The 62,769-nt window shown below is 39.4% G+C and overlaps 3 protein-coding genes across 34 annotated transcripts; 1 reads left to right on the forward strand and 2 right to left on the reverse strand.

Moving 5' to 3' along the window:
- Positions 1-3,923: 3,923 nt before the first annotated feature.
- Positions 3,924-43,103, reverse strand: IFTAP (intraflagellar transport associated protein). Of its 31 annotated transcripts, none has more exons than XM_064424984.1 (12): positions 42,952-43,098; positions 41,830-42,115; positions 38,845-38,919; positions 34,301-34,396; positions 33,245-33,358; positions 31,857-32,013; positions 20,018-20,175; positions 18,425-18,496; positions 17,441-17,495; positions 11,061-11,191; positions 5,153-5,239; positions 3,924-4,563 (listed from the first exon to the last, which is right to left on the reverse strand). In XM_064424984.1, exons 6-12 carry the CDS (start codon positions 31,963-31,965, stop codon positions 4,402-4,404), a joined length of 774 nt encoding a protein of 257 aa, XP_064281054.1. In that variant the 5' UTR covers positions 31,966-32,013; positions 33,245-33,358; positions 34,301-34,396; positions 38,845-38,919; positions 41,830-42,115; positions 42,952-43,098; the 3' UTR covers positions 3,924-4,401. The 31 variants fall into 31 exon arrangements, with proteins under 31 accessions (XP_064281054.1, XP_064281056.1, XP_064281052.1 ...); XM_064424986.1 differs by having other exon boundaries at positions 38,831-38,919; XM_064424982.1 differs by having other exon boundaries at positions 38,845-38,995.
- RAG2 (recombination activating 2) lies at positions 5,509-45,774 on the forward strand. 2 transcript variants are annotated; one of them, XM_064424975.1, is made up of 2 exons: positions 5,509-5,700; positions 43,381-45,774. In XM_064424975.1, the coding sequence occupies exon 2, from the start codon at positions 43,388-43,390 to the stop codon at positions 44,993-44,995; it is 1,608 nt and encodes a 535-aa protein (XP_064281045.1). In that variant the 5' UTR covers positions 5,509-5,700; positions 43,381-43,387; the 3' UTR covers positions 44,996-45,774. The 2 variants fall into 2 exon arrangements, with proteins under 2 accessions (XP_064281045.1, XP_064281044.1); XM_064424974.1 differs by lacking the exon at positions 5,509-5,700 and adding an exon at positions 43,150-43,285.
- Positions 45,775-49,850: 4,076 nt separating this feature from the next.
- Positions 49,851-56,215, reverse strand: RAG1 (recombination activating 1). Its single transcript, XM_064425007.1, has one exon. It carries the CDS (start codon positions 56,201-56,203, stop codon positions 53,081-53,083), a length of 3,123 nt encoding a protein of 1,040 aa, XP_064281077.1. The 5' UTR covers positions 56,204-56,215; the 3' UTR covers positions 49,851-53,080.
- Positions 56,216-62,769: the final 6,554 nt, after the last annotated feature.

Here is a 62,769-nt window from a genome sequence, read left to right on the forward strand (position 1 = left end):
GCGGGCAAGGAGCCGCTTCCTGAGGCCAGCAGAACCCTGAGCAGGGCTTCAGCCCCACTCGGGCGTCTGGAAACGCAGGGGATGAGCTGCAGCCTGGGAAAGGGAGCAGCGAGCTGCCTGCTCAGCACGGCCCAGAAAGGCAACGGAGCCCAGGGAATCTCTGCACCAAGCCTTGTCCCCAGGAGCAGCACACTCACTGCTGCAGTAACACAGTGAAGAGAGGAGAATAGCCACGCTTGGCTATAGGGTTCTGGAGCGTGCCCAGCACAGGACTGCTGCTCCAGCTGCTTCGGGCAGTGTCACAGAATTGTCTCGCAGTCTCCTTGCAGGGCTGTGACCACTCAGACCCTGGTGGGACCGAGCTGCTCCTGAGACTCCCAAGGAAAATTCAAGGTAGAGGACAACAGGATATAAATCAGCATGCTATCAAAGCAGACACTTTTACACCAAATGTGTGTTTACCCACACCATGATGTAAATGAAGTTGCTGAGCAACCAGGAATTTGGTCCTATTTTTACTTCTGCATTTAGAGTAGCATCACTAAGAGTCTACCTTTATAAGTGTATGTTTGTACAATGGACATCAGATATTTCATAAACAATTCCAAGATAAAGCAAAGTCCACTTCCAATCTTTGTCAATATGCAGGGAAAACCACGTTAACAGAGATCAGAAGCTTTAGTAGTTAGGTATGTAAACAAGTTTCATGATTTGCACAAGACTTGAAAATATATGTGATATTTTTGTTAAAGCAAAAAGCAATGTTCTAAGCACACACAACTACAGAAACTAGTATTTGAACTGTTACAAGATATGTTTTCTACATTTCATTTGCATTGGCTCTTCATTTAAATCTTTTCCCATAATGATAATGGGTCATATACATAACTATATATTCAGTGAAGTTAAATCAGGAATTGATTTGGCTCCATATTCTTTCAGCTAAGACTGTAAATACCAGACTCCTGTCTGCTCTGTATGAATACAAATGACCTCAGTGGAGTTCTGCCAGTTTATAGCAGCAGAAAATGAAGGATCAGTCTTTTCCATAAGAGCAGGGATTTGTTTCCATGCCATCTTCTTTATAAGGTTCTGAATTATCTGGTTGGTGCTCTCCATACTAAAATTATTTTCCTTCAGTGGCATTGTGCATATGCAAGTATATAGCAGGATACCTCTGTGTATTAACAGAAATATACCCATAACTGTCTGAGTCAGATTTGCCTGCATATCTTTTCATTTCTTCAGTGTTTATCTCATTCTTCTACAACCATTATCTCAAGAAATAATTACTGTTCTCTTTAGAGTCATGAGAAGTGAACATTAACCCTGAACATCAGCAATATCCAAGTTTTCACCTCAGCCAGCCAAGGAAACAACCCTCCAGTTTCCATCCCCAGTGGAATAACTATTTTACTCCTCATAAAACTCAAAGAGTTCCTAAAACAAATAGTCTCTCCCCATAACTGGGGATCCATCAAGACTGTGGAGAGAAACACTCAGTATCCTTCTGGCAACACCAAAGGCAGTCAAAAGTTCAACACAGATAAGCTGACTGACTGATAAGGATGCACATCTCTGCTGCACTTTAGACATCAATGAAATCATTAATACCAAGGGATTGGGGAGATGCATCACACAGCCTTCACTTCCCATGGGTTCACTCAATGTCAGATTGTGCAGTTCAAAATCCTTGTCAGTGTGGTAGGGAGAAAGCTGCTCCCTACTGCAGCAGCCCCCAAGTCAATCCCAAGTAGCACTCCAAATTTCCTGCTCCACGTGAGAGTTTTGCCTTTAATTCTTTCGGAAAACAGGAAAAATGTTTAGAAAAGGCCATAAATAGAAAAGATTAATGTCCCTTGCCAACCCCTGCTGAAAATATTAAATATTAAACAGAATACAAGCTACAAGAGGAAAATATATATATTATTCAGACTTCAAACCACCTCACAAACACTAAAACAATTCCAGGTAACTAACTCCATGAGCAAGTATAAAATTTAACATGCACATAAAGTATGTTCTTAAAAATGACAACCTGGTAATGGCTAAGAGGAAAATATGCCTCCTCTGTGAAAGGTAATCAAATGAAAGGTACAAGCCAAAAACAACCACAGGGGCAGGCCAATAAAATGTCATGTACAGAAAATGTAGCCTATATTGCCTAATCTTCACTGTGATATTCATGCCTGTTAACAAAGAGCAAAAAATCTAACTCATGAGTGGTGTAAATGTAAGTGAATTATTCCCATTTCTCTGTGTAAGATGAATGTCACTAAAGAGTTCCAATTTTGTTGGGTATTCTGCAGCAAAGTGTTTCTTTATATCAAAGGAAACCATATAATGACTATACTGAATGACACTTATGGAGCATAGTAGGCACCCTGAACATTTGGAAAGAATCATCTGCTTATGAGAGAAGGAACTGAATGGCTGGATGTATCCCTAATGTACAGTGAAAAATTGATAATGAAATGAATAGAAAAGGCACTTAAGAGATTCCAGAGCTGATGTGGCCTGAAGAATATTATAAACCCCTCAACAAGTTTTCTCATCGAGTCTACAAGCAATAGGATTCCCACAGGACTGATCTCTAGTTTCTAACTCATGCCTTTCTAAAGAACCACCAACAAGAAGCACCTAATTCACCATTCCACAAAGCCACAAATGTTCACCTTTATGGCTGATTCTTTGCAGGATAGCAAACCCTGTACAGAGAGGTCTCTCAGACAGAAGGTTCCTTACTTTATCTTTGCTATACATATGTATGTTAATGAGGTTGTCTCCCTTATTTTTCTGTTGAGGCTTTCAAAGGCTGACCTTGCTATCATTATACAGCACTTCTCCGTTTCTTTCTCCCAGATTTTCTATGGAGCTCTTCCAGAACTTACTTGTTATCCTTCTGATTTATACACATTATCTGTATCCTTCAGAAGAAGATGAATTAATAATCAGATCTGTTCAGAAATGTTTAACTTTAAGGTTGCAGTGGAAAACTCCAGCTGCATCTAAACCATTTAATTTAAAATACCTTGGGTACAACAAAACACTGTATTGAATTAAAATAAATTCACATTAAAAAAAAAGTTTCAGAAAACCTAGCAGAATCTGCTACACAGCCAATTACATTTTAAAAAACATTTTAACTACAGCACAGGCATTTTTTTGAGTGTAGGTGTAAAAAAAAATTCTCATTACCTTCTACCAGTAAGGTCCTGTACCAACCAGTTTTTCTATACAACATACTTGCAATTTTGTATCAGTCTCATTAAATATCATCTGTGAGAGCTCTTTCTTTTCTGGTGGGTTTTTTTTTGGGTTTTTGGTTTTTTGGGGGTTTTTTTTGTTTGTTTTTTGGGAGGGTTTTTTGTTTGTTTGTTTGTTTTGGAATCTCACTCTTAAATTATATCCCCTAATCAAGGTAAATACCATTCCTCAAAACCAACCACCCACTTGAGAAATAATAGAGAGGTGTCAAGGACAAAATATTGGTCAGCAAACTTTAGTGAATGCAGTTATACCAGAAAATGACCAAAAAATACAATGCAGCCTTGTGATATTAAACCAAGCCTCAAGGGCAAAGCTTCTACAGCTACTGAAAACAAAGGATTCTGATCTCTTCAGAGAAGGAGTGCATACTACCTTGTGTCAGAGGTGCACACTCTTCTCTCCCACCCATACAGCTGACCTTCACTCAACTCCAGCTTGCCGTATTTCAGTGATGCAGAGTGTAAGCTATAAGATGTTATTTGGAATCATCTCCTGTGACAAAATCTAAAATCCAACAGCCTTTCAATGCCAATTCCTTTAATGGATGAGATTGCTATTTTCTCCTCTGTGTGGAAGGTGGGGGGGGGTGGTTTGAGCAGTTACTGTTTTAATTTTAGGAGTTGTACCACGTCAATTTTGATCAACACAAAAAGTTTGTTGGAAACAGGAATATTTATTTTTTGCAGAACTCAAGTAACTCAAAACACAGAGAAAAAAAACATATTCCCAGATTTACTCACTCATATATCTCTATACATTTAAAGAGTTCATAGACTGATTTGTCAGCTGTTAAAAAGCTCTTAATTACATTACTGAAAGAACGAGGTAAAAGGCAGCTTTAGGACCAGCTTTGTACTACTCAGGAACCAAGTCAGTACCAGATGTAAGCAAGAGTAGCCACAATGCTATTCTGAAATCCAGCAGCTTGTTTTGCTCCTATGGAGAAGTCACTCCAGCACACCTACCCTGAGCCAGTACAGGATCCAAGGCACCTTGACAGAATAAATGACCAATCTCAGGGATGCCATTTACTGGCCACGCAGAAAAGAACACTAAATAAGGGTACAACGAGGAGCTACATTCACCCCATAAAAAGGTCATTCCAACAGCCCTGCACAGAACACCTTTGACTCAGTCTTCAGCTCGTGCTGATTTGACATTTGTACCCATTTTCTCTTCAGACAACTCTATAATGGCCTTCAGCTCAGCTTCAGAGAACTTGGGGGTCAGTGCCACATTGTCATAATCAAATTCTTCATCAAGTGAGAAAGGTTGAACATCATCGCCCAGTAGCTGTAATGAGGAAAAACAGATACATAAATAATATCACTGCAAGTGATAATAAGGAAGCTCAAAATATAAACTTCTAATTAATATTTAATTAAACTATTTTTCTGACTCTAACACTCTCAGCTGATTAAGCTCTTTTTAAGTAAAAGAATAAATTCAATTATTCAATTTGACCTAATTTAAGCCATTTAATGTGCCCCATTTGTACTGTACTGTATCTGAATGAATATCATTAACTAATTTTGCTCAAGGCAAGGAATCTAAAAACCTCCCTTGCACACATCTATTATATTCCTGCCACTTGTAGCAGCAAGGCTGTGGGGATATGGACATGTTATATGCAGCTATGTTAAACTTCAAAGACAAATTCCATGTTGTCAAAATTTGGGTTAGTATTACATAAAGCTGCAGCATACATGCATCTGACACTAATGCAACATGCTTCCCAGAACACATTTTCAGGGAAGGAAAGGCCTGCAATGAGCAAAATTAAACATAATCAATTTTCAGACTCCAATAATTTTTTTCACCATCCCAGAGACATGGAATTAGCTAGTTTGCATTTCTTGCATGATGAACATAAGAATCTTACTGCATTTGCCAGTATGTGCTTTGTTGACATACTGTATTGCATTTCTGCATTGCTTCTGGTTGAAATATCTTCGAATAAACACTCTGCCTGTAAAATAAAACAATGAAAACAAATAACTATGGCAGGCTCCATGCTGATAAGAAACTGCAGGGGGCCATGACAAGAAAGGTTTATGGTAAGCAGTTACATAAAATGAATTCCAGAGTAACACAGGAGACACATCTTCAATATTAAAACTGTGTAGGAATGCTCCCTATCCCTTGAAAAGTTAATATAAATTGTCTATAAGTGTGTTTCAAAGATTTAAGTACTTCAGCACCAAATCAGCAAAATGTTTAAACACATGCTTATTTTTTCAAGCTTTTGACAAGTCCTCAATGAATCCCATGACTACTGATGTATATGAAATTAAGAATACATGTACTTGCTGAAAAGCAGGAAGAACACTCAGCATCCTATGATCACTGCTCAGTTTAGAAGGCACAATCCTGCACAATTTGATGAGACATTTTGGTAAGAAGAAGCATTGACACAGTTAATGCCAACTGGTAAGTCAGAGAATTGGTAACCTCTCTCCTCTCTTGTGGCCTTGATAGACATTGCAGAGAGCATCTGGGTAGTATCTACATCCTTTATTAATAAACTGTAATTTGCATGAATAATCAGGAAATATTTTTTCTGGGGTTATATAATTCTATTAATCATCTATATTGCTCAGTTTTCTAGGGATCTGGCTTACATGCGGAGTTACCAAATAATTCTGCATGCAGATGAGTAGACCATGCTCATTTATAAATGGGAAAAACTTCGTAGATACACTTGGTCTAGAAAAAACTGTTTATTCTGCACACAAAGATTATCTTGCTTATGTCCACAGACTACTTCATGTAAGCCATCATTAACTTTTATAAATAGCCCACTTGAAAGATGTTAACAGGAGATAAAGCCACACATAAACTCTCATTTCCATTAGAGATAAAGCCAACTCCTTGACCTCCTCAGCATATTCATGTTCATTTCCATCTTTTCCACAGGCAAAGCCTTGCAGAATTCCTTGTCAGCAACTGTGTGACAAATGGTAGCAGCAACCAGGGCTCTACTACCTGTCTTTCACTTGCAGAAATCCAATGCACTCTTCTAAAATACAATGCAAGGCATGAATATTTTTCAGTTATTTTGGTTGTAGCAATATTTTTCACAACATTGTGCTCGTTTTGGCTGGAGCAGAGTTAATTTCCTTCACAGTGTTTGGTATGGGGCTGTGTTTTGGATTTGTGCTGAACACAGGGTTGATAATACAGAGATGTTTTTGTTATTGCTGAGCAGGGCTCACACAGAGCCAAAGCCTTTTTGGCTTCTGGTACAGCCACAGTGGTGAGGGAGCTGGGGCTGCAGGGGAGGAGACACAGCTGGGACAGGTGACCCCAACTGACCAAAGGGATATTCCCCACCACATGTGTGTGGAATCATCAGTGCATAAAGTGGGAGGAAGAAGGAGAAAAGGGGAGTTTGGAGTGCTGTCCTTTGTCTTCCCGAGTGACTGTCACGTGTGGCGGGGCCCTGCTCTCCTGGAGGTGGCTGAGCACCTGCTCACCTGTAGGAAGCAATTATTTAACTCCTCGGTTTGCTTTGCTTGTGTGTGGGGCTTTTACTTTCCCTATTAAAATGTCTTTATTTCAACACATGAATTTTCCAGTTTACCCAGTGCTCTCCCACTCCTGATGGTGGAAAGCAAGTGAGTGGCTGTGGCACTTGGTGTCTGCCCAGGGTTAATCCATGACACACATCTAAGGTAACTGAGCTAAGAAGAGTTCCAACTACAGTAAGCCTTTATAGGGATTTTACAAAAGCAAATCTATTTTCCTCTGCCAACAGAGTTACAGAAAGTATACACACATCCACTCTGACCTTGTCTTGGCCTTCATATCATTCCAGGAACATTTTATGCAGACACAGCAAAATACTGGAAAAACTTTTGTTTACAAAACTCGACCCCACAATACTAACTGAAATAAGATGCCAAAATAAAACATACCCAACTTCACTCTGTTAACAATTTCTCGGTTACCCACTCACTGCACATTTGAAAAGTGTATTCACACTGCATACTTATCAGTGTGCTTCATCTCTCAAATGAATACTCAAAGCATAAGGGATTCCTTTTTTTCTTCTTCCACGAAGACATTGACTTCAAACTTCCACGAAGACAAGCAATCTAAAACTTATATACTGCAAACTGCAATTTTGTTCTATGTCAAAAGGAAGACATTTTACGATAGAACACTGAATTCTCTGAGCTGATCAAGTTATTATCTTGTTATTTTTGCCTAAGGAGCTGAGAGAAATATGTGAATTTCAGGTGTCTAATTTAACATCTAATTGAAATCTTTTTGAGAGCTCTCTGGGAATAGAATCCTGCTCTATTAGAAAACTGCCAGTTTGCTTAAGATTGCTTCTGTGATTTACTCTCTGAAGAAAAAAATCACTTTCATTTACAGTTCCTGTATGTCCAAATTAAAGGAGGGAAATAATGTAATATTCATATTAACAACTGAAATATTTTGCTAGATGTTGTTTTACCAAGTAATATTGTAAATAAAATACCTTGAAGTTGACATTTTCAGAAGTCTATTAATAATTGGCAACTCAGTTATTTTATTAATCTGTGAAGAGTTAAACTTAGCTGAACAACTTGTCTCTGTCCTTCTAAAACTTGTATTACTATGTGATTATGGCACTCTATGATTCACTTGTTCAAATTATGTAAAGCTTGCACGTACACTCACCAGTGATTTCATTGCATGCTCAATGGAAAACTTACCAGTTCACTAACAATAAATAAATAAAAAAAGAAGTGGAGGGAAGGCATATAGGCTATGATCTCATATAAGCTTAGTATATCCTGGAGTACCTGGGAGAAAAAAAGCTTGCTTGAGCTTGGGGCACTGGACTAGAAGTCAATAAATCTTGGCCAATTTTCCACTTCTGCTTCATCATTCTGGACAAGTCATTCAATCTCTGTGTCTTTACTGGCCTCTGAGAAGATATAACTCTTCCATCTTCTTTGACTTAGTCAATCCTGTCTTTAAGTTCTTCCATGTTCCTGTTGCATTTATGCATAGCACATAGCAGAAACAAACCTCAGCTGAAGCTGAGCAGTAAAACTTTAATCAAAGGAACTCAGTGGAAGTTGTATTTTAGGGGATAAATGCTGCCATACCAGAGATTAAGATAAAATGACAGACATGCTAAGTACTTTTTTGAATGCTCAAACTACAGACAAATAAAGGAGAATAGAAGGGCAGATTTCTTCTTTCCTAATCCCAGCCATACAAAAATTAGGTTTCTAGACTAAGGCAGTCAATTAGCCAAAAACAGCCTAGCCCAAGCTTGTGTATTTATTACATTTTACAACAAATGCTGTCAGCAAGCAGGATTAATCACTTTCTGGAGTTGCTTATTTCTGCCTCTTGGTGACTGAAGAACTAAAACTACATTTAAATCTGAAGTTAGCTGAGATGAACCCCACTTTGAATGCATGATTGTAGCAAGTGGATGAAAACAATGCAACTGCACTGGTGTATGCCGAGAAGGAAAAAAGACACAAGCAAGCAGGAATTAAGACATAAAAATACTACGCTATCCTACACGAAAAAATATATTAAGTAGTATTAAAGGAGAAAATAAATTTCTGGGTAGGGGAGGGAAATGTTCTGTGATAATGTACTTCAAAGATAGAATGAATGCTGGTTCAATTTGCAGCGGCCTGTGGGAGGTCAGGTATGCTCCACTGTGGATATTGAAATTCTGAAATACATTTATGTCTAAAGGGAGGAAAGAAAGATGAAGCAACACTGGTGGATAATACAAATAATTTGCTGTGTCATTCACTAAGCCACTTCCTAACACCTTCTGACAGAAAAAGATTTTCAGGGAGTCAAGTTGTTCTTTAACAATTATCCAAGTTATAAACTGGGTCTTAGCAGAGCTTCTTTTATTAAACTTTCCCTAGCAATATGTTGAGAGATACATAATTTACCCTGAAGTGCCTCACAAGTGTTTCCATAGCATAGACATTTCTCATCCTTCTATTTTTCATACAGAATGGTCTTCCATTCTCTAAGAAAACCAATTAGGCAGCAACATTATGTTGCCCTTCCCTAACAGATTTGTTTTGATGGACAGAGAACAGTCTCATTTTAAAGCAGAGATGTCTCCAGGGAAAATCTTTTTCTCTTTCTAAACTAGTCCTGCCATAAGCAATGCAAGACTTAATTTTCAAGGCAATGACAATTTGAAGCACTGAGGGACTTTAAAATGGACCTGTTCAGTCTTGACAGTTCTAAAAATCAGGCCCCAGTTATATTATCTAAATGAAGGCAAAAATATGTTTATAATTTAGGGGAAAGGCTGCCTTCATTTTAAGTAGCCTGGCACCAACAAAATGGTTGTGGAAATTGTCTTTCTTCTTGAAAAATGCAGCAACTCATAGCCAATGTAATAATACTCAGTTTCTTTCATAACCCAAATTTCCCTCAAATGGAAATGAATTTTGCATGCAGTCGGATCTTTATCTATTTTTCATGAACTATAGTTTAAAGAATCATATGCAGTCCTTTATGAACACTGCAGGCTGCTACAACCTTCCTTCTTCTCTACAGAAGTTATGAAATGAGAAAGTCATAAAGCCTCATTCTAGTTTTTTGGGTGTTATTTTGCGTCCAATGGATATATCTAAAGGCAAAACCTTGAATTATGTCAATCCTTAGGGAAAAGAGTGAGTATTTTTATTCAAAGAATGGTAGGTATTAAAGCTTGAAAGGTCATTTTAGAACATCTACTTTTTCCCAAAGCAGACTTGCTCCTTATAGTAAAGAGTTTATTGCAAGGAACTAAACACAACTGAGCCCAGGAAAGGAGGCACCATATGCAGTGCTATAACACCAAACCTTCATTGGTCATGCGTCATTTATAAACTTGATTTAAGCCTCACGGGAACATAAATAAGCATATGAAACTATCAAAACTGGCCCACTTTAGCTGGAAGCTAACTTCAGCTTCTATTGCAATGATCAGGCAGGGGAAAAGAGCAATGAGGAATTCTCTGCAATAGAAACACCCCGAAAGTTAATGCTCATGCTGACTATTTGGATAGGAAGCTTAATGACTTAAAATAAGCCTGTGAGCAATCCACACCTTCTGTTGCAGTTTGAGAAGAACTGAATTTCTGAAGGAAGACAGCAATTCTAAATTAAAGTCTGCACTGACTGTGTCTTTTTAAAAGGCTCAGAGACCATAAAGCAAACCTCTCCACACCAGACCCTGACAATGCAGTTTCTCAGCAGCATCTTGCTACTACTCATTTATAAGGGACCAGATTTTAATTCTGACCACAATATATTCTAAAATCTTTTTTTTGTTCTTTTAAGTGTCATATTAAAGGGATCATTCACTACCTCCCCACTACAAAAAATGGCTCCTATATTAAGCCAATGAGTATGCCATAAGATCATGAGATCACTGGAAAATTAAATGGTCCATCATTCTACATAAGCAAGGGTAGCTAAAAGGCTTAAAGGGCAGAGGCTTACTTGAATATTCTGTGAGTTACACAAATTAAATATTAAAAAGCCCACATACCACTTGAAGTATTGAAGTGCACATTTTGAAAGTGTAAGATTATATAGCAGCAGTGTGCAAGATAAAATAGAGTGTTTATTTCAATTCTTAACATATTTAAGAATTCATTATTCATTTAAAAATTAATAATATAACTTGTTAACTCACAGCAGTTTCACATACTACATCTATATCCCTCTGTTCTTGTGGAAATAACAGTAGAAGCCAACAGGAAAAATAAAAATACCCCAAACACCCAAAGTTTGAATTAATACATCTGACCTCATACCTCTTGGGCTTTGCTGTCTGATGGCTGTGGAACTGACCAGGCTCTGAACTTCGGCTGAATAGGCTTATCAAAGAAGGGTGTACAGCAAGATACTGTCTCTTCCACCTCTCCTGGAAGAACTAATGACCCTGCTGAATAAAAAAGAGTCAACATTAACCTTCCACTTGATGCATAAATTAGCAAAATCCTGCTAAAATCCTGTAGTGCTCAGACATGGGCAGTAGTTTGTTAGCCAGAATATGATGTAGTTATTGTTGCATAAGCTATCATTAAAACAGAACCATGCAGTCCTGAGCTAAAATCTAGGCAGTAATACTGAGGTAAGGAAAAATCAAACTTGTCTGAAAACAGACACGTAGCTCTTCTTTCTTAAGGGTGGTGAGTTAAAATCTGGATGCAGATGCTCTTAAACTCAGACAGCACCTGGAATTACATTCCTTTCTTTCAGAAGAAAGATGGAAGGTCCTCAGCAGAGACATCTGCAGTAGAAGTTATAAAACCTTGCCTGCCACTGATGACCTGAGCAGGGTCATTTATTCTCTTTAGCTAGAGCTTCACCACCTGCACATTGGGCATAAAGAATCATTGCAAAGCATCTTAGTATGACTCTCACAGAACATTAAGATACCTGGTAGAACTACTAATATTCCCCACTGCAGTGCCAGATGACTCTCTTGTCTAAGGGTATTTCATGGATGTCTGTTTCTCCCTGAGCTGTCCAAAATGAGGTACTTGAGAGGACTTCCCCTTATCTGGGGTGGAGTGACATGTAACCTTTCCATACAGGCAGGATTTGCTCCACAGTTCACAAATAAACAGCTTTTCTGAATCACTTTTCTTTTACAAACTTCAGCAAAATATTCATACTGGGACCAGTGGGTTTGCATTCTGTGACAGATCAGAAGGATATGCCTTAGGTTTAGAAATATCTTCTAACATGAATCAATCTCAGCTCTGCCACAGCACAGATGTGTCCATCATGTCTCAGTAATGTTTTTATGAAAGAACTTAAGGGGACCATATGTCTTGCAATTTAGTGAAAGGATTATGTAAATCTACCTACTATTTTTTTCAGCTGATACACAAGTTTCTTTACAGTTTTATACTACATTTACATTTATCTTGTAATCTCAGAATAAATTTTCAAAGCGCTGCTTAAATGTTACTTAATGGAAGCAACAAGAGAGTACATAGATCCAGGGTGAAATGGATGAAGTGTCTACTCATCTCTATATCTGCACAATTTTACCACAGTAGTGGAGTTACAGACCTCTCATTCCCCTGTGAACCTGCATTTGAAAATAAAGATTACCTAGGTAGGTCTCCATAAAAAATCCATGATCAAATTCTTCATTTAGTTTTCTTCTGGGAATAGTGTACTATTTGAAAAGCCAGCAGGGCTTCAAATTGCAAAGTAGAATGTTCTTTTAAAAAAATTTGAATTCATTCCCTTGGGTCTTTCATTTCTGGATTTTTGTCTCTTGTTTTGTGATAAGTGGGTTTGTTTTCATCCCTATTCTCTTGGTTGCTTATGTCTATCTCCAGCCATGTAAGTGCTTTCAGTCCTTGTTCTCAGCATAGCATCTGTTCTGATTCTGCACCAGTTATATGAGAAAACTTTCTGAAAAGGACAGCACAGTCCACAGGTATCTAGGCTATGTCTACACATGCTCTGCAGCTGCTTTTTTCATCATTTGGGTCAAAAGTATTTATAGGACAGAAGGAAGATGTGAATACTCATTAAAGACAATGGCATCTTCCACTATTGTTTCAAACTTGCAACCTAGATCTACACCCTTATTAAAGTAAGGGAAGCCTGGACATCAAGAGGTTTCTATCACCTACTGATAGAAACACTGATTATTTCTGCTCTAAGAGCTTCTCCCCCTCAACAGACCAATCTGCAGGGAGAAGATGAGGAGGAAGCACTGTTGTTATGCAACAACCTGGCAATGGCTCAGAAAGATAACTCTTAAGAATTAGGACAACAGAAGGAAATTTATTTTTGCTTTTAGAAAGAAGTGCTTGTCGTACTCAGAATGTCAATTCCACTTTTTAAGGCTTGTTAGTAATGCAAACAATGTTTCAAATTCCCTTCAATCACCCTGTAAGAATGTAATCAACCTTTGTTTGCCAGCAGACATGCCAGAAATGAGCTTTGTCTCTCTATATCCTGGCTGTGTGACAACATATGAAAGTCTAATTGGTAAATGCTGCTTTCCCTGATAATGTTTAATAAAGAAACCCCTTCAGAGAGAAAAAATTAGAGAGTTTTGACAGTCGTCCTTCTCAGCGGGAGCACCCAAAGGAACTCCAGGCCATTGTAAGTTCTAGCCAGTACCTCACAGCTTGCTTAAGCTGCTGCTACAGCACTACTGGATGATGATCCTAATTAAGCTGCTAATTATGTTCTCTGTGGAGGTGATTAATTAGCAACAGGAAAGCCTTGGATACTGCCAACGGCACCATATATAGAGATAACTGAACAGGCAGTGGTACAAAAAAAAAAACAAACTGAGAAGACATTTTGAAATGCACCTCTCATATTATGAAGAATCAACTCCCTGGATGATATGGCTGACAATTTTACTGAAGTCCAGCATACTTTAATAACAGCATATTTGGAAAGTGAACAATACTCTTTAGTCCCTCCCTACCACATCCCAGAAAGTGATCACTAAATCTGTCAGCACTGCCGAGTTGGGAGTTTTTTGCTTATTGTGTACCATAGACATCAATTGTGAGTACAGAAAAAAATAATCTACTGGCACCATTCTGTTTTTAACTTTCAAGAGTGAAAGAAGTTCAAAGTTTTGTCTATAACTTTACTGTAGCCAAATGATGCCCAGCTATATATACACTGACAGCTATATATACACTGACACAGGTTTTACCACTTTCAGACACTACATTTCACAAAAATGCTGTTGATGGGGAGTTGAGAAGAGAGTGATAACAAAAAAAGCTTAAAAGCTAAATTTTGCAGTCTGCTCTAATTCTCATGCTTCAGGCTGTTAGTCCCAAAGAGCTGCCTAGTGTGAAATCATCTCAAGGCAGTGTTAAATGGATTGCAGAGACTGGAGAAGAAAAACAAGAAAGGGATTCACCAGCTGGGGGGGAGCCCCATACTTTAAAAAATCCACCTCATTTAACTCTGAATCCTCTTTCTCAACATGCTTTTTATGGATATAATGATAGGCTAAAATACAAATGGCGAGGCACAGATTATGAAAAGTAACAGATGTTGATATAATTTGCCAAAAAATTATTTAAATAATCAATAATTATGCTTGGCCTCAGCTTCAAAGTAACTGAGTCAATCAGGTTCTCCTCAGCCTCTGCAAGGTTACAGACAACTGGGACTTTGAAAAGACAAGTTTGCAGCACTTCAGTGCTCCAAGCTGGATTAGGATGAGACATTTATATCCTTGCCTATGAAGCCTCACCCACACATTTAATTAGTCCCGATTTAATTTTCTCTTGTATTTCTCTTGCATTTCTCTTGCACACACAAGATCTCCAGACATTCTTTAACCTATTTGGTACTTTATTCAAATATCACCTGTTATTACAGAGTTATCCCTCAAGCCCTGCAGCAAGACATTTGTAAGCAGTCCTGGAAAGTCCTGTTGCCAAAACATAGGCATTAGGCAGCATCCATCCATCCCTGGAGAAAGCCTGATCATCTCCATTGTTGCCTTAAGCTCCTTACAGTTAGAGATTAAATTCAGGGAGAAAGAGTGATTACAGTAGACCATGCCCATGCTGTCTCTACAGCTGGGGTTTAGGGCAGCAATTTCACTTTGCCAATCATGGTTTACGGTGCTGAAGTCCCACAATGCAAAGAAAGCATTGCCCCTATTTCAGGCTTTCAACTCAGTGCTGTCAAACAAAAGCAGCTACAATGAATTTGCATATTGGCCAAATCTCTGGGCTGCTTTTCCTACTTTTAAGAAGCAGTCATATTCATTCACACCTTAAAAGACACTGAACTTTGCCAGATAAATTGAAAAAAAAACCCCAAAAAAAACAAAATAAAACTTTGGTAACTAGAATGACTCTTCCAGGACATCTGCCAAAAAGCACTGGTTAGACGGGATGTTCTAACACCTATTTTCTATCGTGCTTCTCATACTGTCAGCTTTGAGCCAGTTGCCCTTAAGTGTGAATATTTATTGTATTAATGTACAGTTGCTAACTCAGCTAACTGATCTGCCCTTTAAAGCTAAGTGAAGCACAGAGGTATTGAACTGCTGCCAATAACAAGAAGAGATAAAGGTTTGTTGCAATTACTAGCAAGGTATGATATTTTTTACTGGGTAAAATAAGCTATGATATTTTTAAGCTTGTTTTGACAATATGAAGTCTTAAATCAATCATTTGTTCTGACATAAGGTGGCAGCATTTAAAAAGGTCAACAACAGAATGTATAATTTGTGTCACAATTTACCTCATTTATAAACTAACTGGAATTCTACAGAATTAATCTTTCATTAAGGTATTCACTACTGATATTATTCTAGATTACTTTAACATTACAAGCAATAGAAGTGACATAATTTTATATTTTAAATTGCATTTTGTTGCTATGGTTTCTACAGGACTAAGATTTTACCTCTCTTACTATGAAGCTATTGAGTGAATTTTGACATGTAAGACAACTATCAAACCATAAGTGCTATTTTCTGCACTTAGGAGTCAAGGAGAAATTTTTCAGCCTGACTCAACAACTATCTTCAAAGACCAGGGTTTCCCAGATATAAATTTGGATGTTGTTCACTTTCCTTGCAGCAGTTAGAAGGAACAATTAAGTTCAGGCTAGGCAGTGTTTCAATGTTATAAAATACAATCTAAAAGCATAGTGTTGTTAGTGAGCATTGTTGATACAGTCTCAATCTTCATTCAGGTAGTCTGTCTCAAATAAAGTGTGTTTTACCAGGGTTTTCCATATGTATGTGATTAACATTTACTCTTGGACACAAATACACAGAAATGACCCGAAAGCTGGAGAGAGGCAAGGTCTGTCACAGTACTGAATGCACTGAGTTATCCCCAAACTTAAGCAGAGCTGTTTTTATCACTGTTCTGCTTGATATTTTAGCACTGGGCTTAATTCTCATCAACCAGTTTGTGGCCTGTTTGGAACTATGGATATCTAACAATACCTTAATGAACTGGATACAGGCATTTCTCCTTGCATTATGACACAAGTGAAATGTGGGTTTGTGCTTCCAACAGTAAACTCCAGGGGCTTTTTAATAGATAATGCCAAATTTTAAGACATAAACATAGAAGAATGCCCTACAAAGGGAAAAATGGGCACATATGAACACTGCACTGAAAAAAAATCTTTGACATCTGTACCTGATCTGGGACTGCTGTTTTACTCCCTCCTTTCTGAAAGGTTGGAGAAAGAATACTTGCTGTAAACCTGACTTAGGTTGGTTTATTATTTTCTTGTGAGATACTGGAAATCTCTAAGCCCTCGGACTTCACAGGAATTCAGGACACAGAGGAAGGAAAGACTAATCCAAACTTTACTGTTAGAGTGACAGTAGACAATCAAGACCAATCAAGTGGCAATAACTAAGAAAGCAAGCATCAAAGCCCTGCAGTTTCTGTCTGTGACCTCAAGAAAATCCCTTAATCTGTGTGGCCTGGTTTCCTTGTACAGTCACAGGTATAGATGAGGAAAATGAATTTAAACACTAAAAGGTTGTCACTTCTGGTTGTAATAAAGACCACAGAAGGACCTATGACAGACAACTAACCTAACCTAACAATGCTAGACATTAGCATTCCATTTACTTTTTGGAGGTGGGAGGGTTAAAATTATTATAGATGTACAGAACAGTTCAACACAACTCAAAATGCTCCTAATTGGAATTTTTAAAGAAGTTCACTGTGAATTCAGAATTAGTCTAATCTATTTTAAGCTCAAGATGAAATTGTTTTAATAGGTAGGGACAGCATTTTCATTAAATATTTCCAGTTTAAAGCACTGTCTCTTAGCACCCGCATTACTTTACAAAAAAAACTTTTGTAATGACAGTAATTTCAATACAAAATAGAAATGCATTAATATGGGGAGATGTTGCTAACAGGAAGCGCTCTGTACTTCTAGAAAAGCTTGGGGAAAAAAAACCTTCACCAGGACGAAGTACAATAAATATTCCCCTTAATTTATTATTTCATTACCTCTTAGAGTGGGGAAATTAGTACTTCAGTTTGGGGAATTGGGGCAATGTGGGGAATTTCCTAGCAATAGAAGAACTGAGTAAGATCATCTCTGTTAGGGGAGAGGGAGTTCTTTAATCAATGTTCACACACTTGCGTTCAGAGAGAGAAAACTATGGTGAATACGAAGGGGGGAAACCTACCACTGCATGTTTCTTCATCTGTGTCTACATCTTCCAAGTGTAAGTACTTGTCCACCTGCCATGAAAACCCAAACGGGAAAATAGAGAAAAATACATCAATTCCATTCCTTATAGCACAATCCAGAGCAAAGCAAAAATGCACTAAATTGTCTACTTCATCTTTTCCATTTTCCCCTGCATTTTTCCAAGAAAGCATATGAGTTTTCTTTGAAATGTGTAACCCAAAAAAAGTACTTTTAGGTATAGTCAAAGATTGACTGCCAAAATTGCCCCATATCAACTTAAGTGATGGAAAGGAAGCTCAAGCTGTACAGTAATTTTCTCAGGAACTTAGTGGGAAGATGGAGAAGTAAAATATTTTCATAGGAAAATGATGCATGATAAGTTACTATGCAATTTTGCAAGCTCATTTCACATGGCACAAAGAGAATACATGCTGCAGGCAAACTGGAGCTTGATCCTTCTGTTTTGACACTAATGGTGAATTGATTAGGAAAAAAAAACCTAAGAATTATTACATTTCTATTATTTCACCTGGGGCTTTACTCTACTGTCTTCTCAGGCTAATGTCCCTTGAACAATCTAAACTATTTAAAACATACCCAAAGACAAGACATTTCTCATTTCAGGTATCACTCTGAATAGATACACAGGGTGTGAATAAAAGGTTTTTCCCAGCCTATCTGCAAATAGTGTTTCCATGGAGGATTGACTACATGCCCTGGATTTTCTTCTGTGTTTCCATGAAGTAATTAAAGATGCTCTCAGATAATTTTTTTCAACCTGGTTTGAAAACAGTCTCAAGACTTACATAACCTTTACACTTTAAAAGTACATATTCACTAACATCAGAAAAAATTTTGGACTGCTCTCCTTCTTCTTTCCCACAGATGGGAAATCAGCAAATTGCAAGTAATTTGTAAATTAATACAGGAAAAATCAGTCATGTTCTGCTCATAATCCCCACTTTGAAGAAAACCTCACCTTCACTCTTTCAGACAGACTGAGATTATTTCCATCAGAGACACCAGCTGTTGAGCTCTCACTCATCATTGCCTGTAAATAGATGGGCAGAAATACTTACATGCATGAAAAAGAATCAAAATCACAACCAAAGCTCCTACTGATTTATACATAGTTCACAGAATCACAGAATGGGTAAGGTCAGAAGGCACCACTGCAGGTCTCGTTGACCCTGCTCAAGAAGGGTCCCCTAGAACACATTACTCAGTTTTACAGATGTTGTATATAAATTTTTTTAAGAAGTTAATGGAATGCTCCTGAAAAGAGAACAAGTACAGGTAATTCTATGAAAACCTACACGGGACCAGACTTAATCAATTGGAACAACAGTGCAAGTAATCATAGCATGCCTAAAAAGCAACATTTAGAACTGTTTTTAAAACAGTATTTTCCCCATTTTCCTTTCTTAGGGCAGGCTTAAAGGTTACAGTGGTCAACTTAATGCATTACAGCCTCCTCCTGCTACTACACTGCACTTTTTCTGCTGCATTCTACTATTATTGTATTTGTTTCTTAAACTGCTAGTGTGACAAAAACGTGCAGGCATGTCTGAAGCTTTTTCTTCTTTAAAAACAAAGACATACATAAAGGTTTATGGAAGTTCCATCACAAAGAGGATAATGGAAGTTGTACATTGCTTTATTTGGCAGAAAGACAATTCAACATGACTAAAGTAAGAGACACAAAGACAAATTATAGCAATGAGGAACCAATAATTCTTACGGAAAAAAATGGCAAAAAATACTGTCATTAGTATTACACAATCAACTGACAGAACATTGTTTTAAAAGCCGTGCTTGATTCTACCTCAAAGACATGTCCTAGCAAGGAGGAAAGTGGCAGCTTGTGATCTGAGGCCTGGCAGGCCCATTATTTGAAAGCACTTCAGTGTGTGCTCAACAAACACAAAAGGAGCTGCTACTTATTTTTTAATAAAAGTTTAATGAAGAGCAATTTTGAGTACAGACTAAATCACAGCCTAATTGTTTGTTATTCAGGCAGGAAGACAGAAGTTCTTAAAAAGTTGACTCCGATTTCCATCTCCCTTCCAGACGATGTCTGTTGTTTTCCTGTCCCTACACATTAAATCCCCAATCCCTTATGTTTCAGAAGATCAAAAATGCCCCTGGCCTGCCTACTGTTTACTTCAGGCAGTAACATAGCTTCAGGAACACAGAACTCTTGTACTTCCTAAAATCTACAAGAAACAAATAAACCTGTCCATGCTGGCATCCATAATCTCAGGATTTTTTGTTTCCTTTTTGCCAACCTCTACCACAAACTGAAGTCTCCAGTGAAAGCATTACTTAGCTCCTTGCAGGGTGCCTTATTTGTTAGTCAGATTATGGCAGCTCTTCAGCAGGGCAAATGCCACTGCCAAACGCGATCTCTGCAGGTGCCTCTCTAAGCATTTAACACTTAGGTAGTATTTTAAATATTTGCCTCACATAGGATAAATACCACTAGCCTCTAACATTTGGACAGTGTATCTCTCCATATTTTCATCTGTTTAAATGTGGTGCTTGTCCACATGGACAAATGTTAACTCATTACCTCATTCTCATTTGCCATCCGTGGTGGAAATGACCCCCACATTTCTTTGCTTCTTTCAGGTGAGCCATCCTGTTTATTTCTGTCTGGTAATTCAGAAGTAAAACTTTTTTTTCTTAAGGAGTCCCCTTTACTTCCCTGAATTGTCTTTCCTTCTTTCTCTGCAAGCAGAATCACACCAGATCAGGTAACATAATGCACTATCCAAGAAAAAGAAAAGCATGTCTATAATTACATTTACTATTGACTTTTTTACACATTCACTTTTCCTCTCATGAAAGCTTCCATGTACAACATACACATGTATTTTATGTATAAAATAAAACTTTAGCATAAAACCTTACCAGACTTTACCATAAAACTGAATATGCAGTTTGAACTTCAATTGCCCACAGTCCCATCTATTCCTCAGTACTGAAGAATTCATTATCACAAAAGTTTATGCAAGATACAGAAAACTTCATAAAATCAACCAAGAATTTAAATACCCCAAAAAGCAAGACAGTAAGGTTACACCTTACTGCATCCAGAAGCTAACAGCACATGCATGGAAGTATGGATTTCCAAACCCACACTGAATAGCTGGGTTGTTTTTTTTCTTCAACCTGGCAAAAAAATAAAGTAATCACAGCCAAAATACAAATGCAGTACTTTTTATTTCAGAAGTCCCATTACTGAATAAGCAGCAGCTATAGGTCAGTCAATGACAATGAAATTCACACCACATGTTCTTAATGAAAAATAAATGCTCATTTAATTAAGCTTTTTGGGTTTAGTTTGAAAAACTTACTTTGCAACAATAAGAAACACTGCACTGAATTTCTAAAGCATAATTATGTATTATAAGCATTGAAGTAACTCTTGTGGAGAGTTTTAATGATGCCTTTGGGGTTGCTACATTGAGCCATACAGCAAAGAATTATTAATCCCCGGGGACAGCTCTGTGCTGCAGTTACTGTGACACGCAGAAAGGGCTGGCAGGCTGGGCATAACCTGAAGTCCACACTTACAAGGGTCAGGGTTCATAAAAAGCAAACTGCACCACACCAGAGCAATCTAGCAAACAGGTTTCAATGCTCAGATAACAGATCCTCTGCACAATTCCTAAATTCCAGGTCTCTGCAACATCTTGCTTCTCCCTGCTTCTTTTGCAAGTATTTTCCTGAAACAGTATTTGGATACGGCAGTACAAATGAGCCATCACTTTTTTTCCAACATTCTCTTTTTAAGCCATGGAGATGAAGCAGTATTAGACATGCAACTCTCTTTTAAATTCTTGACTGGTAAAATGGTCACCTACTATTTGAAGATAATTTTACTGTCACCCTACTTTACAGGAAGAAATAGATGGCTAGTTCAAAAACTTCAATCTTTTTTTGCTTCAGCTGTAAAACAGGACAGACTTCCTGTTTTATCCTAAGAATCTGCAAGTTTTATCTTAAAGACTGACAAGCCACAAAAGAATATTAATGTATTTTGGGGCAAATGTGTATTGGCAAATAATGCAGGCGAACATCTGCAGACCAGCAGAATACCAACAGGGCCTGAGGACCAGCTCAGGGTCCTCCCTGTGCACATCAGGAGATTTCTGTATGAGAAGTGATAAAAAGATTCTGGAAGCCATACACTTTTCTCACCAGACCAACAGAGACACAAAAAAAAATCACTGCAATGACCAGAAGCATAATTCATAGAGCCAAATTACTCTGAGTAAACATGACATTCCTGCAGTAGCCCAAGTTTTTCTTGTATACCACTGTGATCATTCTTCTAGGCTATAAATTGGATCATCCTTCTCAAAAATATAGCTTCTGAGTTCTCCAGAGAAAATAATACCACTTTTAGCACCAAAAGACCTATGACACATATTTGGGCAGTTATAATTAGGCACACCTATGAGCTGACAAACTTGCTTTATTAGGTTATATATTTTCTGGACACCTGAGCTATTGTCACAGCTAAAAAGCTAGATGGATTAAATGAGCTAGTAAGAAATCAAGTGCATTCAGAGTATTTATGTGCCATTTACCAACCCCAGACTAACTACAGCTTAGAAGCACTACCCCTTTTCCTAAGAGATCAGTCATAAACTTTTGACAGAAACCTTTTTCTGGTTAAGACCATTGCAAAGTTATTGGGTTAGAGAATATTAAACAATACATTTGATGAAACATTCAGCACTGCAATGTGATACTAGATTCATGACTGCTTGTGAAGAATAATTCGTAAGAAAAATGTCTAAGCAACGCAAAGCACTTGTTAAATGCAATTCTGTGGACAGAATATCAACTGTGCAACCATGTGCATAATGAGGCAATGCCATATAAATTAAAGGGGGGCAGGTGATTCAAACATTATGCTGCCAGCCTTGAGCACAGTCCCTCAGGACCAGTAATAGCCAACTTCAGCTGCACAAAGCAGCTCCTGAGACCTACAGTCTCCCAATGCATGCACCAAATAACTGGCCCCTTTGAAGCAGTACCTGCAATGAACTTAAAAAATATTATCTAAAAAAAACACACAGAAGTTGTTTTAAAGTTAAAAGAAACTACAGTCTAAAGACAAGCATCACAGGTGTATTTCTTTGATAGTGTTCTGAATTTCAACCATTTCTGTCCTTACTTTTTGAAGAGACGGGGAAGAAGGAAGGATGGCATTCCAGCCAGCAAGAGGATCACTCTGCCCTTCCCCTGACTAAATGATAATTGACTCATTATTCACAGTCACAGCTCTCAACCTGCCAAGATCCTGTTGTAGAACACAGACCTTCACAATATGTGATAAAAATCAAAAATAAGGGATACAAACACAACAAAATGTAGCAGAGGAAGAAAGTTGAAATGATACAAAGATTCACATATTTATTCTGCAGACAGATTCTGTCTCACTTTTTAGTCATTTCACTGTCAGTATCTTAAAAATGAAATAACAAGCCAACTTAGATCTCTGGAAAAGTACATCTGAGTCTCTCAAGAGCAATATCCATCATAATTGTGTGTCACTACGAGCATGGTGCAGACTTCAGAAACATGTTTCAATCAAAAAGGATATCCAGCTTGATAAATTCTTTTCTCTCTTGCTATCTATCCTCTATATTGCCTAAAATTCTCTTTGTCTTCCAATTTGGACGGGAATTTTTTGAGAATGTCTAGTGATTACCCACATATTTCAAAGAATAATGGAGTCACTTACCACAAAACCAGAGAAGAGAGCTACCTGTATTATCAGGAAAAACTTACTGTCAGTGAAATCTCTCAGATGACATAGTAGCCCCCGCAGAATGATAAAATTCTCATGGTCTGAATAATTTCAAAGCCAGACCAGACACAGCAATCAATAACATACCATCAAATACATGGCTTGGGATAATACACTGAACAAAACAATTCAAACTAACAGGTACTTCCCACCTTTTTTCCATTGGATTAATTAATTTCAAAAACAAAAACTTGTTGAGATTTAGAAACAGGTCCCTTTAGTTACAAAACAGCAGCAACAACAACAAACACACAGCAAAGCTACTATTTTAGTTCCAATCTACTTTTTTGTCCTCAAATCCTGGACTGAGGACCAGCAGAAGGCTTATGAATCCCTTAAATCTATTCCAAGCTATGCTTTGATTGAAAACCTGTAATTCAAATATTACAGTGACTTTCTTCAGGACTCTTGAACAAAAAAACAACAAAAACAATTTTACTCACAGTACTATAATAACTGTCTTGAGCAGAGATAACATATACAAATGCCATGTTCATTCACTTTCTCCATTCTTCAAACACACCTTCAGCAAACATTTTAAAACAAGAAACAAGGCTGTCACTGAAATGATTCCATAAAATACCACTCTGACATGTTCACAAGGTGGCCACACACTCTAGAACTACCTGTATTTAACTATTTGTAACTATGTAAACCATTGTACAGCACTGCATTCATTTACCCTAAATTACAAGCTGTAAGAGGAAAACAAGAAATTTCAAGGCTAAAAATCCAGTTTGCTGAGGAGATAATTTTTAGAACGTTTTATTAATTTTTGTCAACTCAATCAAAGCAGCTCCTGCATCTTCTGCAGTAACCCTGTGAAAGTGTAACCTTAGCAAAATTTGCAGCCTTCCTATGTTTGTATATTGTCCTGCTGGGAATAGAACATAGTGTTTTAAAGTTACTTAGCTTAAAAAAGCCATTCTGATTTATGTTAACCAGATACCTTTCCATTTCCATATATTTTTATATATAAATTGCTGTGTATCAATGCAGTTTGACTTTTCAACACAAGAAATATCCCACATAGTATGTACCTGGAGGATTTCAGTACTAGAGTCCTATATGCCTGTCTAAAATTAAGAGCAATTCAGGTGTAATTCAGATGCCCAAACTTCATCATGTAGTCCTGCTTTAAGAGTCTAAGGGCTTAGCCTCCTGATGCCACCCAAAAAGGCAGTGGATGCCTTACAGGTATTGTACCATATCTGCCCACACTCAGCATCTGCACTGTCTATCCCATTACTGTCTGAATTCATGTGAGGTACATTCCAATCTCACTCCATCAAAATCTGCACTCATTTCAATGGCAGTGATCTCACAGTAGTACTCAGCAAGGAGAACTCCTTTACAGCCAATAACTTGCCTAAAACATTTACCTCAGCGTGCAAATTAATATTTGTAACACAAAAATTCAGCTGGTGCACCCTTTTCCCCTAAAGTCTTTGATCTTATCCTGATTAAATGACAATCAATCAGCATAAAGTATTGTTAGCCTTTTTTTCCCCCACTTAGAAAAGGTCAAGTTTTACTATAATCAGTAATATGGGCTTGATTTTTCTATTTAAATTTACCCATTTGTTAAGGAAAGTCCACTGCATTAATTCCTCAGGGAGGATAAATATCTATTCTGTGGACTGGGACAAGTAATTTCAGTGGAACTAACTCTAACCTAACAGGGTAAACTCTTTAGTCCTGATATTTACTTTTGACTGCCATTTTTGGATACTTATTGTAGTATGTTTAAAAGTAAGTCAGGAAAGGACTTTTTTATGCGCTCCTTCAGGGGAAAGATGAATGACTGCTACTATCAAGTATATTTCAGCCACTCTCACAGACCTACTCTAGCTTAATGTACAGCCATACTTCTCTAAAACCAACTGAGCTCCTAATTTTCAAAAATTTAGCTGTTTTTTTATTGTGTCAGTATCTCTTCCTTTGCACTTAATGGAACATATGTGTTCTGGTTTTATGTAGTGTTTGTCTGTATCAATATCTATGTCTCTGTTGTGCTTTTGATAGTCTCAGTGTTAGAGAAAGGGCAGTATTTCCTGTTTATTCCTTGTTCACCCCATCTGATCATTTAAAAATTCATATGAATCTTTCACAGCTCAGCAGTGCTGTTGCTGGATACCTTCTCCATTTGAATACTAATGCTGTCAGTTAAATAGCAAAGCAAATGTGCACTTCATCATTTCAGTAGCTTGTACTAGCAAAATCCTGTTTCTTTCTACAGATGTACAAGAACTCCAGACTTCTTTCTGAGTTTGGGCTATACTAAGCCATACTTTGAACCTTTTGAGTTTATTTCTTAAATACTTGGGTTTTCTGGGGTTCTTTTTTTTTTCCTACAGTCAAAGAAACCGCAAATTTGCCTATAGTTCTCCTCAGCACAAGGAAAATACATTAAATACATATGTTGGGAGCACTTTAAAAGAACATGTCATAAATCAGGACAGGATCAATCTTGAGGACTGTCCGTGTGCTTGCATCCTAAAAGAATTCAGCACTAATAGGCAAGCAGGTAAGTGCTGTGAGAAACAAGCAAATTGTATATAATTAAAGCATCTGACATCTTCATACAAAGTATTCCTTTCTTAACATGTAATATAAAAAAAAAGATGACAGCAGGTGGGAACAAAATAAAATGTTAGAAGGCCCAAGTGTTTTGAAAATGCTGGAATTTGGACATTATAATCACAACATTAAGGCATCCCTAAAAGGCCTGACTTATTTTTTTAAGGCAAATGCCTACTTTTTTGAAATCAGGCACTTCTATTTAATTTTGTACTGAAGACTGAAAAGTACCCAATTCTTCAAAGAGTTCAGCACTTAATTGGAAGTGAGGTCACTCGACTTCTGATTGTCCTGTTGAGTCACTCACACAGCTCTGATCTCTGACATTATTTTCTTTGTGTCATTTCCACACGTTTCCACATGGGCTTCCTCCGCTCACTGCAATACATGAAACTAAGCCAACAGCTGCATTTAGTGCAATTTGATGCCTTTCTAGGCAAGGTGATGAGGTAGAGCAGAATTCACTCTGTGTTACTGCTTTTTATATTACCAGAATTCAATCACTGCCAATATGCCACTATAGGATAGAAACTCTGCCAAAGTATCAACAGCAAAATTACTAAATATTTTCCTATGTTCTAAAAAATCTCAGTTATGCAAGAGAGTGAAAATACTTTTTTTTAAATCTGAAATACTCTTCAGAAATTGTTTAGTAATAAAGATATCACAGGAAACAAAGAATTGCTATTAGGGAAGCACACTGTTCAAGGGCTGTTCAAGTTTCCAGGAGTCTGAGTGCCTCTGTGCTTATCTGATGCTGCCACTGAGCTACTGTGCAAATGTACATTTCCCTTCTTTTGGCCTATTTTTTTCTGTCTATACAATTGAGATGAAGTATCTTGCAGAGCAAATACCAGGACAACCAATATCCATAAAACAGATCAGTTATTATTATTTCAAAAATAAACTATTAAGTTTGCATTTCTATGTCTGGGATTTTTTCTACATTTAGGGGCTCTGTATGGTATTTGATTTTATACTACATTGAATAAAGGCTACACAGAGATAGCTACTGAATTTATAATCAATAGAAAACTGCAAATTTTGTCTCCCAACCAATTCTATCAAATGATCCAGCACAACACATCAATAAAAAGCTCTGAATTGACGCTGCTTCCCTATTTCATGCCCTGTTTAAGTTCCCTGGGGATGACAGATTAATTTAATTTGTTTTACTGAACTGTCTAGTTGCTTTTATTGGCAAATCTACTCATAGGTTGAAATTTCTCTTGGGGTTAGCATTGTCCTACTGGTCCATTTTTAAAACAAAAGTGCATTCACTGTCACTTCTCATACAGTTCTCTGCTATGCTTTCTGCTGTGAAGACTGACGTTTGCAAAGTGCCCCCACTGACACTTATATGGGAAGTTTAAATTTGTTGTTTTTCCTAAATGTGGTTCATGTAAAAAGGAAGCAGACAGCTATAGTCAAATGGACTGTGAACTGAATACCTTGCCCGCCTTTCACTGGGGAATTAAGTTAATCTGAGCACAACACAGAATATGGCCCTGGCACGGCACCTGTAAGCACAGAAGTGATCAGTCACTTCCAAACTTCCTCCACTTGACAGTTCATTCAGCACACAAGCATCAAAACAACAGCACCAAGGCTAAGAAGTTTCAATCCAAGCTTCAATCCATTAGATGGGTCTAATCAAGCTCCCTGGACTTCATCACACTGCCAGGCAGTGGGAGGTGTACGAAATACAGCATAATTAACAGCAGGAATGGAATTCATTTAATCCTAGTGGTAAAATGCCCAGAACCATGGAAAAAATGCAAATCTTAACTTGGATTTGGGAAAGAATTTTGTTCATGGCAGCATTTTCCTATCCAGCTGAGTGATTCCTAATCCCATATTTTTAGAAATGTGAGAGGAGTAATTTAAAATCTAGATGAAAATTTTGAAGCTTGGACCATTTGGGGGCTTTTTTCTGTATTTTTTGTACAAGGTCAAATGAGATATTTTATGCTCCAGTGAATTTCCCATTTCTCCTCTGAGTTTTAAAATATAAGCAGATGCTGTCTTCTGATTTTGAGCACCATAGCTCTGCACCAGATTTCAAACACTTTCCCTGAGATTTGAAAGAGTCTTTTGTCCTCTGTGGCAACTTTTTGAAAGCAGTATTGGATGGATTTCCATGAGATTTCATCCAAAGTTTTTCTAGAAAGTGTGTAGTTTTGAACACACCACTCATTGACCACATCTGCAGAAATCTGTATCATCCACTCCTTTGTAAATTCAGCTTTTCTGAGCCTCCTTCAACTGCAAAGCTTTACAGCGAGTATGAAAGATCTCATCTTCCTGGATTCATGCTGTAATTTACTAAATTACATTCCCATGGGTTCACCAGCCCTTTTGGCCATATATTCATCTTGTTAATATTATCCCTATGACAAAAAACACACTTGGGATGCTCTAAATAGGAAAAATAAAGAGACCTAACTGGAATCTTATCCTAGCCCTCAAATGCCCATCCATTACAGAATCAATAAAAAAGGTTTTAAAAAAAATCCACTTATGGAGGAAGTACTCCTATAATTTTAAAATATTATTTCATTAAGCTATATAGGTCATGTTCTGTTGGAGCAGTATATTCTATATGCTGAGGTCAGAGTTTTAAAAATATATTTACGTATGATTATCTATTTTCCATCAGATTTGTAAACGTGAGGAAATAGTCTTACTGTAGGATTTACTTGTCAATTAGTCTATGAACTCTCATTTTCTCACTGCACCAAACACATTTTGAAAAACAGAACCACTGGGATTTTTAGGAATACTAAAATCTGGAAGATTAAAATTCCATATAAAAGATGTAATTTTATGGTCCAGCTAAGTTATAACATATCTCTGTGCTACTTAAACCAAACACACATCATGAAACCAATTACACAGAATTTAGAAGGACTTATTTTGACTTCAGATCTTGTTCTATGTGAACTAAGAGAGTATCTTTCCACACAGCACAAGGAAGAATAGAAGTAGTCAAAGGTAATATCACAAATTCAGATACAATAAAAAGTCAACTTTCTAAAAATGTGATTTTCTTGATTGGGATATTAGCAATTCTTAAAAAGCCAAACTGAAGTCAGGAATGTTCATTTCAATTAATTAATCCTGCTTCCCACATTTTTAGGAACAAAACTCTACTCTCAGCAGAAGGTCCTAATGTGTTCACAGGGGGTCACTTCAGGCTATTTATAGCCTCAAAAGGTTCTTTTTAGCTAGGCCAGAACAGCCAAGGATGCTTAGGTCCTTCTACTCAAGGTATATTTTTTACAGCTTCACTGTGTGTAAATTTAACATATGAATAAAAATTTAAAAATCACTAGGGTATCAGATTCTTATGAGATGTTTTCAATAATAAAACAGAAAATTCAGCTGAAAATATCCTTGCAATGCCAACTGCAGACCTAGTATAAATTCATGCACAAGTGAAAATCACCTTCTATAAGTATGTTACTCTGTGATATCAATGGAATCCAATTAGTTTTGTGTGTTTTCTGTTTCCAGTGTTATGACAGACAAAAATCTATCAGATGACAATGTATGTTTTATGCTTTAAGTAGCATTTTTGCGGGTCACTGGTTTGTTATGCAAACCAGCACGTTGGGTACTTTTAAAGGAAAATGAAAGTGGGAGGAAAACAAGTTGAGCTCTTCAGTTCATACCATCATAAGAACTTGCATTTCCAAGCATTTGATTCAGGTAAAGCTCTACCTTTTTTATGATTTTAGTAGCAAATGCCTACAGTGACAGTGAAAGTGACTAAAATACACACTGAGGCTTTTTGCAAGTAGCATCATGATATGCAGCATGCTTCTATGATAGGAGCTATCCCCAGTGTATCAATCATACATAAGAAGACCAGAACCGGATTTTCAATCCTCTTATCTCATCCCCCAGTGTCTCCTTTCTCTTCTATATTTTATAATCAGGAGAGACAGAAAGTTGCCGCAAGATTATTCCTGTGGCAGCTTCAGCTCCCCCACTGGTTTTCTGCTCAATCCTTGTGACTGACACTTAGTTCTGCCTCAAGGATACCGACAGGACAGACTTCTGAGTACCAATCAATGGGGCATGCCACACACTGTAATTGAAAAATACAGTGCTTCTGCAACAGTATGAGGACATCACTTCTAGTGCAAAGAAGTGGTAAAGAGAATTGTGAGTAATATGTAGCTTGCACTTATTTTTATGGCACCTGTCTGAACATGGCTAAAAAATGTGAACCTGAGCTACAGAATTGGAATTCTGTAATTCAGCAATGCTCAGAACCAAGGTTAAGCTCCACTTTTTATTTCCTCTGCAGAGCATGAGATCTTTTCAGCTTAATCATCTATCTATGTCCTGCTGCACTTCATCCAAGTTACCTGTTAGCTTAGCACAGGATGGGTCAGGTTGGAAGTGACCACAGTGGGTAACCGGGTCCAACTTCCCTTCTTAAGCAGGGTCATCCTAGAGCACCTTGCACAGGATTATATCCGGAGAGATTTTGAGTATCTCCACTGAGGGGGACTCACACCTTCTCTGGGCAGCCTGTTCCAGTGCTCGGTCACCCACACAGTAAAGAAATTCTTCCTCGTGTTCAAGTGGAACTTCTGTGCATCGGTTTCTGCCCTCTGCCTCTTGTCCTATTGCTTGGCACCACTGAGAAAGGCCTGGCTCCATCCTCTGACACCTCCTGTCACATACCTATAGACATTGATCCCTCTCATTCATCTCTTCTCAAGGCTGAACAGACCAGGCTGCCTCAGCCTTTCCTCCTAAGTGAGGAGCTCCAGCTCCTTAATAATCTCTGTAGCCCTCTGCTGGACCTGCTCCAGGAAATCCATGTCTCTCTTTTGCCCTGAGGAGACCAGAACTGGACACAGAACTCCAGATGTGCCTCACCAGGGCTGAGGAGAGGGGCAGGATCATTTCCCTCGACCTGATGGCAATGCTGTTCTAATGCACCCCAGGATCCCATTGGCCTTCTTGGCCATTGCAGGTCATGGACAGCTTGTTTTCCAGCAGGACCCCCAGGTCCTTCTCCACAGAGCTGCTTCCCAAGAGCTCAGCCCCCAGCCTGTGCTGGTGCAGGGAGTTGTTCCTCCCCAGGAGCAGGACCTGCGGCTGCCTTTGTTGAATTTCAGAAGGTCCCTCTCTGCCCATCTCTCCAGCCTGTCGAGGCCCTTCTGAAGGGCTGCACAGCTCTCTGGGGAATGGGCCACTCCTCCTGGCTTTGTGTCTGCAGGGAAGCTGCTGAGGAGGCCTCTGCCCCTTCCTCCAAGTCATCGATGAATTGGGCAAAGCAGACTGGGCCCAGTATTGAACCCTGGGGGACACCACCAGTGACAGGGCTCCAAGCAGAGCCTGTGCTGCTGATCATGGCCCTCAGGGATCCGCCACTCAGCCAGCTCTCGACCCATCTCACTGTCCATTAATCCAGTTCACAATTCCTGAGTTTGCCTACAAGGATTTTGTGAAGGACAGTGTTGAAAGCCTTGCTGAAATCAATTTAGACAATATCCACATCCCTCTAGGTAGCTGTTTCATCATAGAATGCAATCACTTTGTAGAAGGCACACACACAGACACAGCACAGTGGGCTAGTGTTAGTAAAGCTGTGAAAGTACCCAAACTGCACACTCCTAATCTCAGGCCATTTCACACTATTAAGTACTTTCCTTAGGCTCTTCTTTTATGGAGACTTCTCAAGCAAAACAATGCAAGATGTACTTAGGAAACATCAATCCTTCCAAACAGTGCATGTTCCCCCCTCCTCCCTAAAGCAAGCATAAATGGCTAACCACCTGTAGAGACACAGCAGCCTGGGAAACAATCTGTAGAAAGTTGTCCTTAGGGTTCCCACTGCTGAGTGGAAAAACAAAAGCATCACAAGGATTTGCCTAAAGTTACAAAGCAGGTGAGTAGCATGACAACATTAAATACCACTGCTAGTCTTTTTATCTTTCCTTCTGTCTGTGGTATCTAACAGGAGATTTGGGAAATTACATACCTTTCAAAAGATATGTGAATGTATTTAGAAACTCCTCATATGACTGCTCATGGCTATTAATAAATTGATCAAGGATGCTGTTCTTTAACAGTGGTTCTCCCATGATCATCCACACCTTGAGAGTCAAATAGGTATTATCTTGTTTTGTAGGCTGCTTCTGCAATAGAAAGAAAAAAGCTATAAATACCTGCAGGCAGAAAACAAATCAACAGAAAAGTCCCTAATTTACATTAAAGGGGCACTAGAAAGTATAATTTTTCTTCTCTCCTTGTGAAGTTCTGATCTTGTCAGTGGGACTCTACTCAACATTTCTCCCAAAATTCACATGGACATAGAAATTTTAAGTATAGACGGAGAAATTGTGATCATTTATGCTTGACATTTATGATCTTGGATAATATGGGCCACAGAAGAGCCAGCTTCTCTTGGTGTTGTTCACTCCCTTAATTGTTCGGTCTTTCAAACCCTGCCTTCTTTGCAGAAACCATGACAATCCTCATCAGCATGTTGTATTTAACAACCAGGACACTGCTGTACATTCAAATTTTGGACTGAATCCATCATCTTCAGGTGCACTGCTCACTGTACCATCAAAGCCACAACCTCAGATTCTGGAGCACAAGTTAAATCACAATGACATGTGTGTGAGTGTGTTTGTGTGTGCTGAGTCAGCACACAGGACAGGGAGAGCATGCTGGAGCTGGACAGCCATGCAGGAATGAGAGGACCATTCCTGAGAAGGGAACAAAAGCAGGAAGGGAGCTCCACTCTCCAGTCACACAGCAACAGCTTTGCAGCCCACCTTCATCACTTAACCAGACTCCACAGTCCTGAACAGCCCTTGGTGAAGCCTGCTGAAGTTAACCTTGCTCGTAACTCATAAAATCTGTATAAATGCAGGTTAACAGCTGCATGATGCTAAACAATTACCCTTATTATTTATTTTTCATACACATAGGTCCACACTAATAGAATCAGTTTGCACACATAAACCTGATCAAGATGCAGAAATGCATTATACACGAAGCGCTTGATTTGCATTTGTTCCTCTATCTCCTAAATCATTACCATGACACTAAAAAGTGAATTTTGGGAATGAAAGCTTAATTCTTCACCAAAAATTCAACGACACTAAGGAAAGGCTGCCAACCTGATACTGAAGTCAAATAAGATTGAAAAAGAATTGTTTGGAGACCAGAAAGAAAATAAAGCATGACTTCTTACATAAAGCTCTAATTTTGTTGCATTGCCTGCTTCCAAGGAAGACTAATGAAAATATCAAAATACATGCACACCCACATGACCTAAAGTTTAAGTTTCTAATGTTTTATAAAAAATCCAACCATTATTAATCTCTCTGTGGACTGACAAAGCAGAATATAACTCACCAGACTCTCAGAGTTGTTTATGTCTATTACAGGGCTTTGAGAGGCAAGCAGTGCCTTCTATTCCTCATTGTGGTTATTAAAATCATTACTTGAAATAGCGCTGTGATTTGGCTACTGTAAAAGAAAAAAATATATATATCTAATCAAGAAAATGTTAACTTTGTTTTTCTTTGAAGTCTGGTGTCTAGGATCTCCAGATCCCGTACAAACACTAACAAAATAAAGTTTAAAACATTCCCATAAGGAAAACAAATACTATTCCTAATAACAGATTTTAAAAAATTAGTCACCAGGAATTATTTAAAAACAAGTTAGTGGAGGGCTGATGGGCAATCTTACATTAATTCACTCTAAAATGCTCTAGGAAACTAGAAAATTAATATGCATTTTGGGGGCATAATCATATCCTTAACCATCTGCATGATAGCTTTCTCTGTGAAAGCCATGCTCTACAGCCACCAGATCACCAGCCTGAGATTCAGCACCCAGACCAGGTGGTTCCAGAATCATGTATTTCAATTCTTACTCTGCTGTGCAGCTTCTACTTCCTACAGCATGTGGGAAACTTCACTTCAGAAATTCCCTTGCACAGCTGTTATTGAGGTCTACAGAATTATCTCCTCACGGAGAGAAAAAACCAGCTAGGTTCTAATGAAAGCCTAGGTTCTGTCAGAAAAACAGCCATTCTCTCAGACAACAGAGGAGAGACTGGCAGCCAGAACTATCTGTTCCCTGTTTGCAAGCATTTTCCAGAACTGCCCAGTGCTGCAGCATGGCCCTAAATAACAGCAAGTGCAGATGATGGTATGTGGGGAATATCTACTATCCCTGAAACTGAACATGTGCTTAGGATGCATGCTACAAGAAGGATGTTCAAAAATTTATCTCAACCCATCAAGAATTTTGTATTTTTTTCATTTTCATTCCACTTTGTTTTCTGCTGCTTCCCACCTACTTTATTCCAGAGTCTCTCTTAAATGACCACCACACCATGTCAACCACAGAAGAGTTTTGTGAGGTGAACAGCTGAAACCAGGCTGACCAGAAGGCTCTCACCTTTGCTAAGGGGCTAACCAGTAGATTCTACATGAGTAAAAGGCTTCAGCAAACACCCAATTCACTACCTCAAGGCAATGACTTATTTAAACCATCCTGAAAAAATGAAAAAATACACAGTAATGGATTGGAATCCTCCACAATTTAAAAAGTTGATACAATGATACTTCAAGGAATGAAATTACTGCATTGTTCTGGTGAAGAACAGATACTATTAAAATAAAAAACTTATCTTCTTTTTTCCCCAAAGGAATCAAACTAATTTGGAAGTGTCAAGGAAAGTAAAGCAAGGGTATCTGATCCTTTCCTTGTGCTGCTTTGGATACTTTTAGAGTCAAATATGAGTAAGTGATGCATTCAAGCACCAACTATGCTTTCTTTTTTTGCATTTTACTCCTGCTCATCCATCCAAATGCCTTTAATGAGGTTTCTTGAGGCGATCACTCATTAAGCCTTGCTGATCATCAGCAGATTGTGCAAAATCAATTTTATTTCTCAAAACACAGTCTTCTTCTGAGCAGTTTAAAACAAATCAGAAATCTCTGCATTAAATCAAATAGGCAGGTCAAGTGAGTATTAGCATCATTTCAATTATACAGTGATTAATTCTATTGAACAACACAAAATGTAGTGGAATATGAACTTCCTGGTTTATGTTGCATTTTTAAGTGCTTTATGTTTCTTTAAATACAACAGAGGCAATGAAAGAAAAACCAAGATTATGAATTTTTTTTAAGGAAAGAGCAGTAAAGCTAATTGTCTCCAGAATTCAATAAAATCTTATGTAATTTAATTTTTCAGGGAAAAAAAAAAAAACAACTTCACTTCTGGCATAGGTTCAAGTCAAGTTTTCACACCAGGGATTTACTCTCTTAGAACTCATTCTGAATTTAAATTTAAAAAAAGGCTGATTAATAAATGGAGTTTTTTTAAATAGTTCACCCAAAGAAAAATGGGTGAAAAATATCCACTAGGTATACCTGCTATCAAGATTTTGTAATTATGTCTGCAAAAATCAGACTGAACATAAATACACTATTTTTCAATCTTATACTCTGTTACCACTGGACAACGCCCCACCTTTTTTCCCTACAGAGCTATCACAGTAACTACACCTTTAACAAAATTGTTGCGGCAATGAAGAATGAGGTAGCAGCGTTGCAAAAAGATTGAGATTTTAGCAGACAAGTGCACTCAGAATCAATTTAAGTCTATGTAGGTTCTGGCTGCTCCCAAAAAGGCAACCACCACCTTCACTTTCTCTTCACCTCCTGGTCTACCACTCCAGTCCATCTCTTGGGCAGACAAAATAAATCAGGAATACAAAACCTGAGAGTTAACAGAGCAAATGCATATAATATTCTGTTTTAAAGATATATTTTCCAATCTGCCTTTCAGCTGTACAATCACGACTGCCTATACAAGGGGACAGTGTGAGCAAGGGAAGGATGCGGGATTGCCCCTTTGGCAGTCTGTCATAGTTGCTTATGCAACCCTGAAAGCACAGCCTCACCAGAAACACCTTCTCAAATGGCCCAGAAAGCTGTGCCTCCTGCACGCTGCAGAAGCAGATGTCAGCAGGGCACTCCGACACCCACGGCGCCCAGCTGGAGCCTGCAGCACGGATCATCAGCCCCCACGGTGCAGAGTCAGGCAAAGTTGGAACCCAAGCCTGTCCTTAACAAATGGTTGTTAGCTAGGCACTGTGGTTGCTGCCTTAACAAACATCCCAGGATGGTGCTTTAAAAGTAGGCCAGGTGAAAGGTGTGATTCTGGGAATCCCTGATCAAGAAAGATATGAAACATTTTGAGTCAAGCAGTTACCCATTTTCCTGCAGGCAGAAAACTGCCTCCTTCTTGTCTATAGACATCTGCAAATCTACACTTGCAGAAGAAAGCCCTCCCTGCTCTACTGCCCTACCCTACTTTTCTCCCTCCTCCTCCCTGCTACCACCACCTGTGGGGAGGCAGAGCTCCAGAGCAAACACAGAGGCGCCAAGTTCTGGCCACAAGCAGGTGCAGGTCAACCCAGCTGGAGGAAAAAACTATAAGTCACAAAGGACAAAAACTTTCAGATGAGGCTCCTTCCAACATCTCTCAATTCAATGTGATCTAGGACAGCTAATCCTGTTAAAATCAGCTGGATGTTTGCCATTGCCTTCAGCAGGAGGCCGTAAGGACACACACTTAATGCATCAGCAATTTGTGGGGATGGGAGCTGCATCTGCTTGCCTGAGTGCATAACTGAGCCTGAGAGCTGACCTCTAGATGGACAAAAACATGTGCCTCTCATGCCCAGCTCATATGAGCTTTTAAAGGACATATCCATGGGCTTTAATTGCAAGCAAGCATATTGATTCTTTTGGATTTCAGTGCTATTATGCCAGTCCCATACCTGAGCAGAATTTTTTTATATGAACTTCCAATGGCTTCAAGAGAACTGCTCCCTTTAAAGACAACCTGGAGGCCCATGGCAAGGATAACATTTCATCCTAACTGCAGCAGCCAGTGCCCCCTGGAATGTGATTGTCCAGGATCTGACAGTCAAAGCACAGCTGGATTCAATCAGATATTTTAGATAAGCCCTCCAAATAAAGCCCTCTCCCACACAAGTTAAATACTGTTTACTGTCAGTTTTAGATGAGACAGAAAATTGAAGACTGTAGGATGCTGGACTCCCTGTGCCCTTTTTTACAGGTTTCAGCCTGTGGGTCCTGGCTAAGTATCCAGCATATTTGCATTCTGGCTGGCAAACCCTACACAAATGAGTAAGGCAGCCTTCCCTTTCCCTGCTGAGCTGGAGTGCATTACTGCAACCCACAGGAAGCCAGCTACATTTCAGCTCAGAGATGACTGTGTTTTACTGGCAGAAAATATGCTGAAAAGCCTGGAAATATCTCAATGCAATTTGGAATGATTTGGGATGAAGAAGATGCAAACAACATATTATTTTAAGAAATTAATTGTAGAAGAAGAAAATAAAGTGAAATAAAGCATTTCCATAACAGTGAGCAATCTGCTGAAAACATACTAGCTCTGTCCATGTTATTAAAATAGAAATTGTGAAGGAAAACTCTATTTTTTCCTTTTCACATGGGTTCTCTGCCAGTTAAATTCAGGATGGAAATCTTCTTGCTATGACCAGGACAGTTTTGAACATAATTTCCCTACCATGTAGATACATTAATCTGAAGCTGTTTGCTGCAGCTTCTCCAAAGCACTTTGTCATTGACAGAGACCAGCTTGGGCAGACCATGTCCTCATCCAAAAATGACATGCTGTTGTTGTCAAAAAAATTTAATTTCTCCATCTTCTCAACCAGAATAATTGGAAAAATAATTTCTAAAGATAAGGCATGTCAACTGATAGAAAAAGTCTAAAATGAATGTAAAATATTAAAGTGACACAACTGGGAACTAGATTTTTCACTTAAATATTTGTTGGATTTTCAGGTGTTTTTGGCCAATAGATCTTTGACCACAGACTCAAACAAGGGTGAGAATACATCAAACACTTAGATAAAAAGCTGTTGAGTATTATCTAGGTCTAGGCCCTACTGAAAATACAAATAAATGTGATCTGAAAGCCCTCAACTTTGGGGGAAGTTCTTCAGCATTCACCTCTGCACTACAGTTTCCTTTTATCTTTGTTTCAGAAGAAAAGGCCCATATGGATGCTACAGGGCACAGTGCCTTAGCACTGCTGTATTTCAGATGAGAAACATCACCACATCCTATCTGCATTACAGTTATTCAGTGTCTCAAGACAATTTTCGCAAACATTTGGTGTGTTTGCTTTGCTGTACTAATCAAATTCCATTTCAAGTTCCTTCTATTTCTATTCTCACAGCAGTTTCAAATGGGAGTTGAGATATTCCTAAAATACTGTGCAGCAGATGTTGTAACTCAGGAGTGGGTGAAGTAGGGGCCAGGAAAACAAAAGCAGGGAGCTATGAAGAGTAAATTGTTTTCCAGGTTTTTCTGTTTATTTGTTGTGCTGTGTTATGCAAGTGGCTTATCCTCTGTGCCCCAGCACTGCTAGCTGTTGAAAGGATATGTTCCCAGTGGACTTCCCAGAGTCTCATTATTTATTTGGTGTTGGAGAAAAGCACTGTGAAACTGATGAAAAATGCCACAGAAGGGTGCAAAGTTTTATTAGTCTTTCAAGGTCTGATCAGAAGGCCACCGAAGGAGAAAAAAACACATTTCTAATTACTTCAGTGGACTTTGAGTTGGACTTTTTAGTCAACCCTCACTCAGTGAGCTGCATGCATTTGTCATTTCCTTTGCTCTGTTTCAATGTCATTGCCTGCTTGCAGCAAAGCACTCCTGGGGAAAGTAGTATGCCAATCAGCAAGAGTCGTTTTCTTTTACTACCTACTGAAATTATTTTTAACTCAAAATTTATTTTAAATTACATTTTTAAAAAGCACTTAAAAATTCTGAAGATGATCACAAGGTTGGCAGGTGTAAAAGTAAAAAGCGTAAAAAAAAAAAAAAACATAAAGAAATGTATGCTACAGATATTTACAGCCTAAGAGGCACCTGCTGTCACTCTGAGCTTCTTCCACAGCAAAGAGTTAAAGCTTCTGGGGGCTGGTGGGTTTCTTCTTGTGCCATCTGAAGACAAGAGAGGAAAGGAAACAAACCAGTCACAGCCAGTTAGCCACAGCAGATCGAGTTTTCAGGAGCACATCTGCAAATTAAGCAGACAGAATCCCCTCCATCAGGCTGTCTCTTCATGCCACGAGCCCCCTGGGCTGTCACAGAAGATTCCTCACATTGCTCACATTTGAATTCCAATTACACAGAAAGATTACGGAGGACGAAAAAACCTGCTATCAGCCAGGTATGTCTAAATTACTGTTTTGCCCAAAGCAAACTTGGTTGATACACTTAGAAAATGTTTTGAGAAATACTATATAAAAAATTTCCTTCCTTAAGTTTCTTTATGGAGGACTTCAAACTTCTCTGTGGATCTGGATATGATTTTGATTGTGGACAATTTGGAAACAGCACTTGCTTTTCAGGAGTAGGCTTTTCCATTTTGGAAATGAAAAAACCTATATGTCAAAAATAAAAAAATATAATACTGCAAAATCAATTTAATTCTATACTAGGTATCTGTGTTCGCACCAAAATAACTGCAAACTAATTAATGGTCAGCAATGGGTGTTTACCAGCTAAGACTCCATGATATCCTGCATTTCATTCTCTCAGTGTCCAATCAGTACAGCTGCTCAAATATCTTATTTTTGTATAGATGAGAAAAGGTTCTTTGTGTTTGCTACAGTTCATAAGATCAACTCATTAGTCATTCATTATTTTGCAGCATTCAAATTACTGTGAAATTACTATAAACAATACTTTCAATGCTGAAAAATATGAGATGTCACACTAAACAGCAGCACTGATTAGTCATTGTTCTCCTGATTAGAATGTTTTTGTTGCCTAACTAACAGGTAACAGGCAAAGCACAGAGGTGAACAAACCATTTCTGCATAGGGTCAAAGAGGACAGTAACTAATAAACAGAGTCTGTGAGTGACTCAGTGCCTAAACACTGTTATCTAGTGACATTTCATAAACCCTAGATTTACTAGGATCTAGGACACAGAACAATGACAGACTTGCTTCCATAAGAGAAACCAGAAAACAAGGAAGACTGTCCAAAGGTATATGAAATGTCAGTTGCTGTTTCAGTCACTCGTGCTATCCCTTGCCTCTAAAAGATGTTCATCCTGCATTTCTCTGTGAGCCCCTAACAGGGTTTCTGAAATGATACATCACCCAAAATTGTACCTATGTCCACCTATTTCCATAGTAAGCACATTTCAAATTACATTAGCTAGTGTTTTTGAAAAACACCTTCTGTTTTCATTGGATCCTTCTACAAATGTATCTCCCAATGCAGCCATCACAATCTAAATTCCTTGTAATCTCTTCTTGCCATACAAACAACCCTGAAAAACCTGCTAAAAATACTGTTTGATTTTAAAATAAACAGGGAGAATGTTAGTATTTTTCTTTGTTACCTTAGTTTCTAGCTCAGGTCTCTACTGCTTCCCAAACAGGGGGCTTATAAAAGTAATGCTGAGATTCTCATTTATTTGTATAATCCTTACAGCTTAACCTTTTATAAAAACACTAAATATGATGAAGCATGATTCAAGTCATCATAGCTGGCAATTGTTTATGTAACTGCCCCCTTCTCTTCACTACTCCTTGTAGTGTCTCTTCCCTGGTATCCTGTGTTGCACCACAACAAAGGCATTGTCTGTTTCCCTCTGTACCAGCTGTGCTGCTAATCTAACTCCAGTTTTGAGCATAAAGCCACAAAAAAGCACTTCAAACTCTTTGTTTATAAGGTTAGATCTTTTGTGTTCCCTGAAGCCGTTCGGGGTTAGAAGAGCCATGGCCCAAAGGAATCAGTGGTATTGGAAGGTTACAGTTAGAGGTCAGCATAGCCAAAGAGCAACCACACTGTATTGACACACTGTAATTAGCAGGAAAATACATGGAAAGCCAAAGCAATTCCAGCCAGTGCCTAAGGAGCTACTTCTTAAAAAGTTTCCAAAAAATCTCAGATAAACATTCCCTTCATTACATACTGAACTGTTTGCTTATGTAAAGTTCAAGAAATATCACAAGACAACAAGGAAGTGTGTTTAAGTGTTCTTAACCAGTGTGGTCTGTGTGTCTGTCAATCAAATAATTTTCACTGATCTTTTCTCCACTCTGTATCTGCAGACTGTTCAGACTGTGAACTCTTCAGAAGTGAGTACTGCTCAATATCGGGGAAATAGTTTGTGACATTGTGGACACTAATAATTGCCTTATTTGGAGATTCTCTAAGTATATGTAAAAATGTAAAATGCATACCAAAATGTCAATTAAATTGTTTGCCACTTTTAATACACTCATCAGACTTCAAATATAAACCAGCAGCCAAATGTAGAACAGGAGAGGCAGAAGAATCTCATTTAGAGCAGAAATTTTCTTATGGCATCTTCAGTATGGAAGACATTTTACTTTTCTAAAGATCCTGTATAACCAAAGAAGCTAAGTAACTAGACAATATGAAAGAAGAGACAAATGACATCTATTCAAGTAAACCTAATTCAGTGCAAGCTCCTCTGATGATGCCATTTTTGAATGCTTGTAAGAAACAAGCAGGAGATTCCTGTTTAGCATATCACCTGAAGGTAAATAAATTCGTAAGTCTTTCTTCATGCATAATAAGGACACAACCTGCTGTGTCTACCAACATGCTCAGAAAAGGGTTCACTAATTTAATTAACTTATAACCGAACTTCACCCACAGTGCAGTACTTCTAAAAAGAAATCTAAACGTAGAAAAAACTAGCACCTTCAGGGCAGAGGCATTAGGCTACAGAGTGAATAGAATGCAGCCATGATCTTTGGATGATTCCACAAGAAAAGACAGCCATTCCATGGATTGTTTTTTCAAACAGACTCAGTAATGGCAATGCCTACCCTGCCTGTGTCCTCTGGCCTGAAAACATCTCACCTTTGAAAAACACTCCATGGCAGATCCCTATTTTAGCACAGCAGTTCCCATACCAGTTTGCAGGCAGGCAGTGCAGCAATATGGTACAACATGACAACTGATGCAGTGTCATCAGCTCCCATATTTTTACAGCAACTCTTCCTCTACATAACGTTGTTCAGATCCCCCCAGGTTTTGATGTCACATAACTAGAAGATACTTTCCAATCTTCCCTTAAAAAACAAACTCTGTGTGTCTTGTTTTTGTTTTCACAGCAAAATGAGAAGCAGCAAACGAAATACAAATCCTAAAGTTTTCAAAAAAAAAAAAAAAAAGAGGAATTACATTTAGTGTTTCTTCCTAATATTTTGTTCACACCTTTAATTCTGGGGATTGGGCAAATGCTGGGACACAGAACTTGGACGTTTACTAAAGAGCATCAGTCTGCTGTCACCAAAGGACACTGCCAATGAATCAGCCAGTTATTTCCCTCCCTGGTGTCTGCGCTCTCCAAATCTCTTTCGCAGTCAATATCCAGGCCGATTACATAACCCGCTTTCAGTCTCCAAACAAACAGGTTTACGAGAGTAAAAGACACCCGCTGAAACCTACTGATGGAAGCATGAGCGAAGCGCTCAGACGACAGAAGAGGATTCGCGCCCCCCGAGGCCCCGCAAGCCGAGCCCCCGACGGGGCCGTTCTGCCCGAGCCGAGATCCACCTCGGGCCTGCCGCTCCAGACAGCCCCGCACGGCTGCAGAGACACCGCGCACCCGCCCCTTCTAAATGCAATCAACAAATCCTGACGTTTTCCTTGTAAACAAAACGTGCAATTTCAAGTCTCCGTGCACGCCTGTCTTCCTCAGCCCGCTGGCTGCGGGCCCTGGGGCAGGCTCCCGGCCGGGAGTCTCCCGCCGCCCCGGGCGAGCCCGAGCCCCGCCGGCCGAGGCTCCCGCACTCGGGGCCCCGGGCCTGGGCAGCCGGGAGGCTCCAGCCCGGCATCCCCGGCCGCTTCGGGGCGACAAACGGGCAGGAAATCGCGGCTTGCGGCATCTCCGGCGCCGCTCCCTCCGCCCCGGGCGCGCCGGGCCGAGCCCCGCCGCCAGCAGAGCGGCCCCGGCCCCGGCCCCGCGGCCGCACTCACCGCCCCGGCTCTCTGAGCCCGCCGGTCCCGATTCCCCACGGCCGGGACAAGGAAGCAGCGGCCGGGCCGGGCCGGGCACCCAGCGAGGACTACCGGCCCCAGCAGCCCGCGGGCCCGGGGGAGCGCCCGCCCCGGGAAGCGGCCCCAGCGCAGCCTGCGGCCGCACCGTGCGCGGGCTCTGTGTGCCGGCGGCCCGCGGTGTGCACAAAATCCACAAATTAGCGCCGAAATGGTGCACGCCTCGTGCTTGATTCATGTTTTGAGACGCAGAAAAGCGTGTCCGTGTGGGTTTCAGAGAGTGAGCTGCAGCACAACTTCCACAGGATTTATTCAAGTTGTGTTATTAAATAATTGTGATAGCATATAATCGCAGTAATTGTGACAGGATCTAATTGATCTGTTTGTTTTGGTTTTTTTCTATTTTCTCAGCCACGGTATGGCCCAGTCAACAGACAGAATGTCGCTGCAGATGATAACCACCATCAGTAACTCGTCCTTGCTTCAGCCGGGCTTCTCTCTCCTGAATTTTGATGGGCATGTTTTCTTTTTTGGTCAAAAAGGATGGCCAAAGAGATCCTGCCCCACTGGTGTTTTCCTTCTCGATATAAAGCAGAATGAGCTCAAAATGAAACCTGTCTTCTTCTCCAAAGACTCGTGTTACCTTCCCCCTCTCCGCTACCCTGCTCTTTGCACGCTCAGAAGCGATGCAAGGGCTGATGAGTACCAGTATATCATCCATGGTGGTAAAACACCTAACAATGACCTTTCTGATAAGATATACTGTATAAGTTTCGTAAGCAAAACTAGCAAGAAAATGACATTCCAATGCATTGAGAAAGACCTGGGTGGAGATGTGCCTGAAGCTAGGTATGGGCATACAATTAATGTAGTTCATAGTCGGGGAAAAAGCATGAGTGTTCTGTTTGGAGGGAGGTCGTATACTCCTCTTGCACAGAGAACCACCGAAACATGGAACAGCGTAGTCGACTGTTTGCCCTCTGTGTTTCTGATTGATTTTGAGTTTGGATGCTGTACATCATACATGCTTCCAGAACTTCAAGATGGACTTTCTTTTCACGTTTCAATTGCCAGAGATGATACAATCTACATCTTGGGTGGCCACTCACTTCAAAATAACACCAGGTCCCCTAACCTGTACAAGCTAAAAATTGATCTGCCCCTGGGCAGCCCGGCTGTGACCTGCACCATCCTGCCAGGGGGGATATCAGTGTCAAGTGCTATAGTGACCCAGATCAGTGACAATGAGTTTGTCCTCGTCGGTGGCTACCACTCAGACAGCCAGAAACGGCTGGCTTGTAACACCATAGTTCTGGAAGATAGTAAGATAGAGATTGTTGAAAGTGTGGGCCCAGAGTGGACACCAGATATTAAACACTGCAGGATGTGGTTTGGCTGTGATATGGGTAAAGGGTCTGTTTTGCTGGGCATTCCAGGGGCCAACAAACAAATAATCCCAGATGCAAACTACTTCTACATTTTGAGATGCAAAGGAGAAGAAGAGGACAAGGAAGAAGAACTGATAACACAAACTTGCAGTCAGACATCAAGTGAAGACCCTGGAGACTCCACTCCATTCGAAGATTCGGAGGAGTTTTGTTTTGGTGCTGAAGCCAATAGCTTTGATGCTGGCGATGCTGATACTTACAATGAAGATGATGAAGAAGATGAATCAGAAACAGGCTACTGGATTACCTGCTGTGCCAGTTGTAATATTGACATCAACACCTGGGTCCCTTTCTATTCGACAGAACTCAACAAGCCTGCAATGATCCTGTGCTCCAGTGGGGCTGGCCACTGGGTCCATGCACAGTGTATGGATCTCTCAGAGACCATGCTTCTACATCTCTCAGAAGCAAATGTCAAGTACTTCTGCAACAAGCACGTTGACCTCAATAAAGGGCTACAAACTCCCCAAAAGGTGCTGGGCCTGAAAAAGCCACCCATGAAACCATTGCGCAAAAAGAAAACCATGAAGTTATCAACACCAGCGAAAAAGTCCTTTCTTCGGAGACTCTTTGAATAGATTTACACTGCTCATTTGTGTTCACCTGGGGGGAAATGAAATCACAGGCAGGGGCAACGATGGTTGAAGCAAAGTGAGTTATTGGAGCTTGAAAGGATCTTCTTATTTCAGTTATCTCAATGTTTTTGTTAAATTTCAAAGCACATGAATTTTTTCTGTTTCTTATGTGTATTTTTGTAATACCCAGACAGGGACCCCATCTTAGAGGGCACTGTGCAAACACACAGCCAGACACTGGTAAACTGTGTGCTGAATTATATGCTGTAACTTACTCTCCAGTATGTTTAATGGAACTGCTGGTAGGATAAGACATTGTCCCATGTAGTCAGTGCTGTTACCGTCTGTCCATTAAGAACATTATATTGCCCATTTAAATTTTTTATCAGAGTCAGTAGTCCTAGAAATATTTGACCTAATTTATAGCTGCATTACTCTAGTTTTATGTTGATGTAATGAAATAAAATGAGACTAATTATTCTGGTTTTAAACAAAAGTAGTGGTTTTAAGTCTCTTGTGTTAGAAATAATGAAATATTCAGATACTGAGGGTCAGTTTTCTTCAGGGACTTCCATTATGGAAAGCTTATATATGGAGCATTTAATTCTGGATAATTAATTTTTTATTTTGAGAGTTGTGGAATGATTATATGTCAGTTTTGGCTACAGTTGAGGAATATAATCTCACAGTAAAAATTAAATTGCTTTTTTAAAATTACTATTATAATCAACTGCTCTTTGTGCTGGTATTTTTTAAAATTTAGATAATAAAGATTATAATGAAAAAAACTGTGGTTTTTTTCATGTATTCATGAGTAAATCAAATACTGTAAATCCTAAAGTTTACAAAAAGACAGCATGTATGCTTGGGAGGTCTATAGGAAGCCTGATGAGGGGTCTAGCTTGACAGCCACCCCATGCTGTGATATCCCATTGACTTCAGAAAACATTCCTTCTGATGCACAGGACTTTTATCATTTACTCCAGGTCCCCCACTACCCATTTTTTTCTCTGCTTTCCCAGGGTGGCTGTGTAGAGTGTGAAAGCTTAGAAGTGCAAACTGTAGCTCAGTGATTCATTGAGCCAGTGGAGCATTGTGAGGGTAGCAACAAATGCAGTTGGCTTCTCAAAACATGAGGAGAAGATTGGATTCAGATTGAAAAGGACAACGTCAAGGTTGAATAGCCCAAGAGTTTACTAAGACTTTTGTGGATTCTTTTATTGGCTATTTGTGAAGCCTCATCATTCTTGATGTTATTTTTTATTTTTGTTACTGCTCTAAACAGCTTTTCAGAAAATCAATACCAGCAGCTCAACATTTGTGAGCCAACAATAATAGCTCAGTATTCACAGTCCAACTCTCATGCTGGATCCCTGAATAAAAAAGAGAAATAGGAGCAGCTGTCATCTATTTGATCACTATGTGCAGACCCTGAGCAGCCACTCCTTTACAAAGCAGTGTGTGGAGCACAGTATTCCTGTCAACACAGACTTGTCTGCACAGTACTTCCCTTAAAACCTTACCACTGCAAGTGAACAGCAAAAAAAGTAAAGGGCAACCATACAAAGTTCCATTTACAAACTTTTCATGTGCTGAGGGAGCTTAAAGTTTGGATTGAGTTCTAAAGGGGAAGTATATCACCCTGACTGCCCTCTCTACATCCTGTATATGGATATAGATTCATAGATTTCAATGCCAGCTTCCCATTTCCTTTGTTATGTTACTTTATGTAAGCTCAGAGTATATAGTGCTATACGTTTTTCCAAAGAGTAAGTTAATATCATGTTAATGTAAAGTCCTTTCAAACTGATGAAATTAAATAGTCAATGTCCCCTTTTGTAGGTTAGTCATAGGTTTTAGAGAGCTGAATTGTCATTAAAATATATCTTCATCATGCACTTATTTACATCAACCAAAAAAATCCACACCTACATTAAAGCCACATTATCTCAACACCAACAAAAAGGGACAATATACTCACACAAAAAAACTCCCCCTTTGCCACTTTGCCATTTTACAACAACAAAGGACTCCCCACAATTACTGGGCTGCCCATAGTTATTGAATTCCCTGGCAATACCCAGACTGAGTTTTTGCCTGTTACCTCTCTCAGTTACTGTCATTAGTTCATGTCCCTTGGACATGACATTGTATGACAAATTTGTCTGCTAGTGCAGACAAATAAAATGGAAATATTTTGTGATGGGAAAGCTTGACACTGGCCTAGCAGAAGTGACATGTAGCCTGAGAAAAAGCCTTGTGGCTCAGGCACTGGTGTGTAGTTGCAGCATGTCGGGAGCAACTCTGAATTTCCAGAACCGACTCCTGCAGCTGCAGTGACTCCCTGAATCTGTGGGAGCACAGGCACACATTGTGGTCCCTTCCAGTTCTTACCTGAGCTGTTGTTCTTTACTTAACACTGTGGCTATGAAAAAAGCAATTCACAGTCAGACATTATGTTATACCTCACTGGGCCCATAACATAAGTGTAGAGTGTATTTGAGCTGTTTTTTTGTTTTTTTTTTTTAAATGTATGGTTTATTTGAGTAGGAGGGGGAAATTGCTTGGTTAAAGCGTGTCCCAGCTTTACAGTGAAAGGCTGTACAAGCAGCATTAAATCACATCTCAGAGATTTAGCTACTGCAGGAAAAAGAAGTTGTAAGTAAAACAAAATATTTGAAAGGACCTGAACATAAAGAGATATACAGCTTCAGCCTGTAAAGAAGACACTTGACATAGCATTCAAGACTGCAGAAAGCACCTAATTTCCTGAGTCAGGTACTTCAAAAGCATTCATTGTCTTCAAAACCAGCTAATCAATACAAGCTGTTTCTTGCTCAGGCAGGTTAGAATTAACAGATAAAATGAAGTAGATTTAAGTGCAGAAGTAAATCTCTATTGTATCTGCATCCAATTGACCTGTGTGTTTTGTAACCACAGTAAGCAGCATCATGGTTCCTAGACACAATTTAGTAACACTGTATTGCTATTATCAGCTGCTATGAGAAGAATATATGGATTTTACTGCTATTGAAAGGTGCTTGGACCTTGAAGTACCTGATTAATTTACAGGAAAAGCACAGCACAAACTTTACTGGTAGCACTAAAGCATGTGTTGTAGTTCAGAGTGACTCATTGCACCAATGGACCTTTGAAAGGAGTGGGAATAATGCAAGTGGGAGCCAAAAGCAAGAGGAAAATGTTGAATTCAGATTGAAAAGGAATCTTTTAAGTTACTTAATGCTGGACTCTATGTATTAAAGACAGAAGGATTGGCTTACTTCTTTTTCTTGATTTGTGGCTTCAGCTCCCTCTATATTTGATTTACTACCCTATTCCATTTCAAACATGACTAGTTTTTGGGAAAGGCTTGAGCCTTTGAAAATCAAACTCCAATTTGTTGTCTCTACTTTGAAAACTCTGGCACTGTGGAGCACATTTTTACTTTGGAGAAGAAGCAAGAGGATAACCTTATAAACTCTCCAGTTTCTCACACCATAAACATGTATGGGAAGAGCAGGGCTCTGGCCATTCCACAGATATGCAGGACTCCTTTGTAGAGGTGGTAGTTACTTGTCCACTTGCTAGAATGCCTGTGTCCAGAGTAGGAGTATTGAAAATGCACCTCTTAACCTCTCTCCTGATGCTGCTAGAAAAGCTGCTAATTAAATCCTCTCTAATGTGTCTTTTTGTATCATGGACAATATTAAGCTTGATGAAAAGGGTACAAAAGCTCCTTAAACACTTAAGGAAACACTTAGTAGTTGCAGCTGGTCAGCTGCTTGACCATTACACCACATTCAATCCCCTAAAGCAGTACTCGAAGAGCTCTGACAGGCCTCATTATTCTTCATCTTATCTCTACAGGAGTACATGGAAAGTAAAATTCAGTCAGTTATTACAGATTTAGGAGTTAAAGAGTTACGTCATCCTAATTTACCAGAAAACTGTTGGAGGCTTAGGCTTTTGCTTTAGATGGGCTCTGGTTTTTCCCATCTAGCAATTTTTTTACTTGATGCCAGATGGAAAAGCTGAGTTGGTGATACAAAGTGCAGATATTAGATCTCTGGTTATCTGATTACACAGGAAATCAGGTAGCATAATTTGCTAATCATTGGTTCCATTCGAACCAGTTGGTTCACATAAATCTCTTAACCTGTAGATATCATTGTAAGGAAGAAAGAAAGATTTTTCTGAAGTAGAATAAAGCAAAGCTACAAATAAGGGACTGAAAGGTAGATTGGAACTAATCTTTACAGGTTAACCTCTAGTGAGGAGCCAAAATTTGATGCAAAAGATACTTAATGTATTAGCATGGTGACAACAGTGCAAGGCTGATTTTACAAAAAAATCTGGGATGGTATCTGTAAATGAACCAAAAGACATTTACAGACTAAATAAAACTGGTTTTATGTCAGTTTAGTGTTCTGTCAAAAAGTTGCCTGTGAGGAAAGGTGCTGAAAGGACTGCTGAGATTCACAGGGTAATCTTCATTTGTGTTAAATTAGTGACTTCCAGAAGAGGGCTGGAATTACAACTGCCTCTGGGTGTTAGAACAGCCTAACTGTGAAAAGCATCCACAATTTAAATGAAAACTAAGACTACCACTAGGAAATTATGTGCATCATCAAAAAACTGTAAGAAATAAAAAGTCAGAAAGTTAAATATTCGTAAGACCTTTATTTTAAACTGGTTTAATGAAATAAGAAACTGTAATACAGTAAGAAAAAGTAAAATTATGAAGCCATGCAGTGAAACAAAGCAAATAACTCCATGTAGTCAGGAATTAGGATCCTGTAAATATCTAGAATTTTTTTTTCTGAGCTACCTGATTAAAAATCAAAGCTAATTTGTGTAAAGACAATATAATTATTCCTGTGAGGAAGAAGAACATGTGATAGCAGAATCGTGGCTTCTAACATGGTTCACATAATTTATAACATGGCAATTCACAACACCAAACCCTGGAAGAAAACAAAACCAAACAAAACCAAACAAAACAAGATACATAATGTGATTGTATGAAAACTACTGCCAATACAATTTCAGAACAAAGTGGTAATTATTTACTGTAATTACTGAAGGATTTGTACCAGTAAAAAAGAGAATGTGAAGGTTTGAAAGAGTACCATGAATAGAAGTCTCTCCATATTTCTAAAGCCTCTTCAAAGTCAGAAAGCTTAACAGGCAGCATAACCAAATGCTGCACCTGTCTGCAGTCAGGATTTGTTGGCCTTCCAGTGCATGGCTGTGTGCATGAAGCATTGTTATTTCAGCTCTGTTTACAAAAGCTGCACTTGCAGGTACCTCCCTTTCAGTGTTTGTTCTAATGAGCTCAAAATTCTCAACTGATGTACAGAAATATGTCAGCAATGGGGAAATACAAGATTAAACCAGGTTCCAGTCTGAAAAACCAGAAAAGTGGGAAAAAATAGTAGTACCTCTCTGTGTCAGCTATCCTGCCCAGAGCTGGTAGAGTGTGAAATGTGACTTTATAGCTTAAAATATCTCACAAAAGAATACTGCTACATGGCACTGCATTCCTCTGTCCCTACTCACATTTTGTTCACTTTGATGGGTTACTCCAGGATGTAAGGTTTGTTTTAAGAAACCTTGTGTACAAGGATCAAACTTACTCAGCCCTTTCATAGCAAATGAGACCAATCACTTGCTGTTATGTCAGCAGTCTGTTAAATTGAATTTGAAATTTGACCATGTTTTGGTTAGAGTCACTGAAATTATATGTGCAAAAGTAACAAAATCTGGTCCCTCACTCCATGACAGAAATGCATTACTATGGATGACTTTGGATTACTTGAAATCCACTCCTGTGCAAAAGGCAATGAAGATTATGTATACCATTTAAATGGAGTGAAAATCACCATGAGATGAGTCAAGATTGTTAAACAAACCCCTTATTCATTCAAGCAAACTCAAGGATACAGCACAAGGTAAAACAGCTGTCCCAAATATACATGCAGAGAAAAAAGAAGTGTGCAACTGTTTGCATAATGAAATATATGCTGACCAAATATGAAAACCATATCTGCAAAACTATAACTGCTAGAGAATGTTCTTTATACCTGCTATTTATACTCCCTAGGAAACAGGTCTATTTAAGGTCTGCATATATTGGTAAAGAATGATAATTATGCAAAACTATTTTTAATGCTATACAGGAAATATTTGTTTTCAAAGAATTTTTTTTTAAATTAATCTAGAAATGAGCATTCAGTAAGTGCAGATATGCATGATACATTATACAGAAAATTCTGTAGCCCTCATGACGGCTTAGAAAAAAGACATTCTTTCCAACTGCAGATTTTGACATTGTGTTAAACTATGTTTAAAGAAATCATGTTAAACTAAAATCCTAAATTAGACTATTTTTAAAATAGTGATTTAATTAGTTGAAACCAAAAGAAAGGCATAATTAGAATAACATTAAAATTTGTACTAATTACTAGCTCTTAATTCTATTTTTTAATTGTCCATGAATGGTAAATGCCAGACCCTTAAAGATATAGTAAACAACATAAACAAGATACTACAAAACAAACCTCAGACCATTAAACCTTTTAAATTCATTGTTCACTTACACTCAGAAACCAACTTCTGCCACATCAAAATGAAAAAAAAGTGGAGTCTTTTAGATCTGTGCTTGATTGTTTCCGCAGTTAATCTTGTTTCAGAAACATTACTGCAAACACAGTAACACCCTAGCCACAGATGCAGATCTGACAGATCTAGATGATTTGGAGGCATCTCAGGTACTTGAGTATGTTTCATGAATATGTCCATGAATTAAAGTCATAATTTTACGAACTATGAATATACTAAATATCACTTCAGAAAGACAAATACCAACTAAACACTGCTGTAATAGTGAAAAATATGGCATGCAGAAATTTCAAGAGAGTTTATTGCTTTTTAACTAGTCATGTAAGCAACTATCTTTGAGGTTAATAAATATTATCCCTCTTTTGGGATTTGGAAAATGAGGCAGTGCCTGTGGTATATCCCAGGGGAGAAAAAGTTTGGTATCAGATACAGCTGGAGCATGGCAGCAGCAGTCAGGGAAATACCCTGCTGGCACGTATCTGATCAAGGTAATAACCATCTCCTGAGAAATGGGACTGCTGTGAGTAAAGTCACTTGGTGAAGCTGTGCACCTACTGGTATTAATGAGGATTTACTGGGGACTTCAGTGAGGCCAGGAATTCATTCAATAAAGCTGTACAAATGCAAATTGTACTATGTACTGAAGTTACCATAGAAGTCTAAAATGCTCATGAAGCAACAAGCTACACAGCAGAGCTTGAATGTACTTTATATAATGAGATAACCACAAGGTACTGTAAATCCTGATTTAGGAGCACAAGTTTGCCTTTCAGAGTAAACAGGCTATGATAAAAATATCTTCTAAAAACTTCAGCTACCTTTCCTATATCTTCATATAGTAAATTAGCATGATGATACCATCATCATCTGCTCCTAAGCAGTACTACAATATATATGTTAAATAATAATATTTCTAGAGTACATCAAAGTTTGCATCTTTAGTAAGTATTTTCTACAAAAATAACTGAACTTTATCCAAAACAATTATCCAACTGTCTCACTGACAAATCTTTACTTATAAAACCCAAAAAACCATCAAGAAAATAATCAAGCCCTCTTAAAAAGTAAAGAGCAAAATATTCAACGAAATGCAAACAAAACAAACAGCGATGCTCCTTTGCAGCAACTGTCACAACTCTCCACAATCATATTCCCTCCAAACTAAAACTTGCTATAAAACCTTGTGTACTTCAATTTTATCCCTTAGAAACAATATGACCAGAACAAAACAAAGACCCTTCTTTGTGATTTTTTCTGCTCTCATCTCATATAACAACTGGTAAATGCACCAGTGCATTGCCTCTTGCAGATGCCCACCACATACGGTGTTTATTAAATGAACTCCTCTCAGCACCTTTACAGGGACTGTAAATTTCAGACTTCTTTCTACCTCTACAGGTTTGAAGAAGAATCTGATTCCCTGCAGGGAGACACCATCACAAACCCAACACCAAAGGTGCTGTACATTTAGAGTTCTGCTGAACCATTGTTTTCCAAGACCTCCAGTGGCAAGGAGTCACTTAAACTATCCCCTGAATCAATGGTGAAGTTCTGGCTTTTTAATGTTTTATGAGCATTCATGAACTTCTGGAGGTACTTGGAGGTATATAGCCAGTGGTGCTTCAAGACATCCTCCATCTCATAGACCTTGGACTGCCTGGCATTCATTTTTCGGAACCTCCTAAACAGTTTGTTTCCAGACTCATTTCCTTCACTTGCCCAGGCCCCAATGGACCCATCTCTTTCAATGATTTCAGGAACATGAGCAAGTGTTTTGTGGAAATAATTTGTAATCTTGCCCTCATATCTGTACTTGAACTTTGTAGATAAGAGCTCTGCAAAACGCTGTGAATTGTAGCTATACTGGCACAGCAGTTCTGGGCACTCCTTGGCCGGGCATGAGGATCGCCACACTGGCTTCATCTTCAGATAAAGGTCCATTAGTTCTTTTAGAGCTTCATGCCTTTCCTCACACTTAATTAATTCACATACTGCCTCTACAGTCTCTTTGGACATGAGCTTTCTAGCAAAATTTCCACTCATCTTCAGCATAGGCTTCAAGTTCATCTTCTTCCTGAGGTGTTTGTCAAGAGTCAATTGCCACCTCTTCCTCTCCTCTTTAGACACATCAGGATTCTTGTAAAGTTCACCAATCTCCATTTGGAAAATCCTGTAGAATTCTGTTGCATTGCCAATGTCGCAGTGCAGTGCATCTATGGAGGGAACAGTCTCAATAAAAGGTTTGGCTGAAACACCCTTCACTCTGTCACGGAGCTCATCAACAGACTCGTGATACGGGTTGGACCTCCATATTTCATATCGCTCCAGATTTTCAGCATGGCTCCTGGTTATGGAGTGGAAGACCAGATTCTGGGATGCCTCCAAGCGGGTTGCATCACACAGGGTACAAATATAAGTGGAACCTGAGGCCTCCAGCCCTTCCACTTCCCGCAGGAGTTTCTCATCATATCCTGTACCCCTAAAGACAAATCTAAATGTTCTCAGGATGCCTCCCATTTCAAGCAGCAGTTCACTGTTTTTCATAGCCTCTCTTTCTGCTATGAGGGGGCTCAGGATTGCTGTCAGAGTTTCATGATCTGATTCATCAGCCAGCATAAGGCACAAGGGCTTACAGCACAACTCTGAATTGGGCTTTACTTCCTCAAAGATCCTCTTGCTTTCATTCCCATGTGCTATGGAAATGTTCATGACTGTGAAGGAAAAGCGAACAGCCTTCTCTGGGACAGCAGGCCCACTTCCATGCTTCTCACTGACATCTCCCATTCCATCACAGGACTCTTTTACTACCACAGTGAAGGGGCCATTCAAGTAGTCATCCAGGTTTTTTTCTTTCATGCCTTCCAAGATCTCCTCTTCCATGTCCTTTAAGGCACAGACCAAGGCTGCATCGTATCGGAATCTCTTTGCAATTGTGTCTACTGGGTAATCATCAATTGAGAGTGGCAGTCCTGATAGTCCATCTATAATTCCCACTTCTGTGTTAGTGGATACATTTTTCAGGGGAGGTTTCCACTCAAATGGGTGATAACCTGGTAGGAGGGCTTTCTCAGCAGTGCGAAGAGCATGCAAAGGCTGGAAGATCTGCCTGCCAGTGACAGCTTTTACCGTTCTGTACATTTTATGATACTGACTACAGCTGAGAAATGTGTTGATTCGGATGGCCAGACAGACAGCAGGATGAAGTCCAGATCCCCTCCCTTGCATTATAGCCTCCAGTTCATCTGCTTGTTTGTGTTCATTTTTTGCTCTCAAAGCTAGCAGGAACAAAGTCATGCATACAGCCTTTATATCACCGCCCTCTTCTTTCTCAGCAAAAGCCTTCACTTGGCGTTTCAGTTCCCTCAGACGATGTTTCTGAGCTCTCCTTGTCAAAGACAGGAGGTGCTGCCTCGGTCGGCCACCTTTATTGATGTAGCTATAGAGCTCTCCTTCTTTCATCTCCTTGTGGCCAGAGAGGTGTTGGCCATATTTTCCATGCGAGATCTCTTCATCACATTCCTTTACAGGGCATCTTATACTCAGATTATCAAGGATGTTCAGGAAGGATTTCACTGGGGTTACCAGATCAGTAGGAAAGCAAGGATACCAGCAGGAGGGGCAATAGCTGCCCATAACTCTGATACATTTAAGGATGCAAGTTCTGCAAAACAAGTGTCTGCATGTTGTTTCCACTGGATCTGCCAAAATATGATCACAAATCTGGCAAGAAATGGATTTAATGAAGTCTACTGGGTAATCAACTGCAAGCAGCTTGGTGCTGAGATGTATATCTTTGCAATTGACAATCTCTTTCATTAAATTTTTGTTGTTTATCTGTGCTTGTTTGAGTTGTTGGTTCTTTACACCTCTGTTTAGCTGAGCATGTTTCCCAGTGGTTTTGACACGTTTGCCACGTTGCACATGTGGGGGCTGGCTTTTTCTCTTGACTCCTCCTCTGGTAGTATGGCAGACATCACAGTTTGGGGAATGGGGTTGCCACTCCATTGTGCTGTTCCTAGGAAAATACACTTCACATAGAGTATTACTGAATTTTCTATGTATAATACTCCAGCAGTTGTGACAAAATCGAGTGGGATGGATAGTGTCAACATCCCCTCGTACATCAATCTTGAAAACCTTAGCAATAAGATCTGGCCAAGAGGTTGCTGTTTTTTCCTTCTTTCTCAGAAGCCAAAGAGTTTCATCATCCACTGGCCCATGCACTGGGTAGGTTCTCTTGGAACAATCTGTTTTAAATGAAACCCCACAGATGCGGCAGAGTTCCTTCAGATTGTTCTGATGAGCTCTATTGTCCTGTGTTTTCATGGCATGGGCATCTTCCTCAAGTCCCTGCCTATTGTCTGTTAACTCCATTTCTTCTTCTCTTGGCACTGCTTCATCTTCATGCAGGATGATTTCTTTATTTGAAGAAACAGCCTCTTCTGCCTGATTTTTGTGTGTGTGCTGGCTGTCATCAGAGGATGTTTTTTCAAATGATCGCAATTTAAAGAGCTTGAATTTCCATTCAGAAAATTTTGTATATGTATGCTGAAGTTCTTCAGGTAGATCCATTTGTGATGCTACTGACATCTGCAGTCACACAGAAACCAGATCACCTGAGAAATAGAAAGATGTAAGTTAGCTTAATTTCCAAATTAAAAGGCTGTCCATTCAATATATGAGATGAATTTCCAAATTTATTTTGACTTTGATTCTAAGGCATCACGTTTCTATTTGCTCCCCTGTGCACCTTACATGAAGCCATTATCCATCCTGTAGTAAACATCCAAATATGCCCCTTCCTTCTTTTGCTTGATGGAGCTTACCATAAGTAAAGCTACTATAGACAACAGCATTACATTCTGAAAGTAGGTGATTTTTTTTAATGTGAAACTGAACTAAGTTGGTGTCTGAAAGGCAAAATTTTGTGTGTTCATGCTATATTATCTAAATCAGCAAACCCACTGCTCTCATGTTCCTTTTTATTTCTGAATCTGGTCAGAAGTGTTTCATACATGGCATTCCACATGGGCAGAGCAGCACATATCTCTCAATCCCAGCACAGACTTTATTCAGGCCCCAGTTTTGTAGGGTACTGGCATGTGTTTAATGAGTATGAGTAGCTCCATTAAAGCAGGAGGACTGTGTCCTCTGTTGATGCAAAGCACTACAGTTCCCTGAACTCCAAAGGGGATACAGCAATGCATACTGGCTTCAGATTTGATAGTGAGAGAATATTTATACATTGTATATTAGTCATTAATTTAAGTACCTTGCTGAGATCTCTCTGTAAGGGTTACTGGTACTGGAAATCTGAAAATGTCTGTGTAAATTTGACCCTAATTTTAGCTTTCATAGAGGTGCAGCCAAAAGTAATATCAATGTGGTTTCCATGGAAATATGGTGTGTATAAAAATAAATACAAGACTTTCACCTCAAACACAGAAACTTTTTGCTACTGCATCAGACCCAGAAAATAAAATTGTATAGAAACAACAAGAGTGACTAACCTATTTTTCATTACCTGGCTATGAGGAGTGCACAAGGTAAACAAGCAGTATAGAGAACATTCAGTTATGTTTTCTGACTTATTTTGGTTTTACTCCTCTGGCTGGTGCGAGTAATAAAAATGAGGAAGATTCTACCTTAAGACAATGCACTAGAACTAGAAATTACATAGCTGTGATTTCTTTTACTGATGTTATTATCACTTAGTAATCCACATATCTTGCTAGAAATCTCAGTTCAGTGTCCTTTCAGAAGGTGTCCTTCATTAGGTAATGATAATAATCCAAGTCATGGTTCAAAGTGGTGATGCCCAGTGTTTCTGAGATTATTTCATCTATAACCTTTCAATAAAGTATCATTTCAGTACAGCCCTTCACAATCTGTTGGGAAAGGACTGCATACATTAATTAAGTTCCACATCCAGAATAACATACCAGTCTGATTAGCTCTTTCCTGAAGAGCTCAAGTTTACTTTGAAATCATTCATTATGCTTGGCAACTAAAATTTAGGTTTGTTTTCATCTCAGCTTCTCTTCACTCCATCCCACCGAGAACAAGCTGCCCACACCACTGTCCCCATCTGCCCACATTGCTCTGTCCAGCTGCCTATACTCCTAAATATCTGTCTGCACTGCAGTCCCCTGCTGCCCATTGCTGATCCAGCCTGGCAACAAGCGTGCTTGTATTCTGCTGTTCTCAGATCTGTGAGGTGCAGCTGTGCACAGATGTATTCAGAGCATTGCTGCTGTCTCACTTTCTTGTGTGCATCTTGTGACAGACTTGGTGAAATTTATGCTCTGAGCAGTAACCCTGAATTTGCCCTGAATAGTTCTGTGTTCCTACCACCTGCAGAGTAATTGAATACCTAGTTGCCCTATACTGCCCACAGATCCTTCTCTTCTACATAACGCCCTATGCAATTTTGTGTAATTTCACCATCAGCAGCAGCACTTTCAGAATCTTTTAAACCATGAGTAATGCCTCTTCAGGATGACATCAAAGTCATTGTCAAGAAATAGCCAGCACAGCATACATTTAACACAAAATATTTAATACTTTCTCTGCTCTTCTGACCCTTTGAGTAAGTGCCACTGTAGTGCCATGCTCATCTCCAAAGCCATGACCTGACTCTTGCTACTAATCACCAGCTCAAATGAATCCAGCAGGCTTTACCCATGCTAAAGGAAAGTTCAAGCAGTTTTCTCTTTTCCTCTTTCATTGAACATGTCCTGGAAGAAATGAATGACAAAGATGCCCTCTCAGGTTACCAGACCTTCACCTTCTGCAGTGGTTAATTGCTGCCAACAGGCTACTCATCAAATGCTTTTGAATTGTCTAGCTCCCAGGCAGTGGAGATTACAGCAGCTCTCTTAGGAGAGCAAGAAATTTTCCCAGTGCTAGGAATATTTCCTGTTACTCATGCAAAATGTGCCTGTGTTCTGTTATTCTAGTTGGGGGTCATGCTGAACAATCTTTTTTCACCTTGCCTACCCCACTCAGATTCTTACAGAGGGAACCCCAGGCATGAATCTCCAGCCATGGTTATTTAATCAACTCAAACAGCTGTGTTCAGTATCACCTCTTTTTTCTTGCAAAGGGAAAAGAAATCCCTGTTTTTCCCCAGATCACAGTATTTCATACATTTCTGAAGACAAGCAAGATTGCAATACTTTTCTTCACATCAAGGAAGACTTTGCTTTATAAAAAGGCTCACCAAAATGAACAGAACAACCTTTGAAGTGAGGAACCACATATAAAATCACTGACCTGCTCATTAAAGCAGGACAAGGAACCAACACTGGGATGTCCTACAAGCATCTGGGATGCTCTCATTAATACCTCTAGCCTACCTTCAGCTCGTTGTCAGTTTGTAGAGCTGCTGCTGTGCCTGCCCAGTTTGTTCCAAATGTCAAGCTTGTTTGCTGTCTCTCACGCGTGCTCTCACTCTTTCTGTGTTCCCTTTGCTTTTTAAAGACACTGCAGTGCTGTTTATCTCACTTATCCTTCTCCCTCTGAGTTCCCCATACAACACTGGTGCTAACCACAGTTTATTTGAACTGAACACAATACAGAACTCTCAAATCCAGGTGGCACCTGGCAATTTATGAGGCTTAACCACAAAATTCATATAAACAAGGTCGTCTTGTGTGAGACTCCTGGGCTCTGAGATAAGTACACAGACTCTCTCTGAGGAGCACCTGCACTGTTTTTTAACACAAAGTTTGCATTTAGCTTTCTTCTTTATAGTTTCATAACTGGTTTCTTCACTGTTAACTCTCTGAGAGGAGAACCTAGTCTTGGTCACCTTGGTGTTCCACACCAAAGGTATTTCATTGAAGACCAATATCTTACTTCCCCAGCCAACCTTCTGCAGTTTGGGTGAATGACAACAAGGATCACAAAAGGTCCATGCTTCTGATACCAGTATTTAATTTTCATGGATATTGCCTCTTTAGTAATGTATATCTGGGGTCTTGAAGGCCCTGAGCAGGCAGGACAAATCATCAACATAAAAGTTAGTTACATACTTATTGAGTGACTGGTATGTATTACACCAGGTATGGGCTATAGTGACCACAAACAGCAGCCAGTAGAGTCTTCTTCCTGAAAGCCCAAGAAGAAAACCTATGCTTAGTTTCCACAAAGCAACTATCTCAAAAACTGACTCAAAGTGGAAAGATGCTGTCATATAACAGCACCCTGAAAGATGTCAGTCTCCACATACAACATTGTGCAAAAATTCTAGTGACCCACCAGGTCCTTTCAAACATGAATGTAAGTTCACACTCCAGACATAGGAATTTGCAACAGCAGAAAAACTACATAAACACCCAGGCATCTCCCTTTTTCCAGAGACTTTGTGATCCTGAAGGACTCAAAATCCATTTCTGATTTACAAGCTTTTCCCTGAGAAGGTGGCTGAGGGGTGCCACAGAGCTTACATTGCAGCTCAGGATCTCCCAGTTAATACCTGACAGCATCAGATGTCAGCCAGAAGAAAAATCAGCGAAAGTTGTAATACTTGGTATTTGCTATAGCTAAAATAGGTGAGAGGACTCACACTCTTTTATATACTCTGATTTTACAAGGCTTTCACTTCTTAGAATCATAGAAGCCTCTAGGTTGGAAAAGGCTCTTAAGATCATCAGGTCCAACCCCAAACCTAACAAAGCCGAGTCCACCACTAAATCTTTTCCCTAAGTGACACATCTGCATGTGTTTTACATATCCCCTTGGGATGGTGACTCAACAGCTTCTGTTGCCAGCCTGTTCCAATACTCTACAACCCTTTTGGTGAAGAACTTTTCCTAATATCCAATCTAAACCTCTCCTGGTGTAACTTGAGGCCATCTCCTCTTGTTCTATCATTTGTTACTTGGGAAATAGCCTGACCCCACATTGGTTCAATGTCATTGAAAGAAAGTCAGTTGGAGAGAGCAATAAGGTCTCCCCTGAGCCTCTTTTTCTCCAGGTTAAACAACCACAGCTGCATCAGCTGCTCCTCATAAGACCTGTTTTCTAGACCCTTCCCCAGTCTCATTGTCCAGACGATGTCTTTCTTGTAGTGAGAGGTCCAAAACTGAACGCAGGATTCAAGGTTCAGCCTCACCAGTGCCCAGTACAGAGCAACAATCACTGCCCTGGTCCTGCAGACCATGCTATTGCTGACTCAGGCCAGGATACCATTGGCCTTCTTGGCCACCTGGGCACTGTTGGCTCATTTTGAGCTGTCAACCAGCACCTCCGGGTCCTTTTCCAGCCATTCTGACTCAAGGTATTTTTGTTAGATGATGTCTTGGAGAAGTGGTTAGTCCTGAGTCTTTGTGCCACAGGAGAGGCAAACAGCACCTGCAAAGCAAGTAATGTATGGAGAAAGGAAACAATTGTATATGGAATATACAATGCATGGAGAAAGTAAAAGTGTTTAGAGACAAATGTTGATATCCTTTCTCAGATTCTGACACACACAAAACCCTAATATGAAATAACTCCCAATCAGAAACATCTGAATGGGGGTGTCAGGTTAAAGTAGAACAGAAGCCCTAGATGTCATTCCAGGCCAAGGCAGTGTGGGACAAGGATGTCACGGCTGAGGCATTTCTGACATCTGAGAACATTAGATGGCTAGAGCCTGAGCTCACTACTCTGCTGTTTTGCCTGAACTTCCTAACAACCCACCTATTTTACTATTCACTCCCTAGCACTTGGAGAGACCTTTTAAAAAAACATACCAGGTCGAGCTGCAATGCCAGATATCAATCAAAATCACTCTCTGCAGTCACAGACTGATTTCCTCTCTTATCTTGAAATGGCAGGCACAGTTCCCTGACAATGTGCATTGTTAGGATTGAGGAATTTGAGGCTCTTTGAGAAGTTTAGCAGATCTCTCCCTCTGGGGTGCTTATTCAAAACTTCACTCGGGTGGCTGGCTGCCTGTCCCGTCCCCCCAGGAGCTTTTTTCCCCTGCAAAACCCCACTGTACAGGCATCAGCTTCCTTATCAAAGGAACCACATGAGCATACATAAGACTAGTCAAGTGCTTTTCTTCCAAGTACACAGGAAATCACCTTGGAAAAATATTGTCTCGTAGGGATAGAGCAGGCAGCTAAAGATTTTAATTGATCTCAAATTGCTACAGCTTTGGGCATGTTTTTTGTCCGTAAGAACACAATTGCTGAACAGTTTGAGCTGCACAGATCGAGTACTGGAAAATGTTTTCCCTGTGCAGCTGGCACCACCGAGTGGAGAAAAGCATTTTTGCATTTATTTCTGTTACAGCATGGAAATGAACACATGATAATGAGCCTAAGCCTTACAGATTTGGAAACCATTCTGAATAAAATAATTAATTTATTCTTGCAATAAAAATTAAAGATAAATTCCTTGAATTCTTAGTTAAAATAGGTTGGACATCACTGCCCTTAACGCCTTGCAGATTACAAAAAAAAAAAAAAAGTATTTTTCAGACATGCAGAACCCTCCATCTAAGGATATCTGTTTTGCAAAGCCACGCAGTGACTAATTTCCTCGTTTTACAGCTCATGAAAGCAGCATACAGTATGTTCACTTGGCAGGAGAAAAAGGGTAGTTCTGAAATTCATCCAGTTGTCCAGGAGCGGGTCCACAACGTTTCAATTTATTTATTTGTCCTTATGTTGTTGTATGTTTATATATGTTGCTATTTCTTTATTGTGATTCTTTGGAGCCCCATCTGATAGCCCAAGTATTTCTCTTTCCTAACTCTTTAGCTTCCTGGCAGGTCCTAACAAAAAATGCCAGCAGTGTCTGGCATAGCCTTGCCTTCATGAGCAGCACCCTGCAGGGGGAGACAGGCACTCTAGCCATGGAACAATCCATGATTTCCAGCTCCCAGGGAGCATGGCATGCAGACAGAAACACTGAAAATCCCCGGAAAATAGTGGGAAGAGTTTGCTGGATTTTTGTGTTAATCAGAAACTCTTGCCACGAAAACTCCCTGATGCAACCATCCAAATTCCCCTCGTTCGTTCCTACGGAAACGAAGCTGTCTGTGCTCGCACTGTCCCGGTGTTTCACTTCCTCACAACTGCCCGCTCTCCTGGCCACCGGAGCGGGCCTGCAGCAGTCCCCACGGCACAGCTGGGCCGGGGGAGGAAATCGTTTCTCAG

The sequence above is a fragment of the Passer domesticus genome, chromosome 6, assembly GCF_036417665.1.
Source record: "Passer domesticus isolate bPasDom1 chromosome 6, bPasDom1.hap1, whole genome shotgun sequence".
NCBI lineage: Eukaryota > Metazoa > Chordata > Aves > Passeriformes > Passeridae > Passer > Passer domesticus.

Excerpts from the sequence above, each read along its gene's own strand:
- IFTAP (XM_064424976.1), bottom strand. Across the intron at positions 20,176-31,856 it reads ATTCACATATCTTTTGAAAG|AGAAAGAAGGAAAGACAATT; the intron begins GTATGTAATTTC and ends TTCTGCTTGCAG. Across the intron at positions 18,497-20,017 it reads GGATGGCAAATGAGAATGAG|GCAATGATGAGTGAGAGCTC; the intron begins GTAATGAGTTAA and ends ATCTATTTACAG.
- RAG1 (XM_064425007.1), bottom strand. The coding sequence starts at position 56,203 with ATGTCAGTAGCATCACAAATGGATCTACCTGAAGAACTTCAGCATACA.
- RAG2 (XM_064424975.1), top strand. The coding sequence starts at position 43,388 with ATGGCCCAGTCAACAGACAGAATGTCGCTGCAGATGATAACCACCATC.